Source organism: Stegostoma tigrinum, chromosome 15 (genome assembly GCF_030684315.1).
Source record: "Stegostoma tigrinum isolate sSteTig4 chromosome 15, sSteTig4.hap1, whole genome shotgun sequence".
In the NCBI taxonomy this organism is placed as follows: Eukaryota; Metazoa; Chordata; class Chondrichthyes; order Orectolobiformes; family Stegostomatidae; genus Stegostoma; species Stegostoma tigrinum.
The window spans coordinates 27,593,738-27,665,826 of record NC_081368.1 but is presented as its reverse complement, the minus strand read 5'-3'; the positions used below and the strand labels follow the sequence as shown (position 1 = coordinate 27,665,826).

Here is a 72,089-nt window from a genome sequence, read left to right as displayed (position 1 = left end):
CTGTCCTGCCTGAGAACTAAGATTGGCAGTTAACTGTTCATATTGCAGAGGTGTGTAGTACATCTCTGAACATATCGATTCAAAAAATATTTTCCAATGATTCAACCAACCGGTACTATCTTCTCATCTCTCTAAATCGATGTCTCTTTTTCCAAGTTTGTTTCTTGCATCCTAGATTGCTGGTTTTGTCATCTTTTAGCAATGTTTTAGTTCTGTAATACCAAGCAACCACAGTACATAACATCCAAAAAAGTTGAGCTCCACAAATTCCCACCCTCCACACCATGCAAAGACTGAATTAAGTTGAGCTAGTATATCATGCAATGTGGGCCATGACATAAAATCCATTAGATTAATTTTCAAATGCCACAATGCTCTTTAATTGCTACTCTGCTGTGATTCTCATTTTGAAACATTATCACACGGAGTTGTTTAGGGCTGGAGTATGCAACTTGAAGTGTGATGGATGCAGGTTCGATGAGTCATCCACAAGGATGATTATTTATTTTGAAATAATGTACAAGGTTATAGAGACAGGGTGGGGAAAAAAGCACTAAATCATGATGTTCATTTGGACAACTGGTACAGACACTATGAATTGGCTGCTCTTCTTTTGACCTGCTCTCTATCATTGTAGCAATGGGTGCCCAGCATTAATGGCAAGGGGATGAGGGACATTGACTTCAATCCAGATGGGGTTTCTTCTCTAACATAGACAGTAGTGTCACCATGCACCCATAGGGAGGACGATACATGCACAGGGTCCCCAGGGATGCCTTCTCAGGGCACTCCAAAATTCCCAACTTCTTCACCTTCTCACTGCCCACGATCCTGAAACATGCAGTAGTTGAAGTCAAGGAGGATAAGCCTGCTTCTAAACAGCACCCTGGCACCAGGCCTGTCCCCTAGGAACAGGTTCAATGACAGAGCAGAATCCTTCCACTCCAGGACTCCCTCCTACAAGCCAAAATCCTCACCTGCTTCAAGAAGACATCCATTACCAAGTACTTAAGAAAGCACATGCAACATGCCTTGACAAATACCATCCAGTGGCTCTGTCCTCCATAATCTTGAAGTGCTTTGAAAGGGTGGTCATGCCCCACATCAAGTTGAATCTCCCAGCCTATGTCGATCCCGTTCAATTTGCTCACTGACGTAACAGGTCCACACCAGATGCCATATCCCCAGCCCTGCACTCACCCCTGGAGCATCTGAACAACAAGGACACCTGCGTCAGACTCCTGCTCATCAACTACAGCTCCGCCTTCAACACCATTATCCCGTCCAGGCCAATCTCAAAACTCCAAGACCAAGGTCTTGTCTCTGCCCTCAGCAACTGGATCCTCAGCTTTCTGACCGACAGACTGCAATCAATGAAGATAGGCAACAGCACCTCCTCCAAGATAGCATTCAAAACTGGAAAACCCACCCAAGGATGCACAGTCAGCCCCCTACGGCAACTCCTGTACACCCATGACTGTGTAGCCAAATTCCAAACGAATACCATCTACATAGTTTCTGAAAACACCACCATGGTAGGAAGGATATCAAACAATGATGAGTCAGAGTACAGAAAGGAGATAGAGGGCTTGGTGACGTGCTACAATAAAAACAATCTCGCTCTCAATGTGAGACAAACTAAAGAACTGATCATTGACCTCAGAAAGAAGGCAGGAGAACTTGACCCCATCTAAATTAACACAGCTGAGGTTGATGGGTGGAAAGCATCAAGTTCCTTGGAGTGACGATAACTAGCAACCTGTCCTGGAATTCCCATGATGGTCAAGAAGGGACAACAACGCCTCTTCTTCCTCAGGCAGTTCAGGAAATTTGACATATTCATTAAATCCCTCACCAACTTCTACAGATGCACTAATAAAAGCATACTGTCCAGGTGCACAATAATCTGGTCTAGCTAGGACCATAAAAAACAACAAAAGGTTCAGTGCACAACCCAGACCATCATGGAAACCAACTTTCTAATCATGAACTCCATTTACATGGCCTGTAGTAACAGAAAGGTTGCCAACATCATCAAAGACCCATCGCAACCTAGCAATATTCTCCCAGTAGCCCTTCCATCAGGCAGATAGTACACAAGCTTGAATACATGGACCAGCAGGTAAAGAACAGCTTTTTCCCTGCCATTATTAGACTGGTGAATGGGATCTCCAACCTCAAATAATGCTGATCATAATATTGTTGTTCTTGCCTAGCGCATACCCTGCGTGACATAAACTGTATCCCTCTGTCTAGTTTTTCTTCACCCTATGATCATTATGTGTTTGCTAACTATGATCTGCCTATATGACTCATAAACAAAGCTTTTTACTTTACTTCGGAACATGTAACAATAAATCAATCAAATCGAATCCAATCCAATCCAACTGCAGGAATCGGGACCGCGTTTAAATATAGTGAAGGTAAAAAAAAGCATACTAAGGGCACATATGTGGCACATGGCAAGAATATTTTTAAATAAAGCTGCACTCCTGTAAGTACGTCTTCACTTGAACTGTTAAAATGCCTGCTCTAGTGTCTTCATCATTGTCAGTTCTGGTGAAGTCACACACGTGAGAAAAGTCTTGATCTGCAGGTGCCGGTGTTGGACCGGGTTGGACAAGGTCAAAAGTCACACCACACCAGGTTATAGTCCAACAGGTTTATTTAAAAACACTAGCTTTCGAAGCCTCGCTCGTTCTTCAGATGATAGTAAGAAAGGTACTTTAAGACATAGAATTTATAAGTAAAATATCAAAGGACCACGCCACTGATGAGGATATATTAAACAAACCTAAGATGCTGTTAAATCTTTAATCCGTTAGAAGGGTTTAATTGATTAAAATGTACATGTGAGTCCCTGAATTTCTTTAAAGTCACTGCCCTGAGAGACCTAAAGGTTTAATCAGCGTAAAGAAGAGGTGACATTTTAGGTCAGACAATGCATATTAGAACTCACCAGTCCTCTTCATATTTCTTATTTCGTCCTTCATATTTTTTAACTTCTTCTCTATCCCACTGTAGTAATTCTATCCCACCTCCCTGATACCAGACCCCTTTTAAAATCCAACCTAAGGAGTCACGAAAGAGTTGGGTTGCGACTGGCAACCTCACAGCAGGAGCTGAACATGCAGGTCACGTCCAGTAGAGACGGTGGATTGAGTGTGGGCTGGGACAACTGTGGATGATCAAGAGTTGGCCACGCAGGGCAGGCCAGTGAGGCAGCAGCACTGAGATCGGGCCAGTGAGTCAGGCAAGACCAGGACACTGGCAACAGCACCGCGAGGGCTGGAATGCCTGGAGTGGGGCTCTGAAGGAGAAATGGCAAGGGCTGGAATGCCTGGATCGGGACTCTGGAGGAGACGTGGCAAGGGCTGGAATGCCTGGAGTGGGATTCTGGCAGAGATGTGGTGAGGGTTGGAATGTCTGGAGCAGGACTCTGGCAGTGGGAAGGAAAATTAGAGTCTCTTAAGTTCTCTTTTTTTTCTTATCTTATTCTAAGTTAATGCGAATGGCACCATATACGCACAGCAAACGTATACACATTTCACTTATTTTTACGTTGAATACACATAACAGTAAATGATGGAATTCCATTCAATTCAATTCCATTCTATTCAATTCAGTTCAAGCCTTGTTTAGAATTGGTCTGTGCTTTGGTTTGGAGTCAGACCGGTTTTATTTCTAACGTAAGAATTTCTAAAAACTATATTGACTGACTGTCTTTAAATTGTGTGCTTTTTGAACAAAATAGAACGTGTCTACAAATAGAAATTCACTCCACAGATCTGTGTGTGTGTGTGTGTGGGTACATGTGTGAGTACAGCGTGGTAAGGTCACTTGAGCACAACATGAACCCAAGATCTTGGTTGAGGCTGTCCTCATGGGTACCGAACATGGCCATCAGCTGCTGCTCGGCCACTCTGCATTGTTTTGTATCCCACAGTCTGCCTTGGCTGCTGAGGTGTTCCCCCACTGGGAGGGAACATCCTTATCTGGAAATTGTTGCATCGTGCCCATTCATGCATTGTCATAGCATCTGCATGGTTTTGCCAATGTACCATGCCTCAGGATATCCTTGCCTGCCGTGTATGAGATAGTCAACTTTGGCCGAGTCACATGAGTATCTGCTGTGCCCATGAATGGATGGTGTTCCCACATGTGATGGTAGTGTCCATGTCGATGATCTGACATGCCTTCCAGAGGTTGCCTTGACAAGGTTGTTGGTGTTGTGGTCGATGTTGTCCTGAAGGCTGGGTAGTTTGCTGCGAACAATGGTCTGTTTAAGGTTTGGCAGTTATTTGATAGCAAGAAGTGGAGGCATGGGGAAGATCTTGGGTGAAGTGCTCATTGTTATTGATAACATGTTGAAGGCTGCAAAGAATGTAATGTAATTTCTCCACTCCTGGGAAGTACTGGGCAATGAATGGTAACCTATTGGTCATATCCTGTGTCTGCTTTCTGAGGGTGTCATTATGGATTTTCACTGTGCCATGTTGGAACAGGCGACCCATAAGCTGAGCATCGAATCCCATTCCTATGAGGGCATCCTTCAACACTTTCTGATGTCCATCATGTTCCTTCTCATTTGAACAGATCCTGTGAATGTGTAGGAATTGTCTGAGGAAATGGCTATTTTATTATGTTTAGGGTAGAAGCAAGAGAAGTGCAGCATCGTGAAGTTATCTGTGGGCTTGCGGTCGAGTAAGATATTAATGTGCCTGTCCTTGATGGAAATGAATGAGACTGATTCTAAAGAGTAGCCCATGATAAGTCTGGTGGTGGGATGAAACCTGTTGATATCATTATGCATTTGTTTCAGTGATTACTCACCATGAGTCCAAAGGAAGAAAATGTTGTCAATGCATCTGGTGTGTAGTGTTAGTTGGAGGTTCTGTGCAGCAAGGAAGTTTTGTTTGAACATGTGCATGAAAATGTTGGCATATTCAGGTGCACATCTGGTCCCCATGGCTATTCCGTGTGTCTGGATGAAAGAACTGGTTGTCAAAGGTGAAGCTGTTGTGGTCGAGGATGAAGCGGATGAGTTGTAGAATGCCATCTGGAAATTGGCAGTTGAAGGTATTGAGTCCTGAGGAGTCCTGAGGCTGTTGCAGCAATGTTGTCATCTTGGGGGATGTTGGTGTAGGGTGCCAAAATGTCTACTGTGATGATGAATGTTCGTAGTTTGATATAGGGGAGGCATTAGAATTCCCAGAGTTTCATTTGTCTGATGAATTCCTTTGTGTCTGCCACAAGACTAATAGAGTTTATTTTGGTGGTGGGGCGGAAATTGAGCCCACGGCTGAGAACTTTGACCTCGCGTAGTTGAAGGGAGTGGTCAGATAAGTTGACAATGGATTTCCCTGTGGTGGTACCACTTTCAACTATGGTACCAGGGGAGACTTGGTTATTGCTGGTGATGATGCCAAGTTTCTTTAGTTTCTTGTCTTGGTGTAGGTGGTGTAGTTCCGAGGCCTCATCTGTTACGTAGAATCTCATAACGGTACTGTTGTACCTTGAGCACAAGCTGAGAATATGGTGTTTTATAAATTCCTGCTTTAGAAATAAAACCAGTCTGACTCCAAACCAAAACACAACAGATTCTAAACAAGCCCTCACACTTATATGCGTTGTCTGGCCTAAAATGTTACCTCTTCTTTACACTGATAAAAGTGTTAGCTCTCTCAGGGCAGTGACATGAAAGGAACTCAGGGATTTACATATACATATTAATCAATTAAACCCTTCTCACAGATTAAAGATTTAACAGCATCTTAACTTTGTTTAATACATCCACATCAGTTTTGTGACCCTTTGATCTTTTACTTATAAACTCTGTGTCTAATGTCACGTCTCTCAGTAAGACCTGAAGGAGAAACAAGGCTCCAAAAGCTTATGTTTTCAAATAAACCTGTTGGACTATAACTTGGTGTCATGTGATTTCTGACCATGTGAGAGAAGGACAGCCTCTTCTTACATCGCAAGGGTGAAAGGTGTCTTGATATCCAATAATAACTCACTTATCATGAGCAACTGGCACTCTTTCACTGTAGATAGCCTCAGATGTCCAGGGTCCTTTAACCTTGCTGTCAATGATCGGAACTGAGAACCTACACTTTACCATCGACAAAAATGAGACTAAATGTAACGTGTAGGGATTTTGTGCCAGAGCCTTACCCTCATTATTCCACACTTACTCTCAACGTCAGTAGGAATCATTGAAAGCCTACCAGGGTCTGGAGCGATAGGCTCATTCTACCTAGCAGATTCTCAAAGGAATACATACAAGGTTAAAATCAGATATATAATAGAAGATTGATTCAGCAACAGAAAAGATGAATGACTGTAACAATTGTATGGAACATGTTCTTTGAACTAATCAGGTGCTGCTTGCGATATAACTAACTGAATGTTAAATGATTGATGGAAGTCCAATCTAGCTCAATCATCCGGCCAGTAGGTTTCAAATAGGCTCTCACTGGCTTTTTCTCATTGACTTTGCATAGCTATATCAAACTCTTGTCATGCTCTCTTGGATGTCCCTTATGGTCAATGGATTGATCCTTATTCTCATCTTCAGACTCAAGAGATTGCTGTGTATCTCAATTTCTTCTGGATCCAGGAACATTCTCTTCTTGTCAGCCCTTGTTGTAAAGGGTGCAGCATAATGTGGCTCATGCTTTTCTGAGGAGTACTGAAAGACCCTGCCAGGACATTCCAGGCACCAAAACCTCATCTTAAGGAGGTCTATGGTCTGGGCCATTATGGCTCTGCTAGCAGAATGAGCAGCATTTTAATTTAACTCTGTGTCTCTCAGAAGGTTTCATAAAAGTGCCACCAGAAGGAGGCATAGTGGTATTACCTTGGACTAGTAATGCTCTTGGGAAAGAAAAACTGAAGGAACTGTGTAAATGAGGAACAAAAACAGAAATTGCTGGAAAAGCTCAGCAGATCTGGCAGCATCTTTGAAGAGAAATCAGAGTTAACGCTTCAGGTCTGGTTCTGGGGAAGAGTCACCAGACATGAAATGTTAACTCTGATTTCTCTTCACAAATGTTGCCAGACTTGCTGAGATTTTCCAGCAACTTCTGTTTTAGTTAATGCTCTTGAGACATAGTTTTAACTGTCAGCATGGCAGATGGTGACATTTCAGTTCAATAAAATCAGAAATTAATAAAGCTAGTCTACTGGTGGCCATTGTCAATTGCGTAAAAATAAACCCATTAATATCCTTTATGGAAGGAAATCAGCCATCCTCAACCCATCTAGCCTACACGTGACTCCAGATACACAAATGTGGTTGACTATAAACCATACTATGAAGTGGCCTAGATAGCCAATTAAGGATGGGCAAAACATTTGATTTATGACAATGGACTCATGGTCACCATTACTTAGACTAACCAGATTTATGAATCAAATTTAAATTAGATCAGCTGTAATGATAGGATTTGTACCCTTGTCCAAGAGCATGAAATAGAAACACAAAAACATAGAAATGAGGGAATGAGCCAATCAACCCCTCAAGCTTGTTCCACCATTCAATATGATCATGGATGATCATCAAGCTCAGTACACTAGTCCTGCCCTTCCTCATTTCCCTTGATCCCTATAGCTACAATGCTTTGACCTCCACCATTTTCTGTGTTGAATTCTGCAGGCTCACCACTCAGTGGGTAAAGAAATTTCTCCTTATTTCAGTCCTATAAGGTCCATCCCTTATCCTTAAAATAAGACACAAGCACCAAAGATCTAGGCTCTACTTCTGGATTGCCCCACCATCAGGGACATCTTTCTTGCATCTAATCTGTCTAGTCCTGTTCAAATTTTGCAGGATTCTTTCAGATTCCACCATATTCCTCGCTCACCACATTCCTCTAAAATCCAGCGAATATAATCTTAACTGACTCAGTCACTCCTCTCCTCATTCGTCAGTCCTGAAATCCCAGGAATCAATTTGGTAAACCTTTACAGTATATAATAGCAAGAACCATTGCCAAGCACCAAATCCAAAGTGGCCTCTCCTTGTGTTGGTCTATCCATATACTGTGTCAGGAATCATTCCTGAACACATTGGGCAAAATCCGTTCCATCTCAACTATAACAACTAAAAAGTTTCCAATCAATATTTGGAAAATTGACCACCCATGACTACAATCCTGTGACTTCTGCACCAGAATTCCTCATTAAGGAGATCAAAACTGTACACAATATTCCAGGTGTAGTCTCACCATTGCCCTGCATAACTGCAGTAAATATGTTCCTGCACTGAAATTCTCTTGCTACAAACGCCAACTTTACAGCCCTGCACCTGAACACTTTCTTCCAGCAATTGGTGCACTAGAACACCCAGATCTCATTCAACATGTCCCTTTCTCAAATTTAAAACCATTCAAATAATAATCTGCTTTCCTATTATTGTTACCAAAGGAGATAACCTCATACTTATCCATATATCAGCCCACCCAAATCACACTGCAACTTCTCTGCACCCTTCTACAAATATGTCTACAGAGTCAGTTTGAGTTAAGGTCAGGAACAAGAAAGGAGCAATCACTTTGTTGGGGTTTTTTTACATACCCCCTAATAGTTGCAGAGAAGTGGAGGAGTGGATTAGGAAGCAGATACTGGAAAGGTGCAGAAGTCATAGGGTTATAGTCATGGGTGGCTTCAATTTTCCAAATATTGATTGGAAACTTTTTAGTTGTAATAGTTTAGGTGGAACGGATTTTGCCCGATGTGTTCAGGACTGATTCTTGACACAGTATGTGGATAGACCAACACCAGGAGAGGCCACTTTGGATTTGGTGCTTGGCAATGAACTGGGCCAAGTGTTAGACCTGTTGGAAGGAGAGCATTTTAGTGGTAGCGATCATAACTTTGTTACTTTTACAGCAGTCATGGGAAAAGATAAGGATATACAGCAGGGTAAGGTTTATAATTGGGGGAAGGGTAATGATAATTCTGTTGGGCAAGAAGTGGCAATATAAAATGGGAACAGATGTTGTCAAGGAATACCACCACAGAAATGTGGAGATTGTTTAAGGAATGCATATTGTGTGTGTGATCGATATGTTTATCTCTAGCAGGCGGGGAAGATGCAGTCGAGTGAGGGAGCCTTAGTTCTTGAGAGAGGCTGAACGACTAGCTAAGAAGAAGAAGGATGCTTATGTAAGGTTTAGGGAATAAGGAACAGAAAAGGCCCTAGAGGGATACAAGTTAGCCAGGAATGAGCTGATGGAAGGGCTTAGGAGAGCTATAACGGGATATGAGAAAACCTTGGCAGATAGGATCAAGGAAAACTCGAAGCTTTTTACATGTACGTGAGGAAGAAGATAATCTGGTCAATTAAGGATGGGCAATAAATGTTGGCCTAACCAGCAACACCTTCATCTTATGAACAACAGAAAAATGTCCAAGCACATACATATATATGTTCAGGATTTAATGCTTTTGTGTGGATAAAGAGATGTTGCGTTATGTCCCACAGCTAGAACGCACTATAACTTTAAGAGATATGATCACTGTATCAGGTATGTGACTTCATAGTATAAAGGTCTCAGCCTCCAAATGCAGTTTGCTGAAGAAAGCATGTATCAGTCTATAAGCAAATTGCTTAATATTACCCAAACACACCAGTGTCTGTGATTATAATAATGTTGATATCAGAAGCTGTAATAAACTTCCACTGAATCTTTCACTGTTATTCAGTCAAACAGCACAGAAAAGAGCCTTTCAGAGCCCAAAGGGTAATTTGCCTATATTTAGTTTTGATGTTAGTAGCATTAATAAAAGTGTTGGCTCATCAGATATCAGCACCTGAGTGAAGGTAAAAAAAAGCCCATTAATGCATCTGTGGTAGATTGTGATGTATAAGGTTTCTGTTAAGAGCCTTCTTCTTTCTCTCCCTGTGCATACCTTCCCTTCTTTGCGATCTGTGCTCCATATCCCTGTCATCAGAAGTGATTTGCTTGCTGTTTTAGCCAACTTATATCTGTCTAATATTGGGCTATATGGAGACAAACGTTTTAGCTGAATCTTCACAAACATACCACAAAAGTTATCACATGGCTCTTTGGCTTCCTCGGAAACATGCAAGGGGATAGGTTCTGTGAATGAAATGCCACTGATCACCTCCTCACCTAAACAAACACAGAGAGAGCACAGTGTGATAGTTAAAAGATTAGGAGAGTCCTGCAGGTTGTTGTGATAAAGGTGCCTTAGGGAGAGTTGCGTTGGTATAGTCTGAGGCAGAGAAGGTTACATGATTCATTTCAGGATGTGGAGAACTCTTAAACCTGTTAGCCTGCATGGATATGTCCTTGATTTACTTGAAACAATGCTCCAGTCTGCAAATCAGCTGTCAAGCTGCTTCTGTCTAACAAGGAAGTCAAAGTAGCTTGGCCCCACCTTCAGCATCACCACCTCACCCCACCCATCCCAGTATGTCTAGCTAAAATTGCAAAAATGCACCTACGCCCACCAAACCTTGCTCATAAACGGTCAAGATCTATACTTAGTCTCAATTCAGCCAGCACATAAACTGAGTGAGAGATAATGGGAACTGCAGATGCTGGAGAACCCAAGATAACAAAGTGTGGAGCTGGATGAACATATCAGGCCTTGCTCCTAAGACGCTGCTTGGCCTGCTGTGTTCATCCAGCTCCACACTTTGTGAGCTCACATAAACCGGGTGATCTGGTTAGCTATTTCATTGTTGTTTGTGAATGTCTGCCATTTGCAAGTTGGTTGCTGATTTTCTAAATCACATATGAGAGTAAAATTCAAACTACATAATTGTGTAAAAGCTTTGGATTATTCTGAGTTGTGAAAGGTGTTACGTAAATATATGTTCTCTCTTGCTTGTTTTATTTTGTCAGTTCTATGCTTTATGACAAAGACATGCAGGAATAAAACAAGGGAGTGGAATGCATTCCATCAATAATATTATCAATGCAATATATTTTAGCCTATTCTTTGATTTGCATTATTGTGTTGGTGTCCTTTCTCTGTTGTCAGGGCTTCACTATTATCATTGGTTGTGTATTTACGCTCTGTCTTCTGAATTCTGCTGTGAAATGGTTAAAAGATAAAAGGATTCCGTGCACGAAAGTATTTGGTACAGACAACACAGCAATGATAACACACTTCAATTGTGGTAGGCCAATTCAATAGTTTTCAAACAATAACGATTGAAAAATATTTATCATTTCCATGCATTCATGTTTCTCCAACATTCAAAATCAGTCCTCATTCAGTGGATATGAGTTTTATCTCTTCTGACTGATGAATTATTCCGCTCCTGCTCTCATGCTGCAGGCATTTTAAATGTGAACTGCTGCATTCTGAACATGCCCATGAACCTCTCAAATGTGTGTTTTGTTCAACTTAATTCAATTTTCTGTGTTTCGTTCATTCTTTGTAGGCCCAAGGCCACCACAGAAATGCTTTCAACTAGAAGGAAAGGATGGTCATGAGCTTGTTATAGAAACCATCAATCCTTCTCTATAATCAGTCGGCAAGAAATCCAATGTGCAGCAGAAGGGTCTCCCCTCCCCAAACACAAAATTAATGACTTGATTCTCTGTTAAGCCTTTTTTCAGGAGTCCAATAAGATATTGCTGGGAAAATATACATTGCAATAATTTCCCAAAGCCTAAAATGGCGAGTCAGTCATTTTTGGGATATTATTGATTTAGTACATTTGTGCCTCGCTCATTTCAACTGAAATAGGTTCAATGAATTTCTTATCCACTTTCACATTCTTGGACTTTATGCGCCCTCAGATAATGTCAGTAATTATTGAGAGTGCACAATACTTTAGTTGGTACACAATCCATATTCAGAATAGGATGATGCTATCTTGCATTCATAGACTGTGGCTACTGCTGACAAGACCTTTCTAATTGTTCTTGAGAAGATGGCAGTGACCCATTGTCTTGAACCACTACAGTCTGTGTAGCGAAGATACATCCATTGGTATTTTAAAAGAGAAAGTTCCTGGATTTTGATCCAGCAACAATAAAGGAACAGCCATATGGTCAGATCGTGGGGGACTTGGAGCTTTACATACGGGTAATGCTCTTTCCTGTTACTCTTGATGTTCTGTTTAGCAGACGTCACAGGTTTGGAAGCTGTTGTCATAGAAACCTTGACGAATAACCATAGTGTGTCTTGGAAATGATATAGGAATAGATGGTGGCATAGTGATAGCGTAATGCGGTGGCCCTGGTTAATATTTAGAGGGCATTCCAACAACAATAGCTCGTAGAATTATTGTTTCTTTTTTAAAAATAGGTAATTCAAACCCTCCAAAGAGCATTCCACCCCCATCCCCTGCATTTCCCGTGGCTAACCCATCCACCTAGCCTGCACATCCCTGGGCACAATGGTTAATTTAGCATGGCCAATCCACCTAACCTGCACATCTTTAGACTGTGGGAAGTAACCTGAGGCACACAGAGGAAACCCACACAAACACAGGGAGAACATGAAAACTCCACACAGGCTGTTACCTGAGGGTAGAACGGAATTTCTGTCCCTGGTGCTGTGAGGTAGCAATGCTAAGCACAGAGCCACCGTACCATTTCCTGACATAAATTCTCCAATGCAGTATTCCAGGTGAAAGGGAATTATCCAGCAGAATCTTCCATTTCTCAGACAATTCCTTCAGAATCTACTACAATGAGTGATGCAGGATCCCTTGTACAACTCCAGTCTACACACAAATGCCAACTGTCTGGCTTTCAGAAAATCTAGGCCCAGGAGTCTTATTTCAGAAAGAGATGAGAAGGAATTTCTTCTTTCTGAGTATTAAATTTTGGAAATTCAGATAACAATGGAGACTCAATCTACAAAAGTTGTTCAAGTCTTAGACAGATTTTTTAATCTCCACGGGACTCAAGGATTAAGGGAAACAGGAAACTGGAACTGAGGCTATGATCTTATTGAATGGCAGGATGGCCTCAATTGTGGAAAATGTCTGACTCCTGCATCTATTTCTCATGATACAGTTGGGAGCAACAGGAAGAGCTACTTGAGTGAAACTGGTTTTCAGCAGTCTCAGCCAAGAGCTCGCACCAAATTTCTTGAGAAGGGTCTAGGCCCAAAACGCCAGCTTTCCTGGCTCCTCTGGTGCTGCTTGGTCTGCTGTGTTCCTCTAGCTCCACACCTTGTTATCTCAGACTCCAGCATCGGCAGTTCCTACCATCTCTAAGTTTCTTGAGAAGCTGCTGTTCAAAGTACTTCTTCTCTCATAAAACCAATAACTCCTGGACAGATGATTACCAATTCTTTGGAAGGCACTTCATCTCTCTAACACTCCACTCACTTCCAGCTGCATCATGGCATGGATGAAGCAACTCTATCTTTCACGTCTGCAAGGTGCAGGAGCAGAGGGCACATTCTTGCTGGCAATGCCAACAGCAGCAAGAACCACACCATTAACAGCACTAGTGCATCAGCCTCAACTGCATGCCCCACATCAGGGCAGATTGGAAGCAAAGAAATCCAGTTGGATGGAGGTGAGATTCCCAACACAAGGTCTACAGACTGAGAAATAACTCGCTTAATATATCAGAGCACCAGTGCCCCAGGTGGATCAGGCCCTCCTGGTTGTTATTTTCAGTTTCCTGGAACAAGATGTCCTTCCCAGAAGATTGGGTAGGCAAGAATTACCAATAAGATCAAAGTCACATTGACTTTCACCCTCTTTACCCTCCTGTAAGTTCTCTTCTCCTGTAAAGGAGAGCATTTTGAGAGCTTGTAATATCTTGTGAGAGAAGGGAATTTATAGGACAGTGATCCACCTTGGGATTTTTCATTTATTAGCCATTGTAACATATATACCACAGAGAGTTGGTCTCTCTGTTGAAACAGATGTGTTGAAATTTATTAACAAGACTACACAGCTATAATATCACAGACATACTCATGCGGTCTCTGATCCTTACTGATGTCACTAGACATTATACACACATGGCCGACTGACCTCACCAACTCCATACACAAACAGTGACTGAAATTGTGATGGATGCCTCTGGACTGGAATGTCAGAATGTGAAAAATACAAACCTGACTGATCTGGAATCTATGCCTTTATCAAATAGAGGCAAGGGCACCATTTTTGCCAGATGACTGTGGCACATGGTTGCAAGAGAGCAATGGGCTGAAGATCATTGTTAGCTGCTCAGATACAAATGTGAGTTGCTTGCGGGGAGATCGGTAAGTGGAGTTTTAAGTTGTGTTTTAAGCAGTAGAATGCTGGAAAGGCGCAAGAGGGAGCCTTGGTATCTGAAAGTGTTGCTCGACTCGTCTGTCATCCCCTCCTGATGTCCAGGGTCTTCTTGGTGCACTTTGCCTTCAGACTGGACAAGGTCAGAAATCTCATGACACTAGGTTATAGTCCAACAGACTTATTTAAACACCAGCTTTTGGTGTTAGTAAGAGAAGTAATATCAGACACAGAACTTATAAGTAAAAGATCAAAGATTCACACCATTGATGAGGATGTACTGAACAAACCTAAGACGCTCTTAAATCTTTAATCAGTCAGAAGGTTGGAGAGACCTCACTTTTGCTATTCATTGCCTCGATCATTTCAATCCATGTCTGCTTAGTGAAAAGACAGCCCTCTTCCATCCAACCTTGGGAGATCCCACTTCAATCTCGTCCCTCAAGTACCTCCATCGTGACCTCCAGTTAAGAGTAAGAAGTTCAAGTGATAGGCATTCTATTTCTTCCCCAAACCTGTGTGGCTGCATCTCAGAAATCTGACAGTTTGTGAACTTCTCCGATATATGCTGTAATCCCTTGTTCTTTAATTCAAAATACCTCCTTTGACAGAATAGACATGTCAATCAGTTTTCCCTCTCCAACTGTTCAAGGAGACCATTGACAAGACATGAATTAAATTGATATGCTAAAGAGTGACTGTTCGGCATACTGTATAAGGAATCAGGTTCCAGACCTGAAAATGGTTCCAGCTTATAGCAGGGAAACTGTATCACAGATTCAAGGCATGTTACTTCCAATCAAACATCTAAGCTACTAGTACAATGATGTAACCACTATGCCACTGTATCCTTCAAAGAGCTCAGTTTGAAAATGTTTCCGCCAATCATCAGAAGTACGCAGTTTATGTAAATGAACTTTGATTAAGTACAACTTCAGTGTTCTGGCTTCATAAAACTCTATTCCTGCACCACTTCTAAAGCATCTTACCACATCATTAAAATATTAATCAAACAAATTCATTCCAGGAAGTCATCAGTAAAATCTAAATCATAGTGATTTGTCATCTGAATCACAAAATAAAGAGAAGAATGATAAACATGATCTGGAAATAATATTCTTCTGTCAAAAGATAGCGCCTCCCACTCTCTGAATCTTTCTATTCAATCCTTTACCAAATTGATGACCTTTCTACTGGCTCCATAAATGGTAGACTAATGCAGCAAATTATTTCTCCATGGCTACAGTCTCACCTACCTTTACAATTAACTGCAGAAGCCATTATTCCAATTGCAGAGCTGTAGGCCTGCAATGCTGCACATCTTTAGTTTTTGTGCTTGGTCTTCATTTAAGCTCTGGCATTTTGTTCACAAAATTGAAAGGCTCTAAATTGAACAGAAATTTGAGAAGAAAAGTATTATTTTATCTCCGTAAGGTTTCATCTGAGATTGCACTGAAGTGCATTTTCAAGGGCATATAGTATCATCTGCTCTTGTACATTGATAATGGAAGTCTTGTTTTAAAACCTGTTCTATTCACGAGCACTGACATTCCTCACAGTAATGCTGCATATTATGAACAATCATATATTCTGAGTGAAGTGCCATTTTCCACTGTATACTTTTCCTTGTCCCACCATTACATTGTACCGTACAGATTCATTATCCCGTAGCATGATGCCCTAGCAGTTATTTAACAGAAGTTAGTACTTTGTAATCTCTTATAACAGATCTTGTATTCAGCAATGGTAAGAGTTGTGTAGTCTTATGAATAATGTTTACTGTGTCAAGTTCACTTTTGAATATAAACATTATAGATGTTGAGGTTGAGATATCATGTGTTTCTCTGGTAGTGAGTCTAATTTCAGTAAGGTTATGTAATTTAAAAATGCAAGCCATTTGGAAAATACATCATCTATTTCTTAATAATTTATGATTATGATTTTCTTCACTGGATGTTAACAAGAGTCAAAAGCAGATACAACCATATTTTTAAGGTGAGAGGAGACAGATTTCGAAAAGACATGGGGAAATTTTTTTACACAGAAGGTTGTTCATGTGTGGAATGAACTTCTTGAAGAAGTGGGAGGTGAGGGTATAGTTACAATGTTGAAAAGATACTGAAGTAAGTTCATGAATAGGAAAGGTTTGGCAGGGTATGGGCCAGGAGCAGGCAGGTCGAACTAATATCAGACATAGGTTCACCTGCACATCTGTCAACTTGGTCTACTGTATCTGCTGCTCCCGATGTAGCCTCCTCTATATCGGTGAGACCAAGCATAGACTCAGAGACCATTTCATAAAGCATCTACACTCGTGTACACGACAAACAACACGCCTTCTGGCCATCAACCATTTAGCTCCCCCTCCCACTCCCTGGGTGACATGTCCATCCTGGGCCTCCTCCAGTGTCACAATGATACTACCTGTAAACTGGAGGAGCAGCACCTCAAATTCCATCTCAGGAGCTTACAGCCTGATGGCCTTAACATGGAATTCACCAGTTTTAAAATCTCCCTATTCCTGGCCTCATCCCATGTCTAACCCTCCCTCTCATCTCCACCTCCTTGATCTGACACAACCTGTCCATCTTCTCTCCCACCTATCCATCCCACCCATCTCACTGACCAATCCCCACCACTCCCTGTCTACATTCACCTGTCACCATCCCACCTGCCTTCACCAGCCCCACCCCTCCTCTCTCTTATTTATTTCCCAGTTTCCTTTCCCGTCCCCATTTCTGAAGAAATGGTCCCAACCAAAACACCAACTTTCCTGTTCCTCTGATGCTGCCTGGCTTGCAGTGTTCCTCCAGCTCCATACCGTGTTATCTCTGACTCCAGCATCTGCAGTCCTTTCTACATCTAGAACTAGTTTAGTTTGGGATTATGTTTGGCACAGACCAGTCAGACCCAAGAGTCTGTTTTTCTGCTGTATGACTCTGTGACAATGACTATGACTATGACTAAGTAAACAGCTGACTAAGTGGTAATGAATCTTAGTGCAGGTTACTGGCAATCTAAAATAAACTTTAAGGAAACAAGGAAACAATTATCAAATATTCTTAAGGCAGGTATCAAATCAGGAAGCCATTATTGTGTACCAGTTTAGTTTTTTTTCTTGTTCATTTGTGGGATGTGGGCATTGCTGGCTGGCCAGCTTTTCTTGCCTATCCCTAGTTGCCCTTGAGGAGGTGGTGGTGAGCTGCCTTCTTGGACTGCTGCAGTCCTCCTGCTGTGGGTTGACCCGCAATGCTGTTAGGGAGGGAATTCCAGGATTTTGATGCAGCGACAGTGAACGGTGATATATTTCTAAGTCAGGATGGTGAGTGACTTGGAGAAGAGCTTGGAGGTGGTGGTGTTCCCATATTTCTGCTGCCCTTATCATTCTAGATGGAAGTGGTTGTGGGTTTGGAAGGTGCTGTCTGTGTGGCGAATTTTGCAACACCTCGTGTAGACAGGAAACTCTGCTGCTACTGACAGTCGGTGGTGGAGGGAGTGAATGCTTACGGATGTAATGCCAATCAAGCTGTTTTTTCCTGGATGTTGTCAAGCTTCTTGAGTGCTTTTGAGACTGCACTCATCCAGGTAAGTGGGGAGTATTCCATCACCCTCCTGGCTTGTGCCTTGTAGAAGACAGGCAGGTTTTGAGGAGTCAGGAGGTGAGTTATTCACCACAGTATTCCTAGACTCCGGCCTGCTCTTGTACCCACTGTGTGTTACTGTGGCGAGTCCAGTTGAGTTTCTGGTCAATGGTAACCCCCAGAATATTGATTGTGGGGGATTCAGAGCCGGTAACACCATTGAATATCAAGGGATGGTGGCTAGATTGTCTCTTATTGGTGATGGCCATAGCCTGGTATTTGTGTGGCATGAATGTCACATGTCACTTGTTTGTCCAAGCCTGGATATTGTCCAGATCTTGTTGCATGTGAATATGAACTGCCTCAGTATCTGAGGAGTCGCGAATGGTGCTGAACGTTGAGCCATCATCGGTGAACATCCCCACTACTGACCTTATGATGGAGAGAAGATCATTGATGAAGCAGCTGAAGATGGTTGGGCTGAGGCCAGGTGTTTAGGTGTTCAGATCCATTGTTCCCTGAAGGTGACAACACAGGTCAATAGGGTGGTCGAGAAGGCATATGGCATGCTTTCCTTCATTGGGCAAAGTATTGAGTACAAGAGTTGGCAGGTTATGTTACAGTTGTATAGGACTTTGGTTCGGCCACATTTGGAGTACTGTGTACAGTTCTGGTCGCCACATTACCAAAAGGATGTGGATGCTTTGGAGAGGGTGCAAAGGAGGTTCACCAGGATGTTGTCTGTTATGGAGGGTGCTGGCTATGAAGAGAGGTTGAATAGATTAGGATTATTTTCATTAGAAAGACGGAGATTGAGGGGGGACCTGATTGAGGTCTACAAAATCATGAGGGGTATAGACAGGGTGGATAGCAAAAAGCTTTTTCCCAGAGTGGGGGACTCAATTACTAGGGGTCATGAGTTCAAAGTGAGAGGAGGAAAGTTTAAGGGAGATATGCGTGGAAAGTTCTTTACACAGAGGGTGGTGGGTGCCTGGAACACGTTGCCAGCGGAGGTGGTAGACACAGACACGTTAGGGTCTTTTAAGATATATTTGGACAGGTACATGGATGAGCAGGGAGCAAATGGACACAGACCGTTAAAAAATCGATGACAGGTTAGACAGAGGATCTTGACTGGTGCAGGCTTGGAGGGCCAAAGGGCCTGTTCCTGTGCTGTAGGTTTCTTTGTTTCTTTGCTTCTTTGACACTACCCTGGGGAACTCCTGCAGCGATGCCCTGGAGTTGAGATGACTGACCTCCCACAACCACGACCATCTTCCTATGTGTCAGGTATGACTCCAACCACTGGAGCGTTTGTCCCTGATACCCATTGATTCCAGTTTTGCTAGGGGATGCCACACTCAATCAAATGCAGCCTTGATATTAAGGGCTGTCATTCTCACCTCACCTCTGGAATTCAGCCTCTTTTGGCCATGTATGAACCAAAGCTGTATTGCGGTCAGGAGCTGAGTGGCCCTCGCGGAACACAAACAGGGCATCGCTGAGCGGGTTATTTCTGAGCAGGCGCTGCTTGAAAGCACTGTCTCTTTTTATCCATACAAAACATTTGGACTCAAAATTTCAAAATCTAAAGTCTACTGCCAACATTGCAGTTGTGTGCAATTCTATACTAGTTGCAGTTTAGGACTCGGGCTGTGTTCCAAAGCATGGGAACATTTAAGAAACCAAGGTAGTTACCTGCATCTGTAGAAGGGCCACAGGGGCACCTGGCCAGATGGGATCCTGGCAAATTGGACTAGTGTCCCACCATTTCAACACAGATAATTAAAGTTATTAATTAACTGAAAATACAGTGTTAAAGGCTATTTCTTCTTTCAAGAGATATAGTGTTGATTATCAAGAGGTAATCAGTCCTTTCTTAGATTTACTGTAATTACGATCACCAAAGCTGCTTAAGGATTGACATGAAGCAAAGCCTTCCCTTATCCCTTGAATCTAGTAAGGTCATGTTGACTGGAGTCCTGGAAATTCACTCAAACATGCCCAAAATCTGGCCCTGGATAGACAGAACATGGAAGATTCATGTATCCCTGCTTTTTCTCACCCACGTCCCAGCTGAAATTTTGATAGTTGCTTGCGCATTCAGTGATTAAGCAGTTTCAGGTCTGTCTTAAATCACTGGTAGGTATTTCAACTCTGAAGGAATTTTGGATCCTTTGGTTTGGACTCGAACTCACAGCAGTTCTTAATGATTCAGAAATAGGTCATCAATATAAGCAGCTATCAGTAGCACTCAATCAACCCACACAACACAAGTTCAATAATGACAAATACACATTCGTAGCATCGGAGAACAACTTTCTGTGACACATACACGTAGTAGCTAGAGATAAAGCCTACACGCAGTAAATTCCAATCCATTCAGGGGCTTCTGACTCTATTTGTCCTGAAATGCTTTGAAATGCTAGTTGGTACTATGAGCTATATCACAAATTGTTCCTTACTATACTAAGCCCGTGGTGTGTCTTGGAGTGCAACTGTAGAAAGACACAAAATCGTAATGAACAGCCACACAGGAAACAGCATTTGACGTATCAAAAGCTGAAGATAACACTTCTGCCAGTCCCATTCATTTCATTCATGTGAAAAATTATGTCACAACAGATACGTCAGGAAATATAATTGGAGTTGTATTCTCAGAGTGCACGGGAGCAAGCAATAACCAATTACTTATGTGCCATACTGATTATTGGAAACTGAACACAGATACTTGAGTGGAAAGTGGGAAGTACCAGCCTACAGCAATATCTGCGAATATTGGTATGTCTATATCATCACAGAACGTTCACTGTCTATGCTGATCTGGAAATGATGACAAAACTGTCAGGATCTGGTCATCTGCCTCACCATATCTACAAACTGTTTTCATCAGTATAAATTCTGAATCAAATATCTTGCAGACAAATGACTAACTGATGTTTAACTGTACTATTACGGCATGCATTTTTGATAACAATGTGATGGGCCACACTGAAGATGACATGGTCCCAGTGATTTTGCACAGGACTGCAAATCTTGTTAGAGAAGAGATGCTGAAAGCAGAATGATTGACTGTGTATATTGCAGTGAGTACTTTGAAACCAAATGGCCTCACCTAACAGGTAAAGGAAACTAATCTCATACTGCAGAGTATGCAATGAATTTGTGGGCTTGAAGTCAACAGTATCACAAATGGCTTTCAAGTAGTTAACCTGCAAGTATTACAGTGATATTTGGTGCCTTTTGCCCATGAAAGATATCTGGCTGATGTCAAGATGAAACAGGGCATGCATGAAGCAAACTAGTGGTCAACAATAGATCACCAGGTAGACGAGTTCCTTAGGTGAGATGAGAGTGACTGCCCTTATGGCAATACATTATGGCAATACTTACTGGAGTGTGGTATCAAGGACTCCTAGAGAAACTGGAGTGAATGGGAATTAGGGAATACCTTCCATTGGTTGGCCATACCTACCAAAATCGAAGATGGTTTTGGTTGCTGTAGGTCAATCGTCTCAACTTCAGGATAGCTCTACAGGACTTCCTTAGCATAATGTCCTAAGCTCAAACCTGTTCAGCTACTTCATTACTAACTTTCATCTATCATATCAGAAGTGGTGATGGTTTACTGATGGTTACATAATGTTTAGCATCATTCCGAAATGGTGATGTTTCAAATACTGAAGTATACATGCCTACAAGTTGCAGATCTCGACAACATCCTGGTTTAGTCTCGTCAATGTCAAATACCACTCATCCCACACAAGTGCCTAGGAATGTCCAGCTTCAACAAGAGAAATTCTAAAAATCCTCCTTTGACAATCAATAGCATTATCATGATTGAATTCCCAAGATCAACATCCTGGAGGTTACTACTGGCTAAAAATATAGACCAAACATATAAACACACTGGTGACAAAAGCAGGTCAACAGCTCGGAATAATGCAGTGAATGACATACCTGCTGTCTCCTGAAGGTCTGTCACCATCTATAAGGCACAAGTCAGGGGGTTTGATGGACTACGCTTCAAGTTAGAGAATGGGTGCAGCTCTAACAATTCCCAAAAAACTCAACACTATCCACAGTTTGTTCAGCACTTTATCCTCTACCTTAATACTCATTCTCTTTACCCCTGATGCGCAGTGACAGTGGAATGTACCATCTACAAGATGCTCTGCAATAACTCACCCAGGGTCCTTCAACAGCAGCTTCCAGACCTGTGATTTCTACCTTCTCGAAGGACAGAGTCAGCAGATGCTTCGGAATGTTACCATCTATAAGTTACCTTCAATCAATACCTCATCCTGACTTGGAACTATACTGATATTCTGTCACTGCTTCTGGCTCAAAATCCTGGAAACTCCTCCTGAACAGAGTATCCCCACATTCCAAGGATTTAGCAGTTCAAGAAGGCAGCTTTGTCAGCATCTTCTTGTTCTGAGCAACAGTTTGATCTGCTTTGGTCCTGTTAGAGATGATGTGAGTTTGTTGCGATTTGGCTACTTGATACAAATCCAAATTCCACCTCCACGTTGTGGTTCCTAAGTGCATGTTCATTCATTTAAATACACTTTTGTTTTACTTGTCACTTTGTTATTTCTTCGGCTTTCATGAATCTGGCCTACTCACCAGAGATCAGTGATGAATTGAGAATAGTTAGCGTCAGTCAAAATTTGTGACCCATGAGTTTGGCCAGTGTCTTTCCACTTAGAGAATGTGAGATAGCCCATTATGCGCAAAGTAGCATGTGAATTTATTACTCAAAGAGTACTTGCTCTCTTGTACAAACTCTCAGCCTGTCCTCGATCTCTGTCGAATCATTGTACTTCACCATACAATTACAGGCTATACCAGTCATTCATGGGATGTGAACATCACTGTCTGGGCCATTCTTTATTGGCCATCCTTAATTGCTGCGTAGAAGATGGTGATAAGCTGCCTTCTTACTGTACCAAATTCTTGGAATGTAGCAATAGCGAGAATCGTTAGGCACAATCCTTGGTTGAAGTTGGGAACTGAAGCAGAAATAGAGTTAGTATGATGTATGGGAGAGAAGATGGCTAGTCTTTTAGTAGCAGAGTGAAGAATATCCTAGACCCTCTTCCTATATTGCTGTATACTTTTTCAAACAGCTGAAACTACCCTGGCTCAGTGGCAACCCGAGACCGGACTGGCATAGCCTGATATAACAAGGTGTAGTGCTGGATGAACACAGCAGGCCAAGCAGCATCAGAGGAACAGCAAGGCTGACATTTCAGGCCTAGACCCTTCTTCAGAAACCTCAGCCTTCCTGCTCCTCCGATGCTGCTTGGCCTTCTGTGTTCATCCAGCTGTACACCTTATTGTCTCAGATTCTCCAGCATCCGCAGTTCCTACTATCTCTGGCATAGCCTGATGCCTACTGGTCCTTGGTGAAGATGACAGCCTGTACCTGCACCACCCCAGCCACAAAGGTCTCCAGACCCCTGCCTGCAAAACAGAACATCAATTTCTCCTTATCTTCCATATCCGGAGCAAAGGGCAGGAACTGTGCAAGGTTATCTCCAGGCTGACTGTGCTTCTCCAACTACACAGCGACCTTTTAAAGACAGCATCAGTGCTGTGGATGCACGGCGTACAGCATGGATGTTCTTTAGGGAAAGCAGCAAAGTCTAGTTACCATTGACCAGCTCTGATTTCTATATTGAGAATTGCAGCAAGTTGTTCCACAATTGAGGTTGGCCTCTCACTGGACTTCTTGCAAAATTCTGCCACATTTCTGGCCATAACCCCTGTATCATTCAAGCTTCTGCCTGTTGTATTGAGTTGTTTGGTGTTAGATTCTGAGTGTCTGTCACTATGTGCAATTGGTCAAGCCAACATGTGGAGAGAAACTGAAACCAAGCCAGAAGAAGCAGGCCTTTTAAATAATTATGACCAAACCTCATGGTGTCATTTCTAGATACGTCTGAGGCACAAAAGACAACATTTGACTCTTGGCTGAGGTCAAAAGTTGAATTTTGCTCAGGCCTTGTCACAGCACGAAGATGGCTTACTTGATAATACATGCATTCTGGGTGAAAATGTTGAATTCCTCCCACCACTCAGCCAGTGCAACTCAATGTGTAACACATCAGGAAAGGTCCATTGTTACAACTTGGACTTGCTCCCAATGCAGTTTTATATTCACAGTAAAACCTAATAATCCCTATGCATGGGCCCACATGACCTGAAAATGAACCCCTGTGTATAATTTATGGGACTTAGCTGCTGCAGAGTAAATAATCCTACTTTACTGCAAATTTGTTTTGGGATAATAAGTAGGCTTCACTACTTCTGAAAAGATCAGCCATACCCAACATTTTAACAATAGGTTAAACATTTAACCACTTTTCTAATAGCACTTTTTACAATAGTAGGCATTCTGGTTAGGGATTTTAAACAGTTCAATACAGAACCTCAAACTTAGAAGCAGTTCACAAGAGGCGAAACAAAGCTGGGGTGTAGTCCTTTAGAAGACTTTTTACAGGATTGTAAATTAAGACCATAAGACCATAAGATGTAAGAGTGGAAGTAAAGCCATTCGGCCCATTGAGTCCACTCCGCCATTTAAATCATGGCTGATGGGCATTTCAGCTCCACTTCCCTGCACTTTCCCTGTAGCCCTCGATTCCTTGTTCAATCAAGAACTTATTGATCTCTGCCTTGAAGGCATTTAACGTCCTGACCTCCACTGCACTCCGTGGCAATGAATTCCACAGGCCTACCACTCTTTGGCTGAAGAAATGTCTCCTCATTTCCATTTTAAATTGACCCCCTCTAATTCTACAACTGTGCCCATGGGTCCTAGTCTCCCTGCCTAACAGAAACAACTTCCAAGTGTCCACCCTTTCTAAGCCATACATTTATCTTGTAAGTTTCTATTAGATCTCCCCTCAACCTTCTAAACTCTAATGAATACAATCCCAGAGTCCTTAGCCATTCATTGTATGATAAACCTACTATTCCAGGGATCATCCATGTGAATCTCCGCTGGACACGCTCCAGCGCCAGCATGTCTGTCCTGAGGTATGGGGCCCAAAATTGGACACAGTATTCTAAATGGGGCCTAACTAGAGCTTTATAAAGTCTCAGAAGCACATCACTGCTTTTATATTCCAACCCTCTTGAGGTAAACGACAACATTACATTCACTTTCTTAATCGCGGACTCTACCTGCAAGTTAACTTTTCGAGAATCCTAGACAAACACTCTCAGATCACTTTGTACTTGTGCTTTACGAATTTTCTCACCGTTTAGAAAATAGTCCATGCCTGTATTCTTTTATCCAAAGTGGAAAACCTCACATTTGCTCATGTTGAATATCATCAGCCATTTCCTGGACCACTCTCCTAAACTGTCTAAATCTTTCTGCAGCTTCCCCACCTCCTCAGTACTACCTGCCTGCCCACCTATCTTTGTATCATTGGCAAACTTCGCCAGAATGTCCCCAATCCCTTCATCCAGATCATTAATATATAAAGTGAACAGCTGCGGCCCCAACACTGAACCCTGTGGGACACCACTTGTCACCGGTTACCATTCCAAAAAAGAGCCTTTTATCCCAACTCTCTTCCTTCTGTCAGACAGCCAATCCACAATCCATGCCAGTAGCTCACCTTGAACACCATGGGTCCTCACCTTACTCAGCAGCCCCCCATGAGACACTTTATCAAAGGCCTTTTGGAAGTCTAGATAGATAACATCCACTGGGTTTCCTTGGTCTAACCTACTTGTTACCTCTGCAAAGAATTCTAACAGGTTTGTCAGGCACAACCTCCCCTTACTAAATCCATGCTGACTTGTTCTAATCTGACCCTGCACTTCCCAAAATTTAGAAATCTCATCCTTAACAATGGATTCAAGAATTTTACCAACAACCAAGGTTACACTAATTGGCCTATAATTTTCCATTTTTTGCCTTGATCCTTTCTTAAATAAGGGGGTTACAACAACAATTTTCCAATCATCTGGGACTTTCCCAGACTCCAGTGACTTTTGAAAGATCACAACCAAAGCCTCTGCTATTTCCTCAGCCAACCCCCTCAGAACTCTAGGGTGTAGCCCATCGGGGCCAGGAGATTTATCAATTTTTAGACCTTTTAGCTTTTCTAGCACTTTCTCTTTTGTAATGCCTACCATACTCAACTCCGCCCCCGACTCTCCTTAGTTTTTTGGATACTACTCATGTCTTCCACTGTGAAGACTGACGCAAAGTACTTATTAAGTTCTTCAGCTATTTCCTTATCTCCCATCATTAGCCTTCCAGCATCAACTTGGAATGGCCCAATATCTACTTTTGCCTCTCGTTTGTTTCTTATGTATTGAAAGAAACTTTTACTATCATTTCTAATATTACTAGCTAGCCTACCTCCATATTTGATTCTCTCCTTCCTTACTTCTCTCTTTATTATCCTCTTTGTTTTTGTTGCCTTCTCAATCTTCTGATTTCCCAGTGCTCTTGGCCACTTTATAGGCTGTCTATTTTTCTTTGATACATTTCCTGACTTCCTTTGTCAGCCATGGTTGTCTAATCCCACCCCGGATAATCTTTCTTTTCTTTGGGATGAACCTATGTACTGTGTCCTCAATTACACCCAGAAACTGCTGCCATTGTTGCTCTACTGTCTTCCCCGCTAGGCTCTGCTTCCCGTCAATTTTTGTCAGTTCCTCTCTCATGCCCCTGTAATTGCCTTTATTTAACTATAACACCATTACATCCGATTTTGCCCTCTCTCTATCAAACTGCAGACTGAACTCTACCATATTATGATCGCTGCCTCCTAAGTGTTCCCTTACCTTAAGATCTTTAATAAAGCTTGGCTCATTACATAGCACTAAGTCCATAATAGCCTGCTCCCTTGTGGGCTCCATCACAGGCTGTTCCAAAAATCCACCCTGTAAACATTCCATGAATTCCCTTTCTTTGTACCCACCGGCAACATTATTCACCCAGTCTACCTGCATATTGAATTCCCCCATGATCACCGTGACCTTGCTTTTCTGACATGCCCTATCTATTTCCTGGTGCATCTTGCGCCCCTGGTCCTGACCACTGTTAGGAGGTCTGTACATAACTCCCATTATAGTCTTTTTGCTTTTGTGGTTCCTCAACTCCACCCACACAGACTCCACATCATCTGACCCTATGTCATTCAGTGCCGTGGATTTAATTTCATTCTTAACTAACAAGGCAACCCCACCCCCTCTGCCCACCTCCCTGTCTTTTTGATAAACTGTGAATCCTTGGACGTTTAACTGCCAGTCCTGAACTACCTGCAACTACGTCGCTGTGATGCCTACCACATCATAATCATTCAAGAGGATTTGTGCTGTTAATTCATCTACTTTGTAGTGAATACTACTAGCATTTAGGTAAAGTGTCTTAATGCTAACTTTCGTATCATTATTAGAGATATCGGAAATCCTAAGATGTCTTTAGCTGTCCTTCCTTTTTGCTGTATTCCTAGTCTGCCTCGAGCTTAAACCCACCTGTACACATGCTATCCTGTTGCTTATCTTTCCATTTAACTCCATACTCCCTGTCACTTTCACTTTCCCTTGCCCCCACCTCAGAAGTTTAAAGCCCTACTGACCACCCTATTTATTCTTTTCGCTGGAACACTGGTTCCAGATCGGTTCAGGTGGAGACCGTCCCAACAGTACAGATCCCTCCGGTTCTAAAACTGATGCCAATGTTCCATGAAATGGAATCCCTCTTTCCCACACCAATCCCTTAGCCATGTGTTTACTTCCCTAACTTTCTTATACCTATGCCAATTGACACGTGGTTCAGGCAGTAATCCGGAGATTATGACCCTTGAGGACTTGTACTTCAATTTCCTTCCTACTGCTTGATAATCCCTGAACAGGTCCTCTACCCTAGCTTTGCCTTTGTTGTTAGTCCCAATGCAGACCACAACAACTGGATCCACCCCCTCCCACTCCAATATCCTTTCAACCCGGTCGGAGATGTCCTGCACCCTGGCACCGGGCAGGCAACACACCATGCGGGACTCCCCATCTGGCTTGCATAGGATACTATCTCGTCCCCCTAATTATAGAATCCCCTGTAACAACTACCTGTCTTTTTGCTCCCCCCGATTGAATGGCCTTCTGCACCACGGTGCCGTGGTCAGCTGGCTCATCCTGTCCACAGTCCTTTCCCTCATCCTACAGGGAGCAAGAATCTCATACCTGCTGGTCAAGGTCAAGGGCTGAGGCTCCTGCACTCCTGAACTCAGAATCTCCCCACCTGCCTCACTTACAGTCACACCCTGTTCTCCCTGAACTCTTATTGAATTTGAATTACTTAATCTACCGGGTGTGACTGCCTCCTGAAACAACGGGTCCAGGTAACTCTCCCCCTCCCGGTTGTGCCGCAGAGTTTGAAGCTCAGATTCCAGACTATTAATTCTGATCCGCTGTTCTTCCAGCAACCAACACTTGCTGCAGATGTGGTCGCTGCCGTTCACAATGGGATCAGCCAGCTCCCACATCACACAGCTTATTAAATTCTTTGCAGAATACAATTACAATGTTGTTTCACTGCTTGTCATGGTAATACAAACCAAATGCTCACCATGTGAAATTACTCTTTCAACGTGTCATAATTCATTTCAAAAATAGACCGCTTATTTGCAAAATGTTCAATTGGATTAAAGAGATCAGCTAGGCATCAATAATCCCCACACCCTATAAATACTCGGTAATGGAATGACCAGAGGATCTTGGGAATTGCATCAACATGGCTTTCCAATTTTGATACAGCTTCAAACCAAATTCTGTGTTTGGCAAGTATTAATTGCATGCAAATAGAAGACTACAATAAGTCTTTAACCCATTACCAACATATTAGGGTAAATTTTACATTAAGCTGTATCATCATTGTGACAAAAACTGATGGTTTACCTGGCAACTGTCCCGTTTAACAGGTATAGTACATAAGAATGGAAAAGATACCAGGACAGCCCAAGACTTTGTTGTTGTATAGTTTGCAAAGTTTGTCCCTCGAGCCTGTTACCAGATAGGCAAGGACAATTATCAAAATTATAATCTCAAATGTATACTAACTTCATTATTCATAGATATAACATCAAGCAACAGTGCTGAAGTTCAACTCATACACATAAATTGCAAATTGAGATTTTTTTGTATGTTTGATACTCAACCACGAAGTGAATTTGATTTCAAGTTGGGAAGGGAGAAGACAAAAAAGAAAGTCTCTCCTCTGGTTTACATTTTCAGGTATGTCAAGAACAAACGGAAAACTGCTTGGATTCATGATACCAAAAACTGATGTAGGTACCCTTACTAAATGCAGCAGATCACATTTGCAAGCAGGATACATTTTTAAAAAGTCTTTTCAATGAAATGTGTGAGAACAAAATTTAAATTTTCACAGAAAGGAAATTAGACAGCTATTTATTCATGAACAGCTTGTTGCAGATTTTATTTCAATTTAGAAAAGATAGATGATACAGTTTCAAGGAGATAGATATTAGCATTTCAAAGAGATATGTAAGAGTTTCTATTACCTACATTTTGTAGAGAGTTGTAACGTTATGTGTTCTTGTAAATTTTCGTTCAATAAATGTGTCTAAAGCATCGGAAATAGAAACCAGGCTGATGTGAGAGTGACCATAGCATAGTGTTTGTGGAGACTAAATCCTGCCTTCACGTTGAAGTACATCCTATCACATTGGGACAAAAACAAAGGTGCTGGAAAAGCTCAGCAGGTCTGGCAGTATCTGTGAAGGGGGGAAAAAAAAGCGTTAATGTTTTGGGTCTGGTGACTGTTCCTTAGGAGTCTGTTTTCTACTTCACGGATGCTGCCAGAACTGCCGACCTTTTCCAGCAACTTTGTTTTTGTTCCAAATTTAAGGCATCCACAGTTCTTTCAGTTTTTATTTACTATCACATTTGGTGTTAGAATTGTGCTGACTGGGATGGATTTCAAACAGATTTTGAGCAAGTCAAAAACGGCGTGGGCCATCGTCAATATCAGAAATGCATTCAAGCACAAGTTTGGCCCAGAGCGTTCCCCACCATATCTTTTAACAAGATCAGCCTTCATTCAGTACAGTTGGGTATGCCAAGAGCAGCACAAGGCAGACCTAAAAATAAGATGTCAACCTGATGAACCTAGAACACAAGGCTACTTGCATGCCAAACAGCATATGAGAAAGTGAGCTCCTCTATCCCACAATCAATGGTTAAGACCTAAGCTCTGCAATCCTGCCATATTGGCTTGTGAATAGTGATGGACAATTAAATGACTCGCTGGAGAAGGAGGATCTACAAATGTCCTCATCCTCCTCTCAGTTTGAGGGGTCCAGCATATAAATGGCTTTTTTTTTCAAAAAAAAGCTTTGAAGCATTTGCAAACATTTTCAGCCAAGTCGGCTAAGTGAGTGATCCATTTTGGCATCCTGCAGAAGTCTGCAGGATCACAGATGCCAGACTTCACCAATTTGATTTACTCCATGTGTGTTGAAGAAACTGCTGAAAACACTGGATATTGCATAGACAACATTCCAGAATCTTGTAGTGCACGGTGCTAAAGAATTGTGCTCTGGGATTAGTTATTTCCCTTGCCAAGCAGTTTTAGTATAGTTATGACACAGGCAATGTGGAAAATTGTCCAGGTATCTCCTGTGTGCAACAAGTAGGACAAATGCTAATTAAAGCAGAATGGTGTGAAAGCTCAAATCTGAAATAAAAGTGCTGCAAAAACTCAGCAGGTGTGGCAACATTTGTGAAGAGAGAAATTGTTAAAAGTTTTGAAAACTGAAAGGAACTGAAAATGATATTTCTTGTGCTGTAGCTGAGAGTAAAAGACAAACACTACGATAATGGTAGTAAAGGAGAGAGGTATGTGTAAAGTAGATGTAAATCTTAACTGAAATGATGAGTCCCATTGGCTGAGAGCATCAGTTTTCACAGAATCATCAGCAAAGTGATGAGGTTTTTGTCAAGGTGCTCTGTTTTGGTTGTGCCAAGCAATTTTTGTTCTTCTGGTGTGGATCTTAGAGTTCTGCATATGATACATGTAAACAAAAATGGAAGTCATTGTGGGAGATGAACGAGTGTGCACGGGGTTTCCGAGTGTCTCTGTAGCTTACAGGCAATGCCTGTTCAGCTGCTGATCTCCAAATATCCTTGGTCTGAAAGCAGACAGAACAGCGCCAATTTTCTAAAGTAGGGTCTCGTCCCGAAACATCAGCTTTCTTGCTCCTCTGCTGCTTGGCCTGCTGTGTTCATCCAGCTCTCCACCTTGGGCAACAATAGAGTATGTTTTAAGTCACTAGATATGTTACGTGGGTTTGTCTTCCTTCGGGTGGAGTTAGTGGAACCGACAAAGATGTCTCCCTCACAGCGTTTGTGACAAAAGAATTACATCGTTCCTTGGCGGCCTTTCAACAGAAGAATATTCAGAGATTTCAAGAGTGGTAAGAATGTAACTTCTTTTACTTCTCTCTATCTCACTTTTTCCAAAATTGGAAAATAGATTTTAGAAATAACGTCGAGCTGATGAAGTGTGAAAAGAATAATAATTCCAAGCAGTGGTGGGAGTTGGTCAGTGAGGTGGGAGGAGTGGATAGGTGGGAGAGAAGGCGGACAGATCATGGAGGCGGGGATGAGTGGAGGAACTAGTCTTGGGATGAGGCTGACGGGTGGGGAGATTTTGAGGGTGGCAAAGTCCATATTGAGGCCATTGAGTTGGAAGCTCCCGAGGCGGAATATCAGGTGCTGCTCCTCCAGTTTCTGGGTGGTGTGGTTGTGACACTGGAAGAGGCCCAGGATGGACATGTCGTTCAGGGAGTGGGAGGGGGAGTTGAAGTGATGCAATGATTTGGATATGAAAATAGAAGGCGTGGTTAGTAAGTTTCCCAGTGATTGAAGGTGTAGTAGCCAGCCAAGAAGGTCACCTCAGAATGCAATGGGACATTGACAAGGGCCAATAAACTGAGGAGTGGCAGATGGAGTTGAGGTTAGACAAATGTGAGGTGCTACATTTTGGAAAGGCAAATCAGGGCAGCACGTATACACTGAAGGTTGTGGGGAGTGTTGCTTAATAAAGAGACGCTGGAGTGCAGTTTTGTAGTTCCATCAAAGTACAGCCACCGGTAGAAAGGATATGAAGGAGACATTTGGTGTGCTCGCCTTTATCGGTCAGTGCATTGAGGATTGGAGTTGGGAGATCACTTAGCAGCCATATAGGACATTGATTCGGCTGCTTTTGGAATACTGCAATCGATTTTGGTCTCCTTGCGAGAGGAAGGATGTCGGCGCAACAATGAGGGCCGAAGGGCCTGTTCTGTGCTGTCTTGTTGTATGTATGTATGTATGTATGTATGTAAACTCAGCTCAAGGTGGGGAGTGGGAGTGACCGTCAAATGCTTTGATTGGGAAGGCAGTAGGTGGTACCAGGCCCATGCAGAATGTGGAGTCAGAGAGATTGTGGGGACTGTTCACTGATGATAGATCAAGCACAAAGGAGGGGTGTTGTGGTTGTTGGAGGTCAGTTATCTCAGTTACAGGATATCTTTCCTCTGGCAGTGTCGTGGGTACCACTGTCGTCAGCTGCTTCAGTGATTTTTCCTTCATTGTAAGTTGGAGATGTTCATTGATGTCAGAATTTTGAATGTTGTGCATCTTTATGTTACTGAAGCAGTATATATTCAAGTGTAGCAAAACCCGAACAACTTTCTCCTTAGGGTTGGTAAGTGGCAAGTAACATTTGAAAGATACATATGTCAGGCAAAGAATATCTCGATTTAAGAGAAAATCCAACCGTAACTTGTTGACATTTAGTGACAGGACCTTTAATGCATCCCCTACTATCGATATCCTCGGAGTTACCATTGACTAGAAATTGAAAAGGGTTAGCACATAAAAGAATAAAACCAAATAAATATATCTGAGAGCAGATTGGAGACTGGGAAGCCACCATCTGCTAAGAACAAATCAGGAATATGATGGAACACTCTGTACTTGGATGGGTGCAGCTGCAACAATGCTTAAGAAGATGAACACACAGGACAGAATGATGTGCTTGATTGACACCTCCAACATTTACTATCTTCATCACCTGTGCACCTCAAAAGAACAAGCCACCAGATAATTGAGATTGTTAACACCTGCGTGTTCCTCTCTGCTGTCACTTGGTCAAACTCGTGGAATTTCCTGACAAACAGTACTTTGGGGTGGGGGTATTCTCCAAAACTGCAGTTCAAGAAGGTAACTCACTGCCACCTGTTGAGGGAAATTAGGGATGGACAAAAAATGTTGGTTGAGTCAGTAATGTCCACATGCTATGACTGAATTTAAAAACAAATAATCGCCTTCGAGTTATCTGGCTTCAGTTCACAGCAGTTTGAACCTGGTTAACTTAGCACATTATGGCTGTGTCAATCCTGAAAAAGATCTAATTCTGAAGAAGAGTCATTACCGGACTGTATGTTAATTCTGTTCTTTTCATCTTGAATTAGTCTTTTCACTTGATGATGGTGAAGATGAAAGTCACATACCGTTTTGGTTCATTGTACACTGACAGTCTCTTTTCAAGTTGTTGGTATGCAAGGGTTCTGTTGAAGGGTTAGCAGTTACTGCATCTGCTGTATATTTATGGGGAAATAATAATTGCGGCTTTTCCAATTGCTCAATGAGCACGTGGGATAGTACTGAAGTGTATTGATGAGAAGTTCTGAGAGTATTTGGCGTACATTGTTTTGATTTGGATGATGAAGTTGTCATTAATGGCTTTGGATTAATTCCAAGGTGGGGATGGGGGTCCAGAAATACTAGGAAAGTACACTTGTTTGGGTATTGAATGAGATTAGTCTAGTTTGATGGCCATGTGTCTTGCAGTTGAACAGTCTGCCCTAGCTAATGATCTTCACTTTGGTGAGGTATTGAGGTTGGCTGTGAACTAGTCCTCTAGCCTTGCCTGAGGCTAAACTACAATTATTTTTTAAAAGGGATTAGTTCGGTTGTTTAATTTGATCTGACATGGTTTGTGAAACACTTATTCACTCTGTCACATGCTAAAGATTTGCCCTTGGCATGTTTTCTGGGGTGTACAACTGTATCTGTCCATTATGTAAGTCCCTTTTACTTTTTACAATCAGTTTCAGCCTAACTGGTTTTTCCTTTCTCTGTTTTCCCCCCAGTTTTTATTCTGTCTGAACATGGACGCTAGCAATGTTGCAGAATCTACAAACTGTCTTCCTAACGAAAATGCTCCAAATAAAAGCAGTGATCTCTCTACTTCTGTGGATATGAATATTTCACTTGATGCATCAGAGTCCTGTTCAGAAAAGGAACAGAGCTCTATTACTGACGAAGCAGGTTCCCTTAAGACACCGCCTGTCAATGAGCAAGTCACAGTAAAGTTGAATACTGACGGAGGCAATGAGGTATGGATTAAACCAAAAAGTTTCAGTGAAGGAAATGGTGAAAGAAGAGAGTTGGGGGCATTTTATAATGACTCCCCTTCAGCGGAAGGACACACTGGACCTTCAGTGTACAGACTGAATGATCCTTGCAGAGCAGATGATGAAGGGAGCACTATGGACTATTTGTTACAGTCGGTGGAGTCTACGTGCAACAAAGATACAGTCCATATGAAAGAGGACACTGAGAATAACATTGCCTTAGATTCTTCTCATGACCAACCTGAGCATGTGAACGCAGTAGCAAAAACAGAAGTCACAGAATCAGCACGCCAAACTGGCACACCTGTGGATGTTGTGGCACAAGAAGGAAATTCAGGAACAGAGCCAAACGTGGAAGAGGTTGATCTTAAGACAGATAACTGCCCACAGCCACTCTCCGACGATCAAGGTGGTAAAACACCAGCGCCAGAGGAGGAAGAGATAGAGGTGATATGTGATGTAAAGACTGTGGAGGATCCCGAGGGCACGAAAATAACCAGAAAGGGTGATGCACAAAGCAGTGAGTCAGAGGGCAAAGAAAGTGACACTTGTGAGACTTCACCAAAAATAACTCCCAGTGTGGTAACTTCACCAGAAACTGTTAAAGGTAAGCACCTTTCATTTTTAAAATTGACATTCACAGCTGTTTGTGAGAGGTTGGAAGGTAAATATGGTACTTTAATCTTAGTTTCTCATTTGCTCTGCCTCTTTTCAAAGTTTGGTTATTCAAGTGTTTATTGAACAGCGTGAAACAAGAAACTATTCTGATGAAAGCAATTTGTTTTAATTCAGAATCATGTGTCTGATTAGTGAAATGGAAAAAAAAATCCATATTAATTCACCCATAGACTAAAAAGCAGTTTGCCGTCCCCATTTGTAGGTTTAAAATAATTTTCTGCCTTTGTTTTCTTTGACCAATAGGATTAATGGATATCTCAAAATCTGTACAAGTATGCATTATTTTGGAAGGAAAGGCTCGAGGTGTGAAGAAAAACGTGGGGTAGAGAAGGTGAATTGGTGGAATTTCATTTGGGTTATTTAATCCACCTTCTTAGTTGGTCAGTAGGGGTGGGGGAAATTGAGATCTTGTAACTCAAAATATGGACCCCCTCAGCAAGTGTTTGCATTTTGTGGACAACATTGACAGCAGCCTTCAATTTTTTGTGTTGGCAACATAATAACTTGCTTCTAAACTGCTTCCCAACCATGAATGTGCAAATTCAGGTCGTGATCCACAAAACATTTGCTGCAGATTCAGTTTCCATTCCACGCAATTCCAGTTTTCTTATGTTATACCTTCCAGTTCTTTTTATCCCTCCACATATCATTTTGAATTTCAGCCCCATCCTAAGTTTAATTGCTTCCAAGTGACCCTGCTCCCGCCTGTCCTCCCAGCTGGCATGACTTTATGCTGTTCTTGCCTTCCTTTGTTTATTGTTTTAAAAATCAACTGTTTGGGCTGATGTTGGCCCTGCTAGCAGCTGGTAGTCTGCCTTCCCAAGGAACAGCCAATACATGCATGGAAAATGCACTTCAACAGCTGCTGGCACCAAAGGAGTACTTCCTGTCAGCAGCTGATCAATCTTCACATTTCTGCTTCATCAACATCTTTCCACATCTTGCCAGATCCTGACTGGGGAAACGTAGGTTCCATTCTGTGCTAAGATAGATGAGGGCAGAAGCCCGGACACATTCTTGAAGAGAAATTATTGGCTGCAACCTATAGATTAGATTCCGGACTGTGTGGAAACAGGCCTTTCGGCCCAACAAGTCCACAGCACCCCTTGAAGCATCCCACCCAGATCCATCCCCGTCTAACCCACACACTCCTGAACACTACGGGCAATTCGACATGGCCGATCCACCTAGCCTGCACATCTTTGGACTGTGGAAGGAAACCAGAGCATCCGGAGGAAACCCACACAGACGTGGGGAGAATGTGCAAATTCTGCACAGTCGCCCGAGGCTGGAATCAAACACGGGTCCCTGGCGCTGTGAGGCTGCAGTGCTAACCATTGAGCCATCGTGTCACCCTATAGTTCTTCGTTGAATACATACTTCAAAAACATTCTACTGATTTCAGTAAAATATTTTCAGATGATATGGCACTGTAGCTATGAATAATTAAACTTAAAATATGTAATGGAATACAGTCAAAAAACAATTACAGCAAATAAAACTTATTACCATTGGTTACTGGAAATTTGTAGAGTTGTACAACTTGAAAACAGACTCTTGGGTCCAATTTGTCCATGCCAACCAGACATCCCAATCTGACCAAGTCCCATTTGTCATCATTTGACTCATCCCTCTAAACCCTTCCTGTTCATATTCCCATCCGGATGTCTTTTTAATGTTATAATTGTATAATGTTATAATTCCACTACTTCCTTTGGCAGCTCGTTCTATACATGCACCACCCTGTGTGTGGAAAATGTTACCCCTCAGGTCTTTAATTCTTACCCCACTCACCTTAAACCTATGTCCGCTAGTTTTTCACACCCCAGCCTAGGAAAATTGCCTTGGCTATTTACCCAATCCATGCCCCTCATGAACCCCTGTAAACCCTTGTAAGGTCACCCCTCAGCCTCTGATGCTCCAGTGAAAGAAATCCCAGCATATCCTGCCTGTCACCTATATTTCTTTTATCTTGTATCGGACTGTGAATCAGAAGAAATAATTGCCAAATTATGTAAGGTTTAACAAAACAGAAGGTCAAAAACAGAAACTGCTGGAATAGCTCAGCAGGTCTGGCAGCATTGGTGGAGAGAAATCTGAGTTAACATGTTACATGGGTACAGTACCACCTTTCAGAGGGTACGTTATGTCAGCGGGTTCCAGTGCTATCCACATGGTGGGCCCTAATCAAATGGTGTCTGTACAGGCATTAATAGTGCATACACAGAAGCCTGTGAAGAAACACTAGCCTAACATTGCAAAACTTAATTGATGCAATACCATGATTTTGAACATGATCAATGCTCATTCTGGCAACAAGTGTATGCATTACTGTGCAAAAATCAAACATGAATCTGCAATGGACCCTTCTTTACTTAAAAGGCTGGGAATTCAAATTGCAGGCAGTTTTTTGACACCTTTTTCTATGGTAAAGTGATTAGAAGCACTGTGATAACAACGTGTGGAGCTGGATGAACACAGCAGGCCATGCAGCATGCTTGGCCTGCTGTGTTCATCCAGTTCCACACTTTGTTATCTCAGATTCTCCAGCATCTACAGTTCCAATTATCTCTAGAAGTACTGTGAGATCTTTTTTGCTGAGTTTTTGATTTGCTGGAGAGTGTTGCTGCCCCTTACATGAAAGGGAGAAGTGTAGTTTGCCTGAGAGCACAAAAGCTGCAACAGCTGGTAGGATGCAATAACAGTGCTTGTTAATTTGTACTATAAAAGGGGATGAAAGGGATGCAAATTCACCTTGTTTGCTAATGTAGAGCTAGGCTCCTGCTTGCTTTTTGAAATTTGGAACAGGTTAGTATGGAAGCCTTCTGCCAAAGACATTAATTAATTTATTTTAAATAGCTGGACTACTTCACCAAGACAACTGAAAAAGAAATAGCACAGAAATGTGTTAAGTTCACTGCCTAACACTGCGACCAGTGATTTCATGGCTGTAATGTAATTTAGTTCGCAAAGGAAATGAAATGCAAATCACAGAAGCCGTGGAACAAAGTGATGTCATGCAGAAGGCATTATCTTGCAAATTCCAGTAAATCATCAGGAAGGCAAATAATTGGATTGAGGTTAATGAGGTTCCACTGTATCAGAACTAAGCATCTGTCACGATCCCCTATAAAAATAAGAACCAATTTACAAATTCTATTATTAACAGAAATCAATTCTGTCTCTCTCTCTCTCTCTCTGTGTGTATCTATCTATCTATATAAATATAAAGTTGATATATTTATGCAAAACTATAACCACACTCCTTATTAGCTTCCAAATGATTACTATTCTAGTCAACAGTAGGATTTGGGTGGTTTGGATCATACACAGCTGATTACCTTAGAAGATGGCTCAGAAGTCAAATTCACCATCGTTATCATTAATCAACCTCACGTTGTTCACAAGATCAAAGAATTTGATTTACTCCTCTACTGTTTGCCATGGGTCAGGTGGCAATTATTAACTGACTCAGAATGAAGTTTCTTGTGTCCAACTTAATGAGACTGCAGGTGTTTTGTGCATTTAGATAAGAATTGCTGCTTGATGCAACTATGTGTTTTACAGCAGACATGTAGTTGTTAGCTGTTTTAATAACTTCACTTTGTTACAGGAGGTACTTGTTTTTCCAATTTCTTCAGATCTCAATTACAATTCTTTTAAAATAAAACCATACCTACCGCACACAAATAACAGTATGTCCAAATAGGTGAATAAATGTAATCTTTCGATTGACAGGACTTCCAATTGCATTTAAAATAAGGCTCTGTTGTCCATAAATGACATCAAGCAAGGGTTTAGCTGTTCTATTTTGCATATCAATAGCCTCTAGTGTATACTTTGAATGATCAATAACATTTCCTTCTCATTTCCCATTTCCTAATGGAGGAATCTGTCTTTGAAAACCATTATATAGCCTACTATGCCTAATTATTTAAAGTTTGTGCAGATTGCAGACATCTGAAATGATAGAGCCACCTATTATGGGGACAGAAAACAGATTTTGAATCTTTTAAAGGAAGAATAACTTAAGACTTGGAATGAGGTCATTATGCGTTCCATTGACTGACTTTCCCTTCCATTGACTGACCTTCCTTTCCATTGACTGACCTTCCTGCCTTCAGAGTGGGCACAAAGAGGCCTTCTAAATATTCAAAACTTCCAGTGATGAGTGGATGAGTGAATCTTACACACTTCCAATGCATGCAACAGCTAATATTTGCGTAGCAGGTTTTACAATTAATGGTTATTTTCTGCAATACATTATTACATTCTTCCCTTCTGTTTGTAAATTACTTAGTTTTGTTCATAGTAAAGATCTGAATAATATAAAAAGGGAAAAATAATGAGATGCTGGAAATACTCAGCAGGTCCAATAGCATCTGTGGAAAGAGAAACCAAGTTAAGCCTTTGAGTTAGATATAACTTGCTGAAATATAGTTTTTGGAGAAGAGTCATACTTGACATGAAATATCAGTTGTTCATCTTCATGTAGGTCACAAGCACTCTGATCGCAAGGTAAAACAATGCAAAATTCAACATCACAGGAATTCCCTTTAGATTCCATAGGATCCTCATGCCTAACTCTTATGAGAACATAACAACACAAGAACTGGGAGCAGGAGTAAGCAATTCAGCCCTTAAGCATGCTCTGCCATTTAGTATGATTATGGCTGATCTCACCTTGGCCTCAACCTCATTTTCCTGCCTGCTCTCAATAACACCTTAACCCATTACTAATTAAAAATCTCTATATCACCTCCTTAAGTGTATTCATGCCCCAGCATTCAGTGTAGTGTACAGTAATGAATTTCATAAATTCACAACCCTTTGAGAGAAGTCTAGATTGTTCCACAATACAAAACATCCTTTCTACATCTATATTGTCAATCCCCTTCAGCATTTTATGTACTCCAATTAGATCTCCTCTGATTCTTCCAAACTGCAGAGAGTGCAGGCCTAAACAGTTTAATCTCTCTTCATAAAATAATTCTCTCATCATTGGAATCGATCAAGTGAGCCTCTTCTGATTGCCTCCAATGCAATTACATCCCTCCTCAAGTTAGGGAAACAGCAGCTGTCAACAATACCTCAGGTACAGTTTGACTAATGCCTTGTACCATTGCAGCAACACTTCCCTATTTTATACTCTATTCCTTTAGTGTTAACTAACAAATTCCATTTGCCTTCCTTATTACCTGCTGTACCTGCATTCTAGTTTTCTGCACTTCATTTATGAAGGCATCCAGAGCTTGCTGCAGAAAAGCACTCTGAAGTTTCTCTTCATTGAGATAATAATTCATCTTTTGATTTTTCTGAATAAATTAGATAACCTTATACTTACCCACACTAAACTCCATCTGCCAAATTTTGGCCCATACACTTAACCTAGCTATTTGTCAATTTCTTTTTTTATTATGGAATTTACTTTCCCATCTATTTTGGGTCTGCATAATGACTGCCTGGCCAGTGAATGCCCAGGCTATTGATCACATGCTGACCTGGACTTTCTCATAATTCATGTACAATTAAAGATAAATTTGACACAATCAACCTCAAATTTGGGGATTCTAAGCTTTGTCTAATCTAAAATCTTCCTGCTAAAATGTTTAACCTTATGTTTTCCCACTTTATATTCCATCTGCCAAGTTTTTGCCCGCGCACTTAACTAGTCTGCAGCCTCTTTGTATTATTTTCACCATTTACTTTCCCGCCTATTTTGACTACCATCTAATCATTTTTCTCATACAAGCCATTAATATCTATTGTAAATAATTGTGGCCTTAGCCTTGATGCCTAGGGCACTGCACGAGTTACAGGCTGCCAGCCTAAAAATGTCACCACAATCCAATTCTCTGTCTTGTAATAATTAGTCAACCCTCTATCTATATTAATATTCTACCCCAAGTCAGTAAATGGGTGGCATTTGATCAAATACCTTCTGAAAATCCAAATACATTGCATCTGCTGCTTTCTCTTTGTCTATTCTGCTTGGGCTTCCTTGAAGAATTCCAGTAAATTTGCCAGGCATGATTTCCCTATCACAAAACTAGTTTGACTCTACTTGATCATATTATGCATTTCTAAATGGAATGTCATTACTCCCTTTATAATAGGTTCTGGCACTTTCCTAACAACAGATATTGAAACTAACTGACTTAAAGAAAGGTGTAGAGCTGGATGAACACAGCAGGCCAAGCAGCATCAGAGGAGCTGGAAGGCTGATGTTTCAGGCCTAGACCCTTTTTTACCTCTAGCAGCACAATACAAATGCCTCCGGCTGTCCCCCTTAATCATGGCTCCATTTCCAAAAACCAACAAAATAGAACCAGGGTTCTATCCCATTACTCCCAGCTGGAGTATTCAGGTGACTGGCCTGCTTTAAACATTCTAACTTTTTCAAAGAAAAAGCTTTGGACCCTCAGGACACTCAGCTAAGAGCGTCAAGGGAGCGCCAAGACGCAGGAGAAAGAAGGGTCTAGGCCTGAAACGTCAGCCTTCCTGCTCCTCTGATGCTGCTTGGCCTGCTGTGTACATCCAACTTTACACCTTGTTATTTCAGATTCTCCAGCATCTGCAGTTCCTACTATCTCTGACTTATAGAAACCTGCTTTCGGTCTCTTAAGACCACAAAACCATAAGACATAGGAGTGGAAGCAAGGCCAGTCGGCCCATCAAGTCCACTCTGCCATTTAAATCATGGCTGATGGACACTTCAACACCACTTCCCTGCACTCTCCCCGTACCCCTTGATTCCTTTTGAGATCAAGGATTTGTCGATCTCTGCCTTGAAGGCATCCAACGTCCCGGCCTCCACTGCACTCTGCGGCAATGAATTCAACAAGCCCACCACTCTCTGGCTGAAGAAATGTCGTCTCAGTTCAGTTTTAAATTTACCCCCTCTAATTTTAAGGCTGTGCCCACGGGTCCTAGTCTCCCCGCCTAATGGAAACAACTTCCTAGCGTCCACCCCTTCTAAACCATACATTATCTTGTAAGTTTCTATTAGATCTCCCCTCAACCTTCTAAACTCTAATAAGTACAATCCCAGGATCCTTAGCCGTTCATCATACGTTAAACCTACCATTCCAGGGATCATCCGTGTGAATCTCCGCTGGACATGCTCCAGGGCTAGTATGTCCTTCCTGAGGTATGGGGCCCATTTCTTAAATAAATGCATTACATTGGCAGCTTTCCAATCCTCAGGTACTGTTCCAGAATCTAAGGAGTCCTGAAAGATTATTACCAGGACATCCACTATTCAGAAATTACTCCCTTTAATATCCTAGGATGCATCGCATCAGTCCAGAGCACATTTTCATCTTTCACCCCAATAGTTTCCCTAGTACTTTTTCCTTCATTGATAATTATTGTATTTATTTCCTGTTCTTTTGCCCCGTGGTTATTTAGCAATTTTGGAATGTTATTAATGTCTACTACTGTGAAGACCAATGCAATGTACACAACTAACCCTCTGCCACATGCTGTTTTCCTATTATTACTTCCTCAGCCTGTTTTTCTGAGCAGAAATGTTTTTATGAATTATACTGACACATACATAAAATAATTACAAATTGTGACCTCTGTGACTTCCCTTTCAGCAAGTACCATCCAATGGAATAGAAGTAATGTCTTCAACCCAGCCGATTTGCATCCCAGATTGCTCCAGAGCTCCCAAAGCTGACTGGACATCAAGTTCAGGGGTCTTGGTCCTGTTGCCTCCAATGGCATGTGGCTTGATGTGTAGGGCAGTGATGCCCAGTTCTTTGCAGCTCTGGAACACGTCTTGATCAGTGAACCTGGTAGCATTCAGGGAGAACTCACCTTTGTCAGCCTTAACCTTCATCCCATTGATGACATTGCAGACAGTTTTCTTTCCAGCCAGGTCTGTCACTTGGAAAAAAAGTATCATAGTCATAGAATTCCTGTATTGTGGAAGTAGGCCATTCAGCCCGAGTCCACACTGACCTACGAAAAGCATCCCACCCTGCAACCCTATCCCCGAAACCCTGTATTTCCCATGGCTAACCCACCTAGCCTGCACATCCCTGGACACTATGGGGCAATTTAGAAATGCCAATCCACCTAGCCTGCACATCTTTGACTGTGGAAGGAAATTAGAGTACCTGGAGAAAACCCATACAGACACGGGGAAAATGTGCAAACACCACCCAGACAGTTGCCTGTGGGTGGAACCAAATCCCTGGCACTGTGAAGTAGTAGTGGTAACCACTGAGCAACTGTGCTGCCCCTAATTTGCCTTCCTATCTGATGTACTTGTATACAAACTGTCCTGGTCAGTTGTCCAGCATGATGATATACAGGGCATTCATCTTAGAGTCATAGATTCATACAGCACGGAAACAGGCTCTTCGGTCCAACCAGGCCGTGCTGAATATTATCCCAAACTAAACTAGTCCTACGTACCTGCTCCTGGCCCATATCCCTCCAAATCTTTCCTATTGATGTACTTATCCAAATGCCTTTTAAATGTTGTTTTTGTACCCACATCCATCACTTCCTCAGGAAGTTCATTCCACACACAAACATTCTCTGTGTAAAATATTTGCCCCTCATGTCTTTTTTAAAACTCTCTCCACTCACATTGCAGATATGCCCCCTTGTCTTGAAATCCACTGTCCTGTTCTTTTTTCCTCCTTTTTCCTCCTCTCACCCTTTTTCCTCTTTTTAAAAATTCTTCTTCTTCTCTCTGCTCAGCATCAGAGCCGACAGTAAGTCCAGAGCAGCGAGACTCCATGCCGCAGAACAGTGTGAGCGGTGAGGCCTGCAGCAGCGCATGGGCTGTAAGCCGCAGAACTGCATGGGGAAGAGCTCCACAATAGCATGAGGGGCAGCAGCCTTGGATCATCACACAGACAACAAGCTTGAGCCGGCAGTGCAAGCGGGAACAGGTGGAACCAGGCGACTGGGGCGTGAATGGAGGGACTGCATTCCCAGAGTGACTGGAGGGTGGGGGGGCCGAGTCCCAGAGTGGTGGAGGGACCAAGGTATGAATCCTGGTACAGTGCGACTTACCTGGTTTCTGTAAGGAGTGGACTGGAGGGTGGAGCGATGTGGGACAGTTGCTGGACTTGAGCCTGGTACCACAAGCTGAGCTGCCGTTATCAGAGTGATATTAAAAACCTTTTCACTACGTGGTAACTATCTCTGTAATTATTGCTTATGCTTTCCTTTAATCCTCTTTGTGTAAGACCACTTTTCTTTTAGCCAGTAAAATCTGTATCTAGGTACTTGTGCCTACGGTGGAGCCATTAAAAGGGAGCCATTGTAAAAAACTTTTCACTGTACTCCATTCTGCTGCATTGTAGCACAAATGACAATAAAGGATATTCGATTCTTTTCTAAAAGACAGCTACCCATTAACTCTATCTATATCCCTCATTATCTTATAAACTTCTATAAAGTTGCCTCTCAACCTCCTCTGCTTCAATGAAAAAGGGCCCCGTTTATCCAGCCTTGAAAGGAAGTAAAGATATGGCTCACTCCGAAAACATTTTGTCTCTCAGCCACCCACAGTCCTAGGTTAATCACATTCTTCTTCTTTTCCTTACCCTAAGAGTTTCAACTGGATAGTTTACTGATATTATTCTGTAAACAACAACAATTTACATCATATTACCTACATTGTTTGCAAAGAGAATCACACTTTGTCAGGCATTTGTTCAAGTTACATTAAATGAAGTTTTAAAAATCAGAAGATAAAATAGAAAATTTTCCTTGGGGTCTGCATCCTATCACATAGGGTCATCTGAAAGCATAATGTAACATCAGGTAGGATCAGGGAGTATGAAAGATTGGCCTTATTTTCTTTTTGTTTAAATTCCAGTCTGTGCTGGAACCCCAGGAACATGTCCCACAACATATTACTAGTGACAGTTTATTTTGCACACTCAGTGGGATCTCACATTATGATTGATTGCATGTCACATTAGGTTCCAGTTTATTCCAATTAAGAGAATAGCTAACATGTGAATGTCACAATGACCTGAATAGAAATTTATAATTCAAAAGAATTTTCCAGTGCAATCATAGCATTAGCTGACCTTCTAACTCTCAACCACAGGCCATATTTATAGAATACTTACAGGGCGGAAACAGACTATTCAGCCCAACAAGTCCACATTGCCCCTGCAAAGAGCAAGTGACCCAGACCCATTCCTCTACCCCTGCAGTTCCCATACCTAACCCTACTTTTAGCTCAGTCTATTTGAGAAGTGTATTTTCTAATTGTCCAACTTAGTATGGACAATGCTATAAACAATCTTGTCCTAAATATTTAGAATGAAATCCTTGGTCTATATTGAAGATGAGCAGACTTCGCACTCCACTCAACACAGGCTGATAGAATAGGTCTAGACGTCAGCTTCTTACAAAAAGTATACAATGAAATGGTATTGACCCCATAATATGACTGCCTTCCTCCAAGTAATCAGTATGAAAACAAACTGAATTGTACTCATAATCAGTTTGATGAATATACAATGATGGCACAATCATGATATATGTGGAATGTTAGTGACTTGGAATCAGAAATTTTTGACGGGTTTCTTTGCTTCACAGTAGATATGATATATGTGGAACGTTAGTGACTTGGAATCAGAAATTTTTGATGGGTTTCTTTGCTTCACAGTAGATATGATTTTAATACCTGGCTATACACCACTGGGCATACCTTGTATAGTCATAAAATGAGATTAGGTTAGCACAGTTAGATGGTTGGTAAATTGGAAATTGCTGATGAGAATATACAATTTAGATTTGCTCATTTTTTGTAAAGTTTCTAAATATTGATAAAAAAAAACCCCTTTTGTGAAATTCAGTCACAATCAACAACTTGTAAAGTGCTGTATGTCAGCCTTAAGTTAACCGACACATCCCGGACAATTACACACAGAGTGAATGTATACTACGTAGTCAGGCTGAACTTACTTTTTCGGAATGAAATTAACTTAGTTTCACTTTGCTTCATCGATGCTTTGCTTTAGGGGGATATGTAAAGTTATTTCAACATTAATTTAACATGAAAATAATAACTGATTCCAAGTGCCATATTTTGTTTTATTTTCTCATGTGATGTGGGTAGAGCTGGCAATTGTTGTCAATCCCGAATTCTTGAATTGCTGCAGACCATTTGATGTAGGTAGACCCACAAAGTTACTGGGGAGAGAGTTGCAGGATTTTGACCAACCACTAATTTGAATGAAAATGGTGGTGAGGAAGGAGATAACAAATTGTGGAGCTGGATGAACACAGCAGGCCAAGCAGCATCTCAGGAGCACAAAAGCTGATGTTTCGGGCCTAGACCCTTCATCTGATGAAGGGTCTAGGCCTGAAACGTCAGCCTTTGTGCTCCTGAGATGCTGCTTGGCCTGCAGTGTTCACCCAGCTCCACACTTTGTTATCTTGGATTCTCCAGCATCTGCAGTTCCCATTATCAGTGAGGAAGGAGAGGTGTGTGTGTTTCAGTGCAGTAGTACAGTTAATTAAGTTAGCATGTGGTTCAGAATAGCATAAACAGCATGTCCTTTATCCCTCTTCCAGCTGATGAAAATCACAATCACTAATTGAGTTTTATAAATTGAGACGCAGTGCTTCAGAATGGGTGCCTATAAATTTGACATTGAAAATGTTTGGCTGAGGTTTGTTGATTTGTAGATGAAAGGGGACTATATTTATTTTCTAGGCCATCAGGTTCTTGCCAAAATTGCTGTCACCTTTTTTAGCTTGAGAATAAGTGAGTAAACAAATGAATGAATGAGTGAGTGAGTGGGAAAGTGTTTGGGTGAGTAAAGGAATGAGTAAGCTATTCCGAGATTTCATCGAGAATGTTGATAAAACGAACACACTGAGTGAACACAGCGGCTTTACAGTTACACATACGTAATCCTGGATATAAACCTTACAGTCCCCATGCTTCTGAGCTCCTCAATCATATTAATCATTCAAGAGTTGGACAAGTGATTTGTTACAGCAAGTGATTTCTCATAAGTCTGGCCTGTTCAGAAATTCATATTTAGAGCACCCCCTGGGAAATTCTAAGTAGAACTGGAGTACTTGTGCAGCAAATCACACTGCACGCAGTAACAGTAGAAATTTGCTGGATTTGGTACAGAACGCTGTGTCACAATATATCATTTGATCGCTTCACAAATCTGCCTGATATCATATGAGAAAAAAGTGTCATGGCAGGAGAATGGAATGACTGACTCGCAGTATTAGTAATTCAGTATAACACATTAGCTTCTGCTGAAAGATTGTCCACACCATTAAATATAATGGAATATTTATGTAAAATGGTAACTCTCTTATCATGTTAACATTTACTTCCACATTGCTTCAGAGTTAGCTGATCTCACTTAGTGAATTGCTGGAAGTATAACAATCAATTTGAAACTGCCAGAGTATGTAGACATGAGATCGAGATGCCGTGGGTAAATGTGTGCTGTCGTGTGTTTGAGGAGGTACATTGTTTAGGTAATCAGCCTGCCTCCCTGTATCAAATCATTATTTAGTGCTTTTTGCTAAAATATAAATGTGTGTTTCATTGGATAAGCTAAGCATCCACATGAAACCTATGGTTAAATAAGGGGTCGTGGAATCATGGAAATAATTGAGATTAACATCATGACAACAGATCAGAGCCCCAGAGTAAGATGTATCAGAGATAGTGGGAACTGCAGATGCTGGAGAGAATCCGAGATAACAAGGTATGGGGCTGGATGAACACAACAGACCAAGCAGCATCTTAGGAGCACAAAAGCTGATGTTTCGGGCCAAGAGTCTAGGCCCGAAACGTCAGCTTTTGTGCTCCTAAGACACTGCTTGGTCTGCTGTGTTCATCCAGCCCGACGCTTTTTTTATCCCTAAGTAAGATGGAAGTTTTTATATTTTAATTCCAACATTTGTATTTTCTTAAGGAGATTGCTATGACAAAAACAGCTGCAGATTAAATTCAGTGCTCTTTCACCAAGCCCTGTGTGATTTCCATGGAATGTCACATTTGTAATGTGTCAGGGAAACATCAGAGAGAAAGAGAAAAAGAGGCGTAACAGGACAAAATAATAAGGAGGCTGATTATCTACCCTGTCTCACCAGAAAGCTGCTTATTGCAGATAATTCTGTGTTTTACCTTCACAGCAAAATGCAAAAAAGGTTTATCAACTTGGTCTGTGTGTTTTAATGGAAGATGATGTGTGAATAGAAGGTTTTCTCATGATCTGAGACTCCTGTGTGTGTGAGTTTAATCTGAGTACTAGTGTGCTGTGAAGGTTATAGTCAAAGAACCACCCAGTAGCCAGCCTTGCATTGCAGGTAAAACTAATCTCTCACTCTAAGTGCTGGAGATTAATTAGCCAATAAGCCATTCAGAAGGAAACAGGGTAAGAAGTATTTTCTTGCTCTGAGTACTACCAAGCAACCACCAACAAAGGAATTGTGACCACAATTTCAACAATTGACATGAGCTAAGAATCTTGAAATTGACTGCCTAACTATCAATGTTCCACTATCTACTGTTCACAAACCTCACAGAAGGACTAGACTCACTTCTTATTCCTAATGTCTATGCAAATTGCATTATTATTTATTGTTGCATTGGTAACTGATAAACTCATTATTTTGTTGAGTCAAGAAAGTCTAGTTAAATTAGCTGAATTTAGAATATAAATTCATTTGATGTGGGAGAAAGGAACTCACAAGGGTACGATCGGATTCTTTTTCAAATCAATCTTGTTATGACCAATCAATGGCTAAAGTAAATGAAAACAAGGAGCTAGTTCATCCCTCTTCACTTGGGAGATTGATGATTTGGAGTATTCACCTGCAATCATAATAACTTGAAGAACCTTTCCCAGTGTCTGGTCATAACAATAAGATAGTGAAAGCTGGAAGCTAATTGTAAGTATGAATATGAATTGGAATCGACCAAGCCAAAATCAGCAACAGGATCATAAAAAGCTGGAAAAACTCTGTAGGTCTGGCAACATCTGTGGAGAGAAAGCAAAGTTAACGTTTTGGGTCTTTAGAATCGATTGTAACTGGGAAAGGATTTGTATATACATATAATGAAATTGGGTTGGGGAGGAAAGGGGAAGGAATAGACGATAGGTGTAGATGAAGCCCAGAGAGAGAGAAAAACAGTTTGGCAGACAAAGCAATGCATAAAGATCAGCCTGGGAGAATCAATAGCCTCTATTGGGGGCCATCGGTAGCTGATAATGGGTAGTTTGTGATAGCAATCCATCTGATGACAAGGCGTGGTCTGTGCGGCTTAGAGTAAGGACATGGGCGAAGGTACTTATGCCCTAAACTTATTCAACTCGATCTTGATTCCTGAAGGCTGCAGGGTTCCCAAACAGTAAATGAGACATTTTCCTTCCAGTTTACATTGAACTTTGCTGGAGCATTGCCGCAAGCCCAAGATAGAGATGTTGGCCAGGAAACATGCGATGCATTGAAGAGGCAGGCAACTGGAAGCTTTCACATATCTGACGTTTCATTGCAGTAGATAACAAACAGGGTGTACTGCATAATACTTATGTGCCATGCTGTAAACAATTGGAGCATGCAATGAAGGAATTTGGTGGACAATGAGGTTATGCAGACCCTCAGCATTATTCCAGTAGGAAAAATGGGTTATTGATCAGAAGGAGCATCACCTTCACTTTGCTACATCACAGTACTTTTGATGGAACTGAGGTGGGTGAAGTCATCATTCGTTGACTATAAAAGTGTATATGCTGGAAAACAAGCAATCCCTATAATCCCAAAGGCAAATGCAGCTTACCAGTTGTTTTTTCTTTGCCTTTCCTATTGATGCAATAAACTGATGGAAGAATTTGCAACTCATGACGCTCACTCATTCGATCATGACAATATTTCATGCTGTAATGACTGCTATGGGAAGCATAACTATCCTTCAGATAGGGATAGAACATTTTGTGGTGCTAAGGAGGCCTAGCCTTTCTACCTCCATTCTTGTAGCTGCAGCTAAAATGACAGTGGATCACAGAGGTGATGAAATTTACAAATGTGATATTCTATTTACAATTAAGTATCACCCATGTCATTTTGTTTTCTTTTCTCTCCTACTCTGATAAGGTATAGTCCTGGGACCTGGAGCTCGGGAGGAGAGCATGACCGAGAGCAGGGATTGGATTTTTGGGCGATCATGGAGCCATGCTGAGAGAGTCTGGGCCAGATACAGGGTTACCTTCCTCAGCTTCACAGGCTGAGGGTCACAGGTTGAGGGACATGGCCCCTTTGAAGTCTCTTGAGGGGAGGCTGGCACCATCCTTTCTCCTTGTGAAGTAATAGCAGCTGCAGCAACGTCAAAGTTCCTCATCCCCCTATTACCATGCCTTTTGGATACTGTGATAATAAAATGTGAGGCTAGATGAACACAGCAGGCCCAGCAGCATCTCAGGAGCACAAAAGCTGACGTTTCGGGCCCAGACCCTTCATCAGATCTCTGATGAAGGGTCTAGGCCCGAAACGTCAGCTTTTATGCTCCTGAGATGCTGCTGGGCCTGCTGTGTTCATCCAGCCTCACATTTTATTATCTTGGATTCTCCAGCATCTGCAGTTCCCATTATCACTTTTGGATACTGTGTTGACAAGGCAAAACTATTGAAAAGTCTGTTTATAGTTCATAATTTCAAGGGTTAATTGATCATTGCCATGATAAACTGACTTGGAGATTTAGAATCAGCTACCCATACGTTCAGCATTCAAGAGTCAATTCAGAGCAATTTTCACGATGCCTCTATTCTCCTAATACCACTGAGGTTGTGGAACATGCAGTGTGACAGACAACAGCATGAATCCAAGGTGCACCATAACAATGAACAAAAACAGAAGTTGCTGGAAAGGCTCAGCAAATCTGGTAGCATCTGTAAAGAAAAAGATCAGGGTTAACATTTCAGGGCTGGTGATCCTTCCTCAGAACACTGTAAAATAATTGTCCATGAGTCTCTTCCTTCTGCAACCACTGACGCATAGCAGCTGAAGAGTCGCATCCTGTCGGTAAATGCCTCTGATGTCGGTAGAATGTTCGTGAAGCTTTGACAAAGAGTAGACCGCCACTGATTCCCTGGTGTCATTGCTTACAACAAAAAAAAAGCTGCCAGCCTCTGATTGTCCAGTTTTCCTCAGTCAGAAGGGGCCTTGACTCCATTGTTGGCCACTGAAGTAGCTGACAGACAGGCTTTGTCTAAAGGAGGAACTTCAGTCAGTGGGTTAAGTCAGATAGTCTTCTAATGTGTAACAAAAGTCTCTTCAAACACAGATTCACCATTTGACCTCTAACAAGTAAACAGTTAAAGCTTGGTTGTAAGTTATTATTGAGATATTCAACAATTCAAAGAATCATAGAATCCCTATGGTGTGGAAACAGGCCATTCGGTCCATCAACTCCATGCTGACCCTCCGAAGAGCGTCCTACCCAGATCCACACCCCAAACCTTACATATGCAACCCTGCATTTTCCATGACTTTCCCACCTAGCCTGCACATCCCTGGACACAGTGGGCAATTTGGCAAGGTCAATCCACCTAACCTGCACATCTTTGGGCTGTGAGAGGAAACTGGAGCTCCTGAAGGAAACTCACATAGACACGGGGAGGAGGTGCAAACTCCACACAGACAGTCACCCGAGGGTGGAATTGATCCTGGGTCTCTGGTACTGTGAGGCAACAGTGCCAACCAGTGAGTTGCTGTGCCACCCATAAAATTACTTCATGGTCACTGCTAAAAGAATCAATAATTACAGTTCAAGACAGCAAAATAGCGTGAAACTTTATTAATGAGCATGAGGAGATACGTTAATTGGGCATCAGTGTCTTAACGATCAATAAGCAACTGTTCCTAGTGTGCTCTTCAACTCCTTTCGTAAGATGGTGTCTTGTGTTAATAGCAGGTTACAAGGCTTGCACATTGGCAATTTTGGAGATGTTTTGGCATCCAAAGTACCGAGGACATTCCACACTCAAGGGTTTTCTGAAAGTCTCATAGGGCACATATCAGTTTGAACTGATGCTTCTGGAATGTAAATACCAGTCAGGGTGTTGGCTGCTATTTTACAAATTGCAGTCCAAAAATCTTGGGGCTTAGTTGATTTCGGTGGAAATTTGTTCTGCTAAGTCTAATTGGGCAACATAAAAAATTGTAGATTTACAGCCAATTGAGGAAATAAAGATACAAGTTGGGCAAGTTGGGATGAGCAAGAAATGCTGGCCAGCCAGCGACGCCCACATCCCACAAATGAATGAGAAAAAGAGCAAGCATATGAGGTTTAATTGGGCTGCAATGTTAGTTTATGTATTAAAAACATCTTTATAATATTTCTTTTTCTACTGTTCAAATTGTGATGTTAAATAGTCATTAGAAACAATTTAGTACCTTCATTAAAGCAGCAAAGCATTACCATTTGTATACGTTCTTATCTTAAAATTTCGTGCAAGACCAGTTCAACATATCTTACAGCCACAGGGGGCACTCCACTTGAGGATGCTGCAGTATTGGAAAGCATTAGCTTTATTTAGTTTTGATTTATGTTTTCAATCTAAGTTGGGAACTGTGCATTGATCAGCAGCTCAAGTGCCCTGGAAATGCAATAGCATGAGTTTCCATAAGGTATACACATTGATGGTGGTGTAGAAAAGAAGAGGTTGCTACAGATAATAGCCACAGCAAGTAGGGTCAATATAGCATTGCAATAACAGAATGTTCACTGAAAGCTGAGCAGAAAACAACTGAAAGAGCAAAAAGCATTGTAATGAGGGACTGTGACAGAAACACATGAATCTTCCATTTGTTGGTTGCGGGAGTTTCAATTGCTGGTTGGAGGAACAGTGAAAGTCCCATGTTGCCTCTTCTAAGGATAGCTCATCATATCTTCTGTCAAACACAGAGTTCTGGGGCCAGCAAAGATATTCCTTTCGATTCAGTTCTTAGGTGAAAGGATCCTAAATGTCAGGAACTGCTTGTCAATCAGTGGAGGATAGCTCCTGTGGTTGGCAGTACCATACAGAAGGCTGTGGCATATGAACATCCCTAAAACACAAGATCCAGGAGCAGCAAGTTATATCAAAGTACATTACTGTGGATACTAGAGAGCTGAAGTAAAAACAGAAAGTGCTCAAGAAATCTAACAGATCTGGCAGCATCTGTGTAGTGAGAAACAGCATAAATATTTCACCTTTCATATGCCTTTTCTTTGGAACTGAAGGGAGCTAGGCATCTTCCCCCATCAAGTGGTGATGCTGGTCTTCCATCAGCATACATTTCATTGTCTCACATTATCAGCAACCTGTGTGCCTGAATTGTTCTCATCTCCTCAGGAAGCATAGACCTACCATTAGAGGGTAGTCGTCAAAATGCACAAAATTGATTTCAGGGAACCTGAGACCTGTAACAACAACATTGAGGACACTACATAGACAAATTGTTGGGGTGAATGAGAAATCTCGCTGGGGTGTGTAGTTTGCAGGAAGGAAAGATCTTTCCTCCGGTTGGGGTAGGCAGTGCATCACTGAGTTGTGCAGGACTTCATCTTTCAATGGGAAAAGGAAAGAAATGTTTGGATTTGTGAATCCAATTGCAGTGGAAACGCGTCACTAATGAGACTCAGCAATCACAGGAGTACATTCATGGAATCTAACCATAAAGGGATAGTGGAGGAATAAGCTGGTCAGTGATAGCAGTTAGGATGTAGGAAAGTTAGGGAGCATGCATCAGGCTCCAAGTATCCCTATCAGCCACCTCTTTGCTTGAAGCAAGGCCCATAATTCTTCCCCAGAAGTGTTTGGTCACAGGACAACACAGAATTGTCAGCTAATTGGAGATGGAATATTGCTGATTATGATTCTTCATCCATTGGGGTCATGATTAATTGTATTGCCCTTCAATTGGCAAGAAATTCTAAGTTTTAACTCCATCCACATTTGAATATCCTCCTCTCATTTTCTTGGTAACATTTTCAAAAGAAAAAGAGGCTTTGGAGGAGTAGTCCAAGGTGGTCCAATTTATTCAGAGATAGTGGGAACTTTGTTATCTTGGTGCAATTTATTGTTATGTTTAGAACAAATATATTCAACATTCCCCTGTCACCCATTGAGCTTCTGCCATTTTTTACTTCCCTGTCACCCTGGAACCTCTTACCATTCATGTGTCTATTAATTTCCCACGTTACTACTTGAGCAGAGAATGCTCCAGGTCCCAATACCATCCTGACCCTCTCATGAGCAAGAGCATCTGCACCAATACATTCCTTAGCCTTCCAAATACTACCAACTTCTGTCAGATTCTATTCTCTCCCCTAGATGTAAACATAACCTTCATGACCCAATGCTGCTGGACACATCCCCATGACTGAATTTCCAGAGGCAAGTACCAAGGGCCGGACTGTCATCTCCCTTTCAAGTCATAGTCCTCAACTACTCAGAATAGGGCCAAAGCTGCTGTGTGATTGACCTTTGCACCTCTGGAAATAGCATGCCCCATTTCTCCATAAAGAGTTCCCCAGCCTGCTCCCACTATGACATTCATGCTGCAATGGCTCCATACATTCTGCTGATGTCACTCACAATGGTGGAGATGTGGACTTCTATTCTCTTTATCAGAGGGAGCAGATGTATCTACACTAGCTTCTTAAGAAACAAGTAATTTTACCTAATGAAGTGTAGTTCCACTTTATTACTATCATACAATAACCATCCTCATTATCTAAAAGCAGTGTTACTTCTGTAGATTACCCTATAACCACTGACCACTAGATAGGCCCAAGACAAAGCAAAGACAAAGGAAGATTGGTGCCAGCAAACTAACATATACAACCATTACCTTTTACTATGTGCTGGTAGAAATGGAAAAACCCATCGGGTAACATCAGTGGTTGTCTGGAAAATACCTGAACTGCCTTTACTGTTTCAGCTTTCGCATGGCCTTCAGCCATTTATTGCTTCCCTCCACTTAGCCATTTGACTTTGATATGATTTTTGGATGCAGCCTGGCTCCTCCACTATGTGGAGAAATTACACTGCCACTTAATGCAAACATGGTTTTAAGAAAAAAGCAATAGTTACAGTATAGCCCAAAGTGCCAGAAGAAGTGAAGGTCACAAGGAACATGCCTATTATATTCAGATGCTATCTAAAGAGATGGCTTTCACAATTGAGTGAAGGCCCACTTAACTCCAAACTATTGCACTTTTAATGAGATGTTAATGCATGCAGTTAAGTAGCTCAACATTCATACTTGGGAAAATCAGCCTTTGCGATCAGAGAACACATCCTCAAAACTGTCGCAACAGCAACAACCAAACTTTTAGACACACATTCAATTAAATTCACCTGGCTGGCATTTCTCTTATACCCTTTGGCACAAGAAACTTCCACCCTTACATGTTTTCATCTTTATTAATTGAAACATGGTAGCCTGAAATTCCTGGTGATTTATATAGAACTCCCACCATGCTTGCTGTGAAAGTCCAGCAGAACGACCAGGGCATGAACATATCAGGACTTCGCCTTAGACCAGAACACCCACGCATTGTCTGAATAGATCAAATGGAGGTATAGTCAGTGCACAGAACTCTGGAAATTTCCAGACAATTCCAAGTGGAGGACGGAGTTCATGGCAGAATGGACTAGGCTGCTGCCAAACACACATGCACATTGGCACAAGCACAACAAGTGTCTGGGAATTGGATGTATCATCACACTGATCACACAAGCTTTGGAAAGGTCAACCTCAAGAAACACCAGCAAGCAAGGTCCGTGACCAATATGTTAGGCCTGGTTTTAATTGTGCAAATGAATGGATTTTGACTCAGCTAAAATTCAGTTAATTACTGTTTGGGACATTCTAGTTCAAAATCCTTGATGAGAAAACCCTCATCAAACATACAAATAAACCAGGATCAGTCAAATTGCAGATTGCAGCCACGCTTATAGTTATAATTTTTTATTGAGACACATGGAGGAAGCTTGACCTATTGGTACTAAATTAGGGTCAGTTGTTTATGAAGACATAAATATAATCATTACATTTTTAGCTTTTATTAATGTTCTGTGGCAGCAAAAGTCCCAAAATTCACACATGAAAAAACAATGGTCCGTACACATGTTTAATCCATTTCTTATTTTTTCAGACAACAACAAGCCCGAGGTACAGTGAAGCGTATAAAACATGTCCATGCAACAAGGCATGGATAATCATCATTTTCTAGTGTTCAGTTATAGGATTTTCAGTGTTGTGTGATGACTGAATTAAGATGTACTCCATTGCACACCTCAGTTCAAATTGGACAACTAAGCATTTTAAGTGTCTAGTTAAAACAAACTGAGTTTCAGTCTTTATGCTTTCTTCTCCTCCAGTATTATACAAAATGGCAAATCGAAGAGTAATATTAAATTTGAAATATTAACTCTCTTTCTCTCTCCCCATAGAAGCTGCTAGTCCTGCTGAGTTTCTCCAGCATTTTCTTGTTTGTTTCTGAGCGACAGCTGAGTTACTGCCTTAATATCTCCCAGTTGTTTGCAAAGGATAATCCATTTGCCAAATGTTGTGGTCAGCTGCTCAGATATCCATAGGATCTGCTGAATTGGAGCATCAATGCTGTCATGAAAACAAGTGTTATGTTATTTATTTTTTAATTTCACTGTCTGGGAAAATTAAATCAACATTTAAGAAAGGCAGACATTTTAAAAATGAAAGCTAAAGATAACAACGACTATCCCCGATAACAAAGTGAGAAGCTGGATGAACACAGCAGGCCAAGCAGCATCTCAGGAGCACAAAAGCTGACATTTCAGGCCCAGACCCTTCATCAGAGAGGGGGATGGGGAAGAGGGTACTGAAATAAATAGGGAGAGAGGGGGAAGCGGGCCGAAGATGGATAGAGGAGAAGATTGGTGGAGAGGAGAGTATAGGTGAGGAGGTGGGGAGGGGATAGGTCAGTCCTGGGAGGACGGACAGGTCAAGGACGTGGGATGAGATTAGTAGGTGCGAAATGGAGGTCTGGCTTGAGGTGGGAGGAGGGGATAGGTGAGAGGAAGAACAGGTTAGGCAGGCGGGGACGAGCTGGGCTGGATTTGGGATGCAGTGGGGGAGGGGGAGATTTTAAAGCTTGTGAAGCCCACATTGATAGCCATTGGGCGGCAGGGTTCCCAAGCGGAATATGAGTTGCTGTTCCTGCAACCTTCAGGTGGCATCATTGTGGCACTGCAGGAGGCCCATGATGGACATGTCGTCTAAGGAAGGGGAAGGGGAAGGGGAGTTAAAATGGTTCGTGACTGGGAGGTGTAGTTGTTTATTGCGAACCAAGCCGACGTGTTCTGCAAAGCTCTGGATGTGAGTTTGCTTGCTGAGCTGGAAGGTTAGTTTTCAGACGTTTCATCACTTTTTTTTATTTGAAAAAATATACTTTATTCATAGAATGTACAAAAAAGTAAAACATTTATACATCTACCCAGTCATGCAACGCGGTCCGGGTTACCCAAGGGGTGCGTACACTAACTAAAGGCAAAAACAAAACAAAGAAGAAAAAAAAACAAAACAAAGAAAATACCCCGGCTGTCGTCTCCCCACACAGTCCCCGTCGGCCCCCTGACCAGTTGGGGAAGGTGCCAGCTGGACCCAGTTACCAGATAGCGCCCTTTTTGCCTATTCTGGATGAGGGGTTTCATACGGTGGTCTTTCCCCACCGCGCCTTGGCGGCAGTTGCCCCAAGCTTTACGCCTCCCTCAGCACGTAGTCCTGGTCCTTGGAGTGCGCCAGTCTGCAACACTTGGTCGGGGGCAGTTCTTTCAGCTGGCAGACCAACAAGTTGCGGGCAGACCAAAGAGCGCCTTTCACTGCATTGATGGTCCTCCAGGCGCAGTTGATGTTGGTCTCGGTGTGCATCCCGGGAAACAACCCAAAGAGCACGGAGTCCTGTGTCATGGAGCTGCTCGGGACGAAACTCGATAAATACCACTGCATCCCCCTCCAGACCTCCTGCGTATAGGCACGCTCCAGAAGGAGGTGATCGACAGTCTCGTACCCCCCGCAGCCGCCTCGAGGGCAGCGTGTGGTGGCACAGAGATTCTGGGCATGCATAAACGACTTTGGCAGTCTGTGTGGGGAACCACACGATGGGATCCACCCTCTCCTTGTCCCGAAGGACCCTGAGGATACTACATGCTGACCACTGCCTGACGGCCTTGTGGTCAAAGGTGTTTCCTTTCAAAAATTTCTCCACGAAGGACAGGTGGTACAGGACGGTCTAACTACTCGGAGCGTTCCGCAGCAACGAGGCCAGGCCCGTCCTTCGCAACACCGGGGACGGGTGGAACCTCAGGAAGTAGTGACACTTGGTGTTTGCGTACTGAGGATCTACGCACAGCTTGATGCAGCCGCACACAAAGGTAGCCGTCAGTGCGAGGGTGGCATTCGGTACGCCCTTTCCCCCATTTTCCAGGTCTTTGTACATGGTGTCCCTACGGACCCGGTCCATCCTCGACCCCCAAATGAAGTGGAAGATGGCCCGGGTGACCGCAGCGGCGCAGGTCCAGGGAATAGGCCAGGCCTGCGCCACATACAACAGTACCGAAAGCCACTCGCACCTGACAACCAGGTTCTTACCCGCGATGGAGAGGGACCGGAGCGTCCACCTGCCCAGCTTCTGCTTCAGTTTGGTGATACGCTCCTCCCAAGTCTTAGTGCACGCCCCAGCTCCACCGAACCAAACACCCAGCACCTTCAGGTAGTCTGTCCTGACGGTGAAGGGGATGAAGGAGCGGTCGTCCCAGTTCCCGAAGAACATGGCCTCGCTCTTACCTCTATTGACTTTGGCACCCGAGGCCAGTTCAAACTGGCCGCAGATGTCCAACGGACAACTCACCGACCGACAATCGGTGCAGAAGGCGGCAATGTCGTCCACGTACAGGGAGGTCTTGACCTGAAGGCCTCCGCTGCCTGGGATAGTCATGCCCTTCAGACTCATGTCCTCCCTGATGGATGCGGCGAAGGGCTCCATATAGCACACGAACAAGGCAGGAGAGAGCGGGCAGCCCTGCCTGACTCCGGATCTGACGGGAAAACTGTCCGATTCCCACCCGTTGATCGAGACTGCGCTAACGGTGTTGGTGTAGAGCAGCCGGATCCAATTGCGGATGCCCACCCCGAACCCCAATTTGGAGAGGACGTCCCTCATATAAGCATTAGAGAGCCTGTCAAAGGCCTTCTCCTGGTCCAGGCTGACGAGGCAGGTGTCCACCCGCCTGTCCTATACGTAGGCGATCGTATCCCTGATGAGCGCGAGGCTCTCAGCAATCTTCCTGTCCGGCACAGCACAGGTTTGGTCAGGGTGAATCACTGACTCCAGGATAGACCTGACCCAGTTGGCTATGACCTTGGCCAGGATTTTGTAGTCCACGTTCAGTAGTGAAATGGGACACCAATTTTTAATTTCTACCCTCTCCCCATTCCTCTTGTAAATGAGGGTGATAATGCCCTTCCTCATGGACTTGCACATTTCCCCTGCCGAAGCGCACTATCGTACACTTCCAGCAGGTCCAGGCTGACCAGGTCCCACAGTGCGGAATGCAGCTCAACCGGTAAGCCATTGGTCCCAGGAGTCTTATTCCTCTCCAAGGACTTGAGGGCTCTGGTCAGCTCGTTCAGGGATATCGGCCGGTCCAGCCACTCCCTGGTGCCGTCGTCCAAGACCTCCGTGATAGACGACAGGAACGACTCGGAGGCCGTGCTGTCAGTGGGCTTGGTGTCGTACAGTCTGGCACCGAGTCATCGTCCTCCTTCAGCATCCTCCGTGACATCAACCCCCATCAACTGCAGAAGGAGCAGGTTCTGCATCTTTTTCTGGAGCCACGACAGCTTTCCCTGCCTCTCTCTCACCTTTCGAACACCCTTGAGGACAAAGAGCCTCTTGATGTTCTCCTCCACCGTCTCCCACCAGTCGCACGGAGGCTCAAAGAGGGATTTCATGATTCTCCAACCGGCGTATTCCCTCTTAAGCTCCACGACATTCTCTGGGGTCAACAGAGTTGTGTTGAGCTTCCACGTCCCCTTGCCGGCTGGCTGTTCGTCCTGTAAATGACTGTCGGCCAGCAGGAGGCAGTGGTCAGAGAAAAACCGGTGGACCTGACCGAGAACGCCCATGACACAAACAGGAAGTCTATCCTTGAGTGGATAGACCCATCTGGCCACGACCAGGTGTACCTCTGCTGCGCTCCGTCTGCAGGGGTGCTGAAGACGTCAAGAGGCTTGGCATCCTTCACCGTGCCTATCAGGAATCTGGCCGTGACGTCCAGTTGACTCCCCCCACCTGCTGTCCCCACGCCGGATCTTCCATCTGCATCGATGATGCAGTTGAAGTCTCCGCCTAGGATGACCGGCCTGGACGTAGCCAGCAGAGGGGAAGCCGCTGCAGGACGGCCAACCGCTCACTCCGTACCGCTGGGGCGTACACGTCGATCAGCCTCAGGGGAGCGTTCCTGTAGGTGACATCAGCCACTAGGCAGCGCCTGCCCACCACCTCCTGAACTTGAGAGATGGTGAAATTGCACTGCCGCAGCAGATTAACCAGGCCCGAGGAACGACAGTCGTTACCCCCTGACCAGATCGAAGGCCCACAGGTCCAGGCGCTGGACCATTTCCCGTACCTGCTGAGGTGTGGTATCCCGCACTCCTGCAGAAACAGGAGGTCCGCCCTGACGGTGGTCAGGTAGGCCAACGTGGACACACATCTTGCGGTGGACTTGACGCTGCGCACATTAACGCTCACAACTCGTACCCCCATTGTGGGCAGTGACCGCAGTACCCTCCCCAAGTCCAAGGTCCAGCCCCTCCATCTGCCCCTTCATGCCCATTGCCCGGGCGAACTGCTGGACACTCTCCGGGCTCAGGAAACCGTCCGTGCTGCCTTCCGTGTGGCATCCCCCCGTCAGGGGTACGGAGGCAGGAGAGTCCGGCTCTGGGTCAGGCTGGGGACGCGCTGTTTCCTGCTTCCCACCTGAAGGTTCCAGGGGGGGCCCTACAAGGCCCCAGCGGCACGTGGCTGGGTGTCGGACGGAGCCTCAGGACACCTCCCATCACCTGGAAGCGTGCTGCTGCTTTCCTTCTCCCTTGAGATCTTGAGCTTCTCCTTTGGGCGGGCCTCCTCCGAATCTGGTCGGAAGAGCTCTTATAGCCACCCTGTAGCTGCCTCTTCCTGCCTGATGGTTGCTGTGCCGGGGCCTGCTGGCGCGCCTTCCTCCTTGCTTTCAGGACCGTCGTCCACTCCCCTGGGTCACCTGTCGCCTCCTCCATCGACTCCGGGTTGTAGGGGGCGGTGGAGTGGAGCCTGCAGGGGCGCGTTGCTGGCCTCAGGTCCGTCCTGCGGGGTTGGGCCCTCCTGCACAGCCTGCCCCTCCTGCACATTAGGGGGGTCCTTGCAGGGGCCCAGTGCCTTCCTCTCCTCCAGGCGGGCCTGGCCCCGCATTACCCCTGCCAGCGACCAGGGTGTAGGTGGTCCCCCACCACGGGTATGCCCTATAGAGGTGGCCCGCTTCCACGCAAAGGTTGCAGCTTTTCTCTTGTGGGCAATCCTTTGCAAGTTGTCCCTCCTCCCTCCAGTTCCTGCAGATGGTGGCTTTGCAGTCGGCCGCCACGTGACCTGACCTACCACAGGCATGGCAGACTTTAGGTTGCCCTGCATAGGTCAGGTAGCCCTTGCTCCCGCCGATCACAAAGCTGGACGGTGGGTGTACGACGTTCCCGTCCGCGCCCATCCTCAGCGTCACCTTGACCTGCCTCTTACTGGACCAGATGCCAAAGGGGTCCATGATGTTAGTTAGGTTCCCTTCCACCTTCACGTACCATCCAAGGAAGGTCAGGATATCAACTGCTGGCACATGCGGGTTGTACATGTGTACAGTTACCATACGGCTCCTCTGTGCAACACAGAGAGGGGGCCCTCACCTCCTTTCTCCTTGAAGATCTCCAGGAAGCGCTCGCAAAGCTTGGCACTCCTGAAGGTTACATCGTAAAAACCTCCTCCAGGGAAATCCTGCAGGCAGTAAATGTCCGCAGCAGCGAACCCGCAACAGTCCAACAGGACCCTCTTCACGAAGAAGGTGCGGTCCACAGGTACACCTTCATCCACCTTCTTCACAGAAACGCGGATGGTGTTCCGGACCCCCTGACCTGGGGCACGAGCACTTGCCGCAGCCATCGTTGCAGGTTGGCTGCTCCCCTGAACCAGCGTTAGGCCGAAGCCAGCATTAAGATCCACTGGTCGCAAGGGTGCACAGCCAACCCGACGTCCTCCTTTCACCTCCAAGACAGCACTCTCCTCCTCTCGGTCCACAAGAGAGTGGGTCTTTATTTTGTTTCAGATGTAAGCTGGTTCACTGAGCTTGAAGGTTTGTTCCCGGATGTTTTCCCGGCAAGTGCTCGTGCCCCAGGTCAGGGGGTCCGGAACACCATCCGCGTTTCCGTGAAGAAGGTGGATGAAGGTGCACCTGTGGACCGCACCTTCTTCGTGAAGAGGGTCCTGTTGGACTGTTGTGGGTTTGCTGCTGCGGACATTTACTGCTTGCAGGATTTCCCCGGAGGAGGTTTTTACGATGTGTCCTTCAGGAGTGGCAAGATTTGTGAGCGCTTCCTGGAGGTTTTCAAGGAGAAAGGAGGTGAGGGCCCCCTCTCTGTATTGACCGCTGTCCCGCTGTTTGTGATGCCGGTACAGAGGAGCCGCATGGTGGCTGTACACATGTACAACCCGCATGTGCCAGCAGTTGATGTCCTGACCTTCCTCGGAAGGTACGTGAAGGTGGAAGGGGACCTAACCGACATCATGGACCCCTTTGGCATCTGGACCAGTAAGAAGCAGGAGCACGGATGCTGAGGATGGGCGCAGACGGGAACATTGTACATCCACCGTCCAGCTTCGCGATCGGCGGGAGCAAGGGCTACCTGACCTACGCAGGGCAACCTAAAGTCTGCCATGCCTGTGGTAGGTCAGGTCACATGGCGGCCGACTGCAAAGCCACCATCTGCAGGAACTGCAGGGAGGAGGGACACCTTGCAAAGGATTGCCCCCAAGAGAAAAGCTGCAACCTTTGCGGGGAAGCGGGCCACCTCTATAGGGCATGCCCGCAGCGGGGGCCACCTACGCCCAGGTCGCCAGCAGGGGCAATGCGGGGCCAGCCCCCCCCGGAGGAGAGGAAGGCACCAGGGCCCTGCAAGGACCCCACTAATGTGCAGGAGGGCCAGGCCGTGCAGGAGGGCCCAGCCCCGCAGGATGGGCCCGAGGCCAGCAACGCGCCCCTGCAGGCTCCGCTCCCCCCCCCGACAACCCGGAATCGATGGAGGCGGCGACAGGCGACCCAGGGGAGTGGACGACGGTCCGGAAAGCGAGGAGGAAGGTGTGTCGGTGGGCCCAGGAACTGCAACCATCTGGCGGGAAGAAGCAGCTACAGGGGGGCTATAAGAGCTCCTCTGACGAGGGGGATTCGGAGAGGGCCTGCCCAAAGCAGAAGTTAAAGATCTCAAGGGAGAAGGAAAGCAGCACCATGCATCCAGGTGACGGGAGGCATCCTGAGGCTCCCTCCGACACCCAGTCACCCTGGAGGGCCCCCCGGAACTTCCAGGCGGGAAGGAGGAAACAGCGCGTCCCCAGCCTGACCCAGAGCCGGACTCTCCTGCCTCCATACCCCCGACGGGGGGGATGGTTTCCTGAGCCCGGAGAGTGTCCAGCAGTTAGCCCTAGCGATGGGCATGAAGGGACAGATAGAGGGTCTGGACCTTGGGCTTGGGAAGGGTACTGCGGTCACTGCCCACAATGGGGGGTACGAGTTGCAAGCGTTAATGTGCTCAGCGTCAAGTCCACCGCAAGATGTGTGTCCACGTTGGCCTACCTGACCACCATCAAGGCGGACCTCCTGTTTCTGCAGGAGTGCGGGATACCACACCTCAGCAGGTACGGGAAATGGTCCGGCACCTGGACCTGTGGGCCTTTGCTCTAGTCGGGGGGTAATGACTGTCGCTCCTCGGGCCTGGCTATTCTGCTGCGGGGGCGCAACTTCACTATCTCTCAAGTTCAGGAGGTGGTTGGGGGTCGCCTCCTAGTGGCTGACGTCACCTACAGGAACGCTCCCCTGAGGCTGATCAATGTGTACGCCCCAGCGGTGCGGAGTGAGCGGTTGGCCGTCTTGCAGTGGCTTCCACCCCTGCTGGCTACGTCCAGGCCGGTCATCCTAGGCGGAGACTTCAACTGCATCATCGATGCAGATGGAAGATCCAGCGTGGGGACAGTGGGTGGGGGGAGTCAACTGGAAGTCACGTCCAGAGTCCTGATGGGCACGGTGAAGGACGCCAAGCTGCTCGACATCTTCAGCACCCCTGCAGACGGAGTGCAGTGGAAGTACACCTGGTTGCAGCCAGACGGGTCTCTCCACTCAAGGATAGACTTTCTGTTTGTGTCACTGGCATTCTCGGTCAGGTCCACCAGCGTCGAGCCGGTGTTCTTCTCTGACCACTGCCTCCTGCTGGCCGACTGTCACTTACAGGACGACCAGCCGGCCAGCAAGGGGACGTGGAAGCTCAACACGACTCTGTTGACCCCAGAGAACGTCGAGGAGCTTAAGAGGGAGTACGCCGGTTGGAGAACCATGAAACCCCTCTTTGAGTCTCCGGCCAACTGGTGGGAGACGGTGAAGGAGAACATCAAGAGGTTCTTTGTCCTCAAGGGTGTTCGGAAGGTGAGAGAGAGGCGGGGAAAGCTGTCACTACTCCAGAAAAGGGTGCAGAACCTGCTCCTTCTGCAGTTGATGGGGGTCGATGTCACGGAGGACCTCCGTGAGGTGAGGGGCCAGCAAGCCTTGCTCTTCGCTGTGGAGGCCTCCAGGATAATCTTCCAGTCCAGGGTCTGCTCCGTGGAGCAGGACGAGACGTGCTCGCGTTTCTTCTTTCAGAAGGTGCACAAAGAGAGCTCTGTGCTTAGCCGGCTGAAGGAGGACGACGGCTCGGTGACGTCGTCTTGGCCCGACATTTTGAGGATCAGCAGATCCTTCTATGCAGGACAGTACGACACGATGCCCATGGACAGCACGGCCTCCGAGTCGTTCCTGTCGTCTATCACGGAGGTCTTAGACGACGGCACGAGGGAGCGGCTGGACCGGCCGATATCCCTGGACGAGCTGACCAGAGCGCTCAAGTCCTTGGAGAGGAATAGGACTCCCGGGAGCAATGGCTTACCGGTCGAGCTGTATTCCGCTCTGTGGGACCTGGTTGGCCTGGACCTGCTGGAAGTGTACGATAGTGTGCTCCGGGCAGGGGAAATGTGCAAGCCCATGAGGAAGGGCATCATCACCCTCATTTACAGAGGAAGCGGGAGAGGGAAGAAATTAAGAATTGGCGTCCAAATTTCACTATTGAACGTGGACTACAAAATCCTGGCCAAGGTCATAGCCAACTGGGGCAGGTCTGTCCTGGAGTCGGAGATTCACCCTGACCAAACCTGTGCTGTGCCGGGCAGGAAGATCGCTGAGAGCCTCGCTCTCACCAGGGATACGATCGCCTATGTACATGACAGGCGGAAGGACACCTGCCTCGTCAGCCTGGACCAGGAGAAGGCCTTCGACAGGGTCTCTCCTGCTTACATGAGGGACGTCCTCTCCAAATTGGGGTTCGGGGAGGGCATCCGCAATTGGATCCGGCTGCTCTACACCAACATCGTTAGCGCAGACTCGATCAACGGGTGGGAATCGGACAGTTTTCCCGTCAGATCTGGAGTCAGGCAGGGCTGCTTGCTCTCTCCTCCCTTGTTCGTGTGCTGTGTGGAGCCCTTCGCCGCATCCATCAGGAAGGACGTGAGCCTGAAGGGCGTGACTATCCCAGGCAGTGAAGGCCTTCAGGTCAAGACCTCCCTGTACATGGACAATGTCGCCGTCTTCTGCACCGATCGTCGGTCGATGAGTAGGCTGTTGGACATCTGCGGCCAGTTTGAACTGGCCTCAGGTGCCAAAGTCAATAGGGGTAAGAGCGAGGTTATGTTCTTCGGGAACTGGGACGACCGCTCCTTCATCCCCTTCATCATCAGGACAGACTACCTGAAGGTGCTGGGTGTTTGGTTTGGTGGAGCTGGGGCGTGCACTGAGACTTGGGAGTGGCGTATCACCAAATTGAAGCAGAAGCTGGGCAGGTGGACGCTCCGGTCCCTCTCCATCGCGGGTAAGGGCAGGTGGACGCTCCGGTCCCTCTCCATCGCGGGTAAGAACGTGGTTGTCAGTTGCGAGGGGCTTTCGGTACTGTTGTATGTGGCGCAGGCCTGGCCTATTCCCTGGACCTGCGCCGCTGCGGTCACCCGGGCCATCTTCCACTTCATTTGGGGGTCGAGGATGGACCGGGTCCGCAGGGACACCATGTACAAAGACCTGGAAAATGGGGGAAAGGTGTTACGGAGCGCCACCCTCGCCCTGACGGCTACCTTTGTGTGCGGCTGCATCAAGCTGTGTGTCGATCCTCAGTACACAAACACCAAGTGTCACTACTTCCTGAGGTTCCACCTGTCCCCGGTGTTGCGAAGGATGGGCCTGGCCTCGTTGCTGCGGAACGCTCCAAGTAGTTGGACCATTCCATACCACCTGTCCTTCGTGGAGAAATTTTTGAAAGGAAACACCTTTGACCACAAGGCCGTCAGGCAGTGGTTAGCACGTAGTATCCTCGGGACCCTTCGGGAAAAGGAGAGGGTGGATCCCGTCGTGTGGTTCCACACGCAGACTGCCAAAGTCATTTGGCAGAATGCCTCATCGCCAGAACTTTCAAACAAGCACAAGGACATTGCTTGGCTGGCGGTGAGAGGGGCTCTGCCAGTGAGATCCTTTATGCATGCCCGGAATCTCTGCACCACCGCACGCTGCCCTCGAGGTGGCTGCAGGGGGGGACGAGACTGTCGATCACCTCCTTCTGGAGTGTGCCTATGCGCAGGAGGTCTGGAGGGGGATGCAGTGGTATTTGTCGAGGTTCATCCCGAGCAGCTCCGTGATGCGGAACTCCGTGCTCTACGGGCTGTTTCCCGGGACGCACACCAAGACCAACATCAACTGCACCTGGAGGACCATCAATGCATTGAAAGACGCTCTTTGGTCTGCCCGCAGCTTGCTGGTCTGCCAGCTGAAAGAACTGCCCCCGACCAAGTGTTGCAGACTGGCGCACTCCAAGGTCCAGGACTACATGCTGAGGGACGCGCTAAAGCTTGAGGCAGCCGCCGCCAAGGCACGGTGGGGAAAGACCACCGTATGAAACCCCTCGTCCAGAATAGAAAAAAGTGCACTATCTGGTAACTGGGCCCAGCCGGCACCTTCCCCAACTGGTCAGGGGGCCAACGGGGACTGTGCGGCGTGACGACTGCCGGGGTATTTTCTTTGTTTTGATTTTTTTTCTTTCTTTTTCCTTTTAGTTGGTGTACATACCCCCTGGGTAACACGGAGCGGCTTGCATGATTGGGTAGGTGTATAAATATGTTTTATTTTTTGTGCATCTTATGAATAAAGTATATTTTTTCAAATAAAAACAAGGCGATGAAACGTCTGAAAACTAACCTTCCAGCTCAGCGAGCAAACTCACATCCAGAACCTCAACCTGAGCTACAAATCTTCTCAACTTGCTGTTCTGCAAAGTGGTCCCCAAGCCTCCGCTTGGTTTCCCCAATGTAGAGGAAGCCACACTGGGTGCAGTGGATACAGTATACTACATTGGCAGATGTGCAGGTGAACATCTGCTTAATATGGAAAGCCATCTTGGGGCCTGGGGTGGGGGTGAGGGAGGAGGCGTGGGGGTAAGTGTAGCACTTCCTGTGGTTGCAGGGAAAGGTGCTGGGTGTGGTGGGGTTGGAGGGGAGTGTGGAGCGGACAAGGGAATCACGGAGAGAGTGGTCTCTCCGGCAGGCAGACAAGGGTGGGGATGGAAAAACGCATTGTGGGGTGGGGATGGAAAAATGCCTTGGGTGGTGGGGTCGGATTGTAGATGGTGGAAGTGTCAGAGGATGATGCGTTGTATCTGGAGGTTGGTGAGTTGGTCTGTGAGGACGAGGGGGATTCTGTTCGGGTGGTTATTGCAGGGGTGGGGTGTGAGGGATGTTTTGTGGGAAATGCGGGAGACACATTCAAGGGTGTTCTCGACCACTGCAGGGGGGAAGTTGCAGTCCTTGAAGAACGCGGCCATCTGTGATGTGTGGGAGTGGAATGCCTCATCCTGGGAGCAGATGCGGCGGAGGCGGAGGAATTGGCAATGGGGATGGAATTTTTGCAGGGGGGTGGGTGGGAGGATGTGTATTCTAGGCAGCTGTGGGAGTCGGTGGGCTTGAAATGGACATCAGTTTCTAGCTGGTGGCCTGAGATGGAGACAGAGAGTTCCAGGAAGGTGAGGGATGTGTTGGAGATGGCCCAATATTCTACATTTCAATTTATTGAGATGGAGTCACTTGCTTCTAAAGATTCATCAAGGACAATAAACTGTGGGGACATGAGTAAAAGACATATCCTGTTCCTATTAACAATGTGTCAAGGCAATCACCTCAGACATTCAACTGTTGAAGACAAGGCAATAACTTTCATCACTCCAACAGGTCTTGCTCTAAGAGATGCCAGACATGAACTGATTAGAGGTGTTGTGATGGTCTTTGAATCACTGGATAATGAATGTGACAGACCTTCCCATTGCGTGGTTTTAGCTTCTGTCTTCCATGAAATAAACAACAAGCTGCTAAGAGACTGGGCGAAAAGAGCCAAATAAAGTCCATTGCACTTCAGGCTTCACAGTGGGGTTAAAATTCTTACAGAGATGTTTCTGGTCGAGAAGGGTCTTCATTTTTGAAGAAGGGTCTCGACCCGAAACATCAACTTTCCTGCTCTGATGTTGCTCGGCCTGCTGTGTTCATCCAGCTCTACACTTTGTTATCTCAGATTCTCCAGCATCGGCAGTTCCTACTATCTCCATTCTACTTCACTTGCTTACCAACCTATTTTGTAAGCTTTAGCAATGTGATGAACATCTGAAATCTCCTTTGCTGTGGGTAGAATCTGCTTTAAAAATTTCTCCCCAACTTCTTCATCTCCAGGAAAGCAGCCAAATCAACTATCTGTATCTCAATCAAAAATCTTACGATCACACAACACCAGGCTACAGCCCAACAAGTTTGTTTGAACACACAAGCTTTCAAAGTCTCTTTCCTTCTTCAGGTGGCATCAGACACAAAATTTATATGCAAAAAATCAAAGGGTCATAGAACTGATGCAAATGTATTGAACAAACCTAAGACGGCTGTTAAGTCTTTAATCAGTTAGAAGGAATGTGCATGTTTTGATTGATTAATGAGCAAATCCCAGAATTTCTTTCATGTTACTGGCCTGAGATAACTGGAGGTTTTATTCGTATACCAGAGGTGACATCTCAGGTCTGACAATGCATTTTTAGGTGTGACACCTTGTTTAGAACCTGTATGTGTTTTAACTTGGAGTCAGACTGGTTTTATTTCTAAAGTAGGAATACATAAGTACTACATTTTATGAATTATTCTTTTGATATTTTATGGATTCTACTTTAACCAATATACCCTTCCCTGTTCTGTTATCTATTTGTCTGTCCGTGAACTTTAAGTGTGTGTCTGAAAATCAGACAGCTTAATTATTTTCTTAGAATGGCTTAAGTATATTAAAGCTAACCATTTTTTGTTAAACTAATGAAAATACGTTTGATTGTTTCTTTCTGATCACATGAAACAGTTAAACACTCATTCAATTTATAAGTATGCCCTGTTCAAAGCAAAATAAAAACTTGTATAGTCAAACAGAGAGGGAGAAGAAGGTGCTATTCAATACTTCTTTACCCAGTCACAACAATGTCAAGGCGTCTATATTCACAGCACTGCTAGTTCTTTTGCCAGTTCCGTTAACATCAATTTAAAATCAAATGAAGCTGTAATAAGTAGCTGGTAAGTAATAAGTAGCATGTCCAATAATGAAAGCATTTGTGTCAATACTTCAAGGGTGAAGTGAGGAAACTACATCTCACTCAGTGAGACATGAGGGGATGGAAAGTATTATCCAGAATATGTGGAGGCAAGTTCAATTAAGATATTCAAGAGGGTATCAAATGACTATTTGGATAATAATAATGTGCAAGTGCATGGAGAAAAGCAGGAGATTAGTTCTAGTTGATCTTGCTCATTTATTGAGTCAGTGCAGGTATGATGGGCTGAATGGCCTCTTTTTTAAATTCATCTGTGGAGTGTGTGTGCCACTGTCAAATCCAGCACTTACTGCTCATTTTTGTTGTTTTTGCGAATATCGTGGTGGGCTGCCTTCTTGACCCAGAGCAGTCCTTGTGTTGCAGATAGAGCCATAATGTTGCTAGGGAGGAAATTCAAAGATGTTGTCCCAATGACACTGTAGAAACAGTGATATATTTGCCAGTCAGAATGGTGAGTCATTTGGAGGGCAGTTTGAAGGTGGTATTGTTCCCATCATTCTGCTGTCTTTGCCTTTCAAAAAGAAATTGGTTATTGCTTTGGAAGGTGATACCTAAGGAGCCTTGGTGCATTTTTGCAATGTATATTACAGATGGTACATACTGCTGCAACTGAGCATTAGTGGTGGAGGGAGCGTAATTTTGTAGATTGTGATATCAGTCAAATGGACTGCTTTGACCTGGATGGCGTTGTGTTTTTTTCATCTTCTTCTATCCTGTGAAACTGTGGTGATTCTGTCACTCTTAGCCTCTCAAATCCACATACCACAGATTCCACCAATGCCCCATTCTATTCCATCCCATTCCCTGAGCCCTATTAGTCATGTCCCACTAATAACCTGGACCTACCTGAAGTCTAGCTTCTGCATATTCCTCTTCGGTGGGTTCTGCCCATTTTCTTTTCAGTAGTCACAAATCAAACATGATATGACTACAACGCTACCAGCTAATCTGACTGATCTTCAGTTTTCTAAAGCATGCTTTCCGATCCAGATATGGATAGATGTCTCTCCAAAGTGAACTAGAGCCCAGCAAAGAACTGTTGTCAATTCTGAGCACCATTCTGCAGGCTCTCCAACCGTTGATATAATGACACTTCTTACCATATGCAGAAGCAGGAGCAACCCATTTGGCCCTTCAAGCCTTTTCTGCCATTTGATAAGACCACATTTTATCTGACTGTATGCTCAGCTCTACTTTCTTGTTCGCACCTTAACTCTTTGACTCGCTTGCCATTTAAACATCTATCAAATGCTGCCGTGAAAATATTCAGTAATATTGCATCCACAGAACAATGATGTTCTGATAAATATTCTCATCATCTCCATCTTAAAGGGAGACCTCATATTTTTAACACTGTCCCCTCATTTTATGTCCCCCTTAAGAGATACATGCCGTCTCAGCATTCATTTTGTCAGGTCCCTGGTAAATTCAAAGTAGGACCAGAGACAGAGAGCCAGAGGGTTAAACAGCAGGAACTTTGTTATTTTCTGAAGAAGGGTCCAGGCCCGAAACGGCAGCCTTCCTGCTCCTCTGCTGCTGCTTGGCCTGCTGTGTTGATCCTGCTCTATACTTTGGTATCTCAGGAACTTTGTTATGGGGTGTTATCAGATCTTTGCTCTGTAAATGGCAAGGATAAACTATGCTGCTTTCCACCGAAAATGGCTGATGACATCATCATTATAACATATGATCACGCTCTTAAAGTTACAGTCTCTCATACTTATACAAATACATAGTATCCCATTAGGATCTTTATTGCTTCAATAAGATCACCTCACATTTCTATAAACTCCATTAAACACAGGCCCAAACTGTCTAACATTATAATCCGTTTGCGACATCTTCATTCACTAACCAGCCATATCCTGATGCAGCATCTTCATATCCTCTTCAAAACTTACTTTCTATCTATCTTTGTGTCATCAGCAAATTTAGCATTTATATCTTCCATTGTTTCATCCAAGTCATTTATATTAATTGTAGAAAGTTGAAGCCCCGGCACTGAAACAGGTTAAACTTCATACCGGAGTAAATGTGCACCAAAAGCCATTTATCTGGCCAATATTGACAATCAAACCTTGCAATATCAGAATTTTATCCTAATACCTTTTT

General features: G+C 44.1%; 1 protein-coding gene across 1 annotated transcript; it reads left to right on the top strand.

Annotated features, from left to right (window-relative positions):
* The first annotated feature begins 31,149 nt into the window (after nucleotides 1-31,149).
* Nucleotides 31,150-43,792, top strand: LOC132210549 (uncharacterized). Its single transcript, XM_059651257.1, has 3 exons — nucleotides 31,150-31,283; nucleotides 34,008-34,878; nucleotides 43,668-43,792. Exons 2-3 carry the CDS (start codon nucleotides 34,026-34,028, stop codon nucleotides 43,790-43,792), a joined length of 978 nt encoding a protein of 325 aa, XP_059507240.1. The 5' UTR covers nucleotides 31,150-31,283; nucleotides 34,008-34,025.
* Nucleotides 43,793-72,089: the final 28,297 nt, after the last annotated feature.

Bases quoted from the DNA above. Each gene is read 5' to 3' on its own strand.
- LOC132210549 (XM_059651257.1), top strand. From the start codon at position 34,026: ATGGACGCTAGCAATGTTGCAGAATCTACAAACTGTCTTCCTAACGAA. The intron at 34,879-43,667 runs GTAAGCACCTTT...CTCTCTGCTCAG, and splicing joins TTCACCAGAAACTGTTAAAG to CATCAGAGCCGACAGTAAGT.